At 32.3% G+C, this 72,089-nt stretch overlaps 2 protein-coding genes across 6 annotated transcripts; one reads left to right on the forward strand and one right to left on the reverse strand.

Moving 5' to 3' along the window:
* Positions 1 to 1,737: 1,737 nt before the first annotated feature.
* On the reverse strand, positions 1,738 to 15,208 carry LOC107900608 (cullin-associated NEDD8-dissociated protein 1). Of its 4 annotated transcripts, none has more exons than XM_016826270.2 (29): positions 15,107 to 15,208; positions 14,508 to 14,605; positions 14,176 to 14,345; positions 13,806 to 14,016; positions 13,273 to 13,438; positions 12,598 to 12,727; positions 11,487 to 11,601; positions 11,210 to 11,364; positions 10,996 to 11,119; positions 10,864 to 10,914; positions 10,708 to 10,790; positions 9,020 to 9,104; positions 8,844 to 8,945; positions 8,658 to 8,756; positions 7,794 to 7,904; positions 7,559 to 7,642; positions 7,302 to 7,442; positions 5,550 to 5,642; positions 5,332 to 5,453; positions 5,084 to 5,246; positions 4,760 to 4,999; positions 4,231 to 4,470; positions 3,969 to 4,145; positions 3,712 to 3,858; positions 3,481 to 3,597; positions 2,802 to 2,970; positions 2,418 to 2,495; positions 2,194 to 2,332; positions 1,738 to 2,018 (listed from the first exon to the last, which is right to left on the reverse strand). In XM_016826270.2, the coding sequence occupies exons 2-29, from the start codon at positions 14,541 to 14,543 to the stop codon at positions 1,922 to 1,924; spliced, it is 3,645 nt and encodes a 1,214-aa protein (XP_016681759.1). In that variant the 5' UTR covers positions 14,544 to 14,605; positions 15,107 to 15,208; the 3' UTR covers positions 1,738 to 1,921. The 4 variants fall into 4 exon arrangements, with proteins under 4 accessions (XP_016681759.1, XP_016681760.1, XP_040951840.1 ...); XM_016826271.2 differs by having other exon boundaries at positions 14,508 to 14,600; positions 15,107 to 15,201; XM_041095906.1 differs by having other exon boundaries at positions 15,120 to 15,162.
* Positions 15,209 to 50,745: 35,537 nt separating this feature from the next.
* Positions 50,746 to 65,042, forward strand: LOC107900610 (SWR1 complex subunit 2). 2 transcript variants are annotated; one of them, XM_016826272.2, is made up of 13 exons: positions 50,746 to 51,109; positions 51,231 to 51,300; positions 51,556 to 51,627; positions 51,772 to 51,815; positions 51,898 to 52,153; positions 55,133 to 55,208; positions 55,295 to 55,414; positions 55,539 to 55,607; positions 61,832 to 61,874; positions 62,670 to 62,735; positions 63,156 to 63,353; positions 64,468 to 64,627; positions 64,815 to 65,042. In XM_016826272.2, exons 1-11 carry the CDS (start codon positions 51,042 to 51,044, stop codon positions 63,343 to 63,345), a joined length of 1,074 nt encoding a protein of 357 aa, XP_016681761.2. In that variant the 5' UTR covers positions 50,746 to 51,041; the 3' UTR covers positions 63,346 to 63,353; positions 64,468 to 64,627; positions 64,815 to 65,042. The 2 variants fall into 2 exon arrangements, with proteins under 2 accessions (XP_016681761.2, XP_040951842.1); XM_041095908.1 differs by having other exon boundaries at positions 50,775 to 51,109; positions 64,555 to 64,627.
* Positions 65,043 to 72,089: the final 7,047 nt, after the last annotated feature.

Here is a 72,089-nt window from a genome sequence, read left to right on the forward strand (position 1 = left end):
GTCCCCGGGCAAATTGGGCTATTACATAGCAAATACATGCATTGAACTAATAAGTATGTATATTTATATATACATACGTATACTAGTGCCCCCAACCAATTAAAATTCTCAAAATCCTCAATCATGTTCACAAGAGTTCACATAAATGCAAGAGAAGATGAAAGCAATTGATAAATCTCAAGTTGGTGTTCTAGTCACCCCACACTCAAATTTTTTAATTGCTATTCACATGTTTTTAGCATTTCTCTCGAATCTTGCAAGTTCCGTCAATTGAGACTTCCCCTTCGTATATTGGACATAGTTTTTTTTTTTTTGATAGAATGTAAACTGTACAAGTTATTCATTAAAATTGAAGACATAATCCTAACATGAAGAAAATACTTTCAGTAATTGAAAGTCAAATCCATTACCCAACAAATAATACTTCAAAAAATAATTTCGAAAGAACCGACCCTCAACAACTCATTTTGTTTTCATGTATTTTGAAATCCAAATGCACTTTTAAATTTAAATATCCTCGTACAACCCAGAATGACTCGAATTTATACAACACACTAGGCGGCCAATTTTGAGCAAATAATGTGATGTCACGCACAGATACTGCGCTCGGTTCGAGAGTTTGATAAAACTTGATATGCTGATAAGATGGAAGAAAGAAAAAGGTTGAAATGATTTTTTCGCCATTTACGTACTAAACGGAAAATAAATGCAACTCTTTCCCATTGAAAACGGCAAGAAAAATGAAAATCACAATAGTTTATAATGTTAATTTTTGAAAATTTCAGCAACTATATATTTTTTCCACATTGATACCTAAATTCAACGACTAAATTCATTATAATCTTTGAATTTAAAAAGAAAACCACATTAATACTTAAACTCTACAACTTAGTCCATTATAATCCTTGAATTTAAAAACAATATATACAAATTTAATGATAAGACACTTTAAAATTATACCTAATGGAACGACAAAACCTCAGTCCCACAATCAAAATTCTACTTTTCCAAATTCAAAAACCAAATTAAAATATCAGTGAAAAAAATACAAATATAAAACCTCTGTTTATTGAAAATGTTAACCATGACCTTTATTAAAGAAGTCAAAATCCAAACCATCCTATGGATTTCTAACCATCCTCTCCAAATGAAGCTTGCTTTTTTCTTTCTTCTGAAAAGTGAACCCAAGGGAAAGCAAATATTTTTGGAGAAGTAAAAACCAATTAAAGTATTTGCTTGACTCCACTGTATAAAATTATATTTTTACTTGTGCATATAACTATTTCAAGAGTACATTCGTAATGAGTTTAAAAAAAATACTCTTGTTTTATGTTTAAATACTTTTTTGAATAATTTTAAATATTTCTTTCTAAAAAGATTGAAAATATTAACACTGTAGCAAATATTAAATTGAAATGGAATGAAGTAATTGAAAATGAATACATCGAAGTTATAGTGGCTTTAACAATTATAAGGCAGATAGAGATAGAGCAAAGCATGTCAGCTACGGAGTAACAGTGAATTTAACATCTGCCCTACCCACGTCACTGCCATCAAAATTTTTCTTAAAACACAGGTATCCTTTTATTCATGAAAATATAAATAAAATTAAAAATGAGTAAACACAATCACCCCAAAACAAATAACCCATATCACTCTGGTAAGACGGATGAAAATAAAAACCAATGGAGAGAAATGTCTTGCAATTTAGCATGAAGGAATGGTTGAGAGAATGAAGGTCCAAAATATTATTCTATAATATGAAGATAAAAGAGAAGCATGCAGTTGCAGGATGCAATCATACATGAACCAACTCAATATCCAACAATTATCATCTTTCACAACAACAATGTTCCCCTGGTTTCGGATATAAATCCAATCCGATCAAACCTTACCTACTTTACACAATTAGAAGATTACCTCACTCGTTCCGGATGGAGTAATACTTGTCCCATAATGTTGGAGATTTCGATATTTCACTCATGAGATTCTTCAACTTCATACTGCTATCTCCCCCACTGCAACATAAAGCAAAAATGTCATTCAACTTGGCACACAAAAACAATTGACAATCAGAAAGACAGTTGCATACATATAGCCATCAATTTAAAATCTTAAAACTCAATTGCCTAGTAAAAGGTCAAGAGTGAAAAGGAAAATCATTGCACTCGATTATGTGCAAGAGTACAAAACCTTATTCGGTTCAAGGATGCGATTGCACGAAGAGCACTACGGATCATATCTTCATTACGATCTACTTCCTGTTTGACAGCATCTTGTTTGGGCTTGAAATTAATTGTCTTTTGAAGAGGGTCCACCAGTGAGTCCAACACTGAATATCAAATTTGAGACAATAAACAAATGAAAATTAAACAATGATCAGAATCTCGGTAAAGATAATTCACTGCATCACTCACCTGGTAATACAGCAGATGGACATTTATCAGCAAGTTTTGAAAGGATAAGATGGCAAGGCATCTTAACATCATAATGATCTGGCAAAAAGCCAAAAATCTAAATCAGTATAATGATGTAACGCAAAAAATGTATTATCTTGAGACAAATAACCTAATTATTATTGCCATAAGATTTGTGAATAATGAATAAATATGGACTTTTGGCCGAGAGAATAATTCAAGACATAATAATTAAATTTATTTTCATCATCGGATTTTGGTTTCAGGTACAGCTCATGATAAAACTATCCTATGCTTAAAAAAGTAGCTAATTGGTATAATAATTAGTCATCTAATTATTAATCCCAAGGCTTATAACCACAATACAAACGGGAGGCAACTCACCATCAAGTCCAGATTTAAGGTACGGAACAATGAAAGATGAGGGGTTCACTTGATCAAGACAACTATCCAGCAATGTGTCTACACACTCAAACGCTGCCTTCCTTAGCTCAAGGCCATCATCGACGATGTGCTTGAAGGGACCAAGGTCAACAGTTCTTATCAATTCTTTCTGCAGCAGGCCAGAATTTAAAATAACATAAGAAAATGCAGGGATGCCTACCAGTGAATGGAGAACGTGGAAAAGAATAGGACAAGTAGAAAAGTACAAGCATAAAAAGGAAAGAAGCAAACAAGATTAACAAATGAAACCATGTAGCCCTACACCAGAAATGAAAAATCATGATAGATAACTCGGAGACCAAATCCTCGAAGTTAACAAATTATAAGCTAAAACTTCTGATAGAATCCCTCTTCTATTTTGACAGTTACAGGAATTAAACAAAAGAAAACCAAAAGATTTGCAAGGTAAAAAAGTAAATACAACCCAGAAAGTTACCATTAGGGGACACCTCATAAAGTAACAACATTTATAAATAAATAAAATAAAAAAACTGCTAATTGATTAAGAAGAATCAGGGTTTTGTCGCATGCAAATGTTTTAGTCAACAGAAAATTAATTTAGCAACCTAATTAACAGCAAACCATCAGCAAAATCATCATAATGTAAACTTTTAGCTACCTTAACAGTCGTTTGATCATAGAGAAGCGGCAATAATTCAGGAAGAAGCCCCTTAATTAAGTTAGGCTTATTGTGAGCAAAAGTACTTAAAGCCAACACAGCTGCACGCCTAACATGCTGCATTGATGATTGCAGATAAACAAGAATAAGTCAAGAAATATAAGAAACCACATAAAAGCTTTTCTTTTTTATTTCCTGTTGGGTATTTATCAGGAGTAGAAGGGTACTCACTCGATCCTGATCCTTGATAAGCATAAGGAATGAAGCAATCTCAGGATAAATGATCTCATCTATCTTCTCTGGCCGCTCAACAATAGAATATTTTACGGCAATGACAACTGTTGCCCTAGTGAATGCCGCTGGACTGGTTGTTCTCAACTATAAGAAATTCAAAATTTTTAAAGTAACAAAGGCACTATTAAATTACACCCACATGACAAAAGCTCGGCAGAAGTACAAAGGGCATCAGACTTGTGTTGTGGAAATACCTTAAGTGCTGGAATGAGTTTTACAGGTTCAATAAGTGCAATTTTACCAAGGCACTCAGCCACCACATTTCTGACCCCCTCTTCCTCGCTTTCACAGTGGTTAAAAAGTAATTTCAGAATTTTCTCAACACTTGAATCCTGAAATTCTGCTTTATCTACAGATTGCCTTACTATAACCTGCAAGTAAATTTAACATTAACATAGATGCTGCATCAGACAAAAATATCTGGTTAGGTTTGAGCACCACTTCAAGAAAACATACCTCCTTAAGAGAATGAAGCAACAGGTATTGTTTCTTCTGCTGGTTATCAATCTGGTCCAATATGAAAGGTAAATACTTGGAAAGATTCCCGACAGCTATATTGCCAAGCGCATAAGAAGCAGCAGACTTTATCTCTTCAAAAGGAGATTGGAAGGACTCAATAATTATAGTCTCTATATGGGCATGCGAGCTCAGATCTTTCCTCCTCCCAATCTCCCCCAAACAGAGCAAGGCTAGATGCTGTTTAATATATATACATACATAAAGTACAATGTTAGAAGATCGATTTGAAGCAGCAGATACAAATAAATGACAAACACAAAAAAGGAAAAGGAAAAAAAATGAATCAATACAAAAAGAAATAAGACCATGCTTGAATTACTAGAATCCAAATCCAACAGAAAAGAAATAACATCAAAATAAATAAGTAATACACACACTAGCCCATTGTCAATTTACTGGCAAGAATAACAGCAATACAACAGAAACATCGAGAAGAAACTCGGAAAACAGGTAAAAGAGAAAATACCGAATTGGTTGTGCCATCATCTTTAAGGATGTCAGTGAGCATTTTAACCGTAGATGAACATTTCTGATCACCTGCAGCGAGACAGAGAACAGCCACACATTGAGCTATTGAATACAATGCTTGTTTTGCAACACCGCCAGATTGAGGAGATGGTTTTGCACTAGAAAGAAGAGATTCCAGTAATGCATCAAAACTAGTGTTTTCCGAATACACCAAACCAGCAAAAAAATTCTGCAAAGCCTGAAATTTCCAACAAAGAATGCCTGTAAACACAAAAAAGGATTTTACAGCAGATGTAACCTCATTAAATTGAAAAGGAGATACCAAAAGTGCCTGGCCCTGCAGCAACGAGCTCTTGATCAATGTCAGTGCTTGAGGAAGAACTCTATTTCTAACAGCAGAACCAACATTTCGGCTAGATCTCTTGTCGGCCATTAGGGTGCAGCAGAGTTCAAGAGCAAGAGCCGTCATATGCAAGTCAGAGTCACTAACATAGAGAAAAAGGGTTTAGGAAGCCTCAAAACGAATATAACCATGCAAAAAAAATAAAAAAGGTAAAGTAGGAACAGAACCTAATCAGAGTTGAAAGTTCCACAATGATAACTTCATATGCAGACGGGCCAATTTTATCTCCATAGGCTACAATTAATGAATTTAGTGTCCCGAGTGTTGCCTGCCTTAAAGCCCGATTTGCCTGTTTTCCAGACCAAGGATATTTTGGATCAAACATAACTACATAAGTACCACAATAAAACAGTTCACTAATTCAACAAGATGCAAACTTCCATACTTTCCGCAAGAATCCGGTCAACTCTGCAATTACATGCTCCAGAACACATGATAGATCTATCCGGAGTGGAGAAGCAGCAATAACAGCAAATGCCTAGATTCAGAATTGGACAGATTATGGGGCCAAAAACTTTCATGAGCAATAAAAAAAAGTAGCTTGAACATATGCAGCCAAAGAGGTAATAAGCAATCCAAAATTAAACCAATGTGCTCCATCCAACAAATCGTAAATCAGAAACTTCAGTAAAAAAAAATCATAGACAAAGATATTACAATAAATATATCATAGTGCAACCCAGCCAGTAACATGCATTTGTAAGAAAAGAGTCCTTAATTTATTTCAGTCTGAACAATTTGGGGAGAAGAAAAATCATTCAATTGGATATTATCAGTTCCAAGAAACTGACTATGCTAAAGCCTTTAAACTCCCGTAGCTTAACATGGAGCCAAGTGTTATTCGCCTTGAACAAAAGCAACCACAAGGTAACTAATTTTTCCATCACCAATATTTTTTCAATTAAAAGATTACCACTTATCTATAGGCACAGCATTGAATTTAGAATTTAGAATTCATAATGAAATTTTGCATGGACTGTACGGAGAAAACAGCACCACACCAAAACTTAAAGCCTACAGCTTAAAAGTCATCTACGCAAATATAAATACATAAAAGTTAACCCAATTCCCCATTGAGGCAATATAATCAGTTATCCAGGATTATAATCGAGAAGCCAAACAGATTCGCAATCAGAAGATTCACAATGGACTTCCAAGAAAATAGAATACAAAAATTAAGTTCAAGTTACAAAAGTTTTTACATTACAGAGTAAGATAGACAAAAGGCTGTGATAAGTGTCACACATTCCAACAAATACCATGCCAGTATTTTGACAAAAGAGATAATCTCATAAAGGGCCCCTATAAGATATACCTATTCCATGGTGGTACCAATAATTCAAAAAAGACAAGTCTCATACATGTGTGTCAATCTAACACCAAGGCTTAATATCACTAAATGACATGTCAGACACAGCCATCATCCAGCAATGCATACGAATGCCACTTCATCTTGCCACATCATCATTAAATATATATTTTTTATACATATAAAGAAAATTTATTTTATATAAAATTAAAAGTTGGAGAACTTTAAAAACAGAAAAATTATTTTTTAAGGAAATTCTTTTAAATTTTTTCAAAAAAAAGAATTTTTTTAAATAAAAATCAGAAAATTTAAAAGTATACAGAAAAGCTGGAATATATTTTAGGAACAGAAGAGCTATAATCTAGCACAATTTTTGAAAGGTTGGAGAAGATGAGCTTTTCTGCAAATTTTGGCCTAGGGCTTCAAGTTCTCTCACAACATTGGAGAAGATGAGCTTTTCTATCTTCTTTCGTTTCAGGCTTCTCATGCAAGGGTCTCTTTTGGCTTTTGATTTTTCTCTTTTACCCCTTAGCAGGTTTTTTTGTTTTGTTTTTTTTCATTTTCATCCTTTTTATTATCTCAAATGCCGCATATTATATTTATTGCCATATGGACAACTGACGATTTAAAACTCCACGTGTTGAATTTTTATTTGTTGTCTAGCCACATATTAACAGTGTTAATCCAAGATACCAAAATAGACATTTTAAAAGTAGACACATTGAACATTTGGTTAAAGTATAGGTGCCATTTATGACATTATCCGTCGTATAAATCTAATGCTTCAACTAAAACAAATGATTATCAGAAGCACGGAAAGCAACTAACCTTCACAGTAGTAAGGCGGGTTATCTCATTTCCCATTCGATCAACAAGTACAGGAAGGCATGCATGTAACTCTGTTCCAAGGTTATCACCAAAAGTAGAAATGACAAGCCCCATGCAAGTAATAGCACACTCTTTAACCTCCTGAGAAAGGAAATAGGATTAAAAACATAACATTAATTAAACAAATCTAAAAAACAATTAAATCCATCTCAGAAGAAACATGACAGGAGGAGGAAAACTAATTAAACTCTCCTTACCTGATCTTGATCTTGGTTAGTCAAGCGAGACATTATTGCATTATAGATTGGGTGGACATAAGGTTTAAAATCAAAACCAAAACCCTGCAACAAACAATCACAATTGTAATCAATAACTCAAATGAAACATGGAATTACCAAAATAGATACATTAGGTTTATATCAGGATAAGACTTGTTCCAGCAAAAAAGAAAATTGTTAAACGGAATCTCAAATTGCAAGAGAAAGGTTCCACCTCAAGATTTGGGCGCACTACGCGAACAAGTTCCCCACATACTCTTAATGCCTCAGCTGTGACTTTGTAGTAACGCTCACCAACAGCAGATAAAACAGGACTAGAAAGATCCTGAATGACATATTTACCAACTTATTATCATAGAAAAAATAAATATTGGTCACTAAAAGCAAGATAAAACAAAAGGGGAAGAATTATGACCTCAGGAATATTGTATGCACGTTAAGCTTATCAAGACACCCAAAATTCAAAAATAATTAATAATAAAACATCATGGTCATTATTGAGAACAGATAAAGGAACTGAAATTACAGCAGCTGCGAAACTTTTTACAACAGTTTTAAGCAGATATCAAACTGTTCATGGATTAACACAGTTTCTCAACATTGTTTTAGGCAAAAATGGCCAATCCAGGACTAAGAGAACTGGAGGATATAAAGACAACAAAGAAGCATCAAGCCAATTTAACATAGTAGTCTTTACATCGCTGGAAGATCATATGAAGTTAGAAATTGAAAAGATTTAACCAAAAAATATATTCATGTCACATATAAAGACTGTAGTTCTACGAGTTGCACAATGGCATTATCTAGTTATGCCAGTAAAGAGCTTTCCTTGTTTCACTTTTTGTATATTTCTCCTAGTTACAGGAAACCAAATACCCCAGTAAGAGAGGTGGAAGCGTGAAAGGACAGCATTTGCTATTAACTAATCTTCTATATTCAAAAAGCAAGCATGCAAGCCTTTTTCAAACAATTGGTGAATGTCTTCCAAAAGGAAAAAGAAATAGGTGAATGAACTTTCTCATGAGAATCGCAAAAGCATTGAGGTTTGAGCATCCACATAAACCAAAACATAATTTACCTTAATGTAAGGGTGAAAAACGGAAGGAGAATGAGATGCCAACACCAATCTTGTAAATATAAGTGCTTCAATCTTCAGATTTGAAGTAGAAGATTTATCCTGGAAAATTTACAAATAGAAGTATTTGGAAGGATGAAAAAAATTAAATTAAATTACTTGTACACACCAAAAGTGTGAAAGTCATACATTAAGCGCCTTCTCTATTCCAGGTATGAGTGTTCCAATGTGATCGGCAAGGCAGTCTGGCAAGACAACTACAAGTTCTTTCAAAACAGAAAATGCACCAACCTGTAGATAGAATTATATGTTATGCAAAAATAAAGAAAATGCAATATCCTGCAAAGTATGTAAGGAATTCTTACCTTTGTCTTGATAGATTTCTCACGTAGCTGCCGATTTATGGATTTAACAATTTTTGGCACCTCCTGCTTCAATAGCCATCTTGGACTGCATAAAAATAGCATTTATATGTGAATAAAATTGCAAGAATGAATCAGGCTGAAAAGGCACAAGCAACCACAACAGTATTGGAAATTTTTTTATTACAGATAAATACCACAGCCAATAAAGCTCCTCATCTGGTTAAAGTTAATTAAATAGTGAATTCAAACCCTAAATTTAATGATAATGAAGATGAAGACAAGTGGCAATATTGATGATAATATCATGAACAAAAACAATAACAGCAATGATAATTAACAGGTTTAAATGAGTAAAGCAACTCATGAGGAACTCAAGCTAGGCCAATTAATGCTCAAACTCAACTCATTTGCAATTGATCTAAGATTAAGCCTAAGCCATTCAAGTAATGAGTGACTTAGAGCTTTGTAATACTAGACTCGTTTGCAGTAGAACCGACCTAAAGCTCAAGTTATGACAACTTTTAAAAATTAATATTTTATTCATAGATAAATAAAGTACTATATTTACTTTCACATTTTCAAACTTGAGTTTAGTGTTGCATTCAAGTTCAAGCTCAAGTTTCGAGCTTGTTAATCAATCTTATGATAATTGGGTTTAATGAATTTGCGCACACATAGCTTGATTATTTTTTTTGTCGATCACAAGGAGAAGAAAAAGGGTAGGCAGAGCTCTGTGGAGTTTAAGCCTCAAGTATTTTTTATCTGAGTCAAGCTCAAGAGCAGAACTATATCAGATGAGCTCAACTTCTTTAAACACCTAAAACTAACATAGTGGAGATGATGAGAACTTCAAGGAATCCAAATAAAGTTCTGTATCAAAGCAGGGAAGCAAAAATTCCATTACACAAATTCAAAGACAATTACTAATATTAACTTAGAACAGATGATGAGCTCAGCACCTTTAAACTCCTAATACTAACTGAAGGTATAGGATAAGAACTTCAGGTGTACAAATAAAGTTCTGTATCAATGCAGGGGAGCAAAATTGCATTATTTGCATGCAGTAACTAGGGAAAATAGATGCCTGCAGTTTTCAAGAACTTCTATTAAATGATTTTGAAGACAATAGAAAAATTATAACACCATACCAGATTATAAAAAAATGATGCATCCGAGGACTTTATTTCATTAAGGCTGTGTTAAAATTCTTAACCATAGTTCAAAGATAAATCAAATGATTATAAAGCAAACAAAACAGAGTAATAAGCCAGATAAACCTTCCTATTCCAATTCTTCCAAAGTTTAAATCAATTCATGTTCAGAATGCATCTGTTAAGGACACCCAAGGCTCTAGTTATCTCAGGTCAAGATCATTCAAGGTTCAAGCAGGTTTCAGATCATTCAAGTTTTAGGCAGGCTTAAGGTTCAATTATATTTCATGTAGAACCATTAAAACCATTTTTATATCCATTAACATTTATAGAGTTTCAATTCCACTTCGAATCAAGTTTAATTTGAAAAAAAAAAATTGAATGCTGTCAAAAAAACTATAAATTTTAAAAAATCCAGGTCACTCCAGATTGAACAAGCACCAATAATAATAAACAAAAAACTTGAAGTGTAAACAAAATTGAGAAAATCATGAAAATAATAATATCTTTGGTGCTTAAATGATATGAGAAACTCACCTCAGTTCATCCATGTCAGTCTGTCCCTTAGTCACATTTCCGGTTTGCCGTAGTAGCTCAATGAACGTATTAAAAACATCCATCTGCCATATGTTATTCTTTGATAAACAAACCCATATGAAGAATGAAATCTATATACCATGGCCTGAACATTACCTTGACATTCTCTTCCCTTTCTTTAGATCTATCAATTAACTTAGGGCAAGCCTGCACCAAGAGAGAATAACATCTTTAAAATGGTGCGGGAACTACCCTCAGAAGTTCAGGACAGAAAAGGCAAATATATACCTCCTCATACAGTTTACATAACATCTCAGGGCGAGAAACAATTAATGCAGCTAAACATTTAGCAGCTGCTCTTCGAACTTTCCAGCTTACATCTTCATCATCGGTATATTCATTTGCACTCTCACTATAAAACAATAAAGAGCTGGAGCTAAAAAACCTGTCTTTCATGCAGACATAAACATAAATCATACTAGAAGCAAATGAAAAATCATACTCTTCTTCCTCCTCGTGATTCTCATCATCAGTATCTTCCTCCATGTTATCAGTAAAGTTTGGATCATAACTTAAATACTCCAAAGCAAGGTGAAGAATTTCATCACAATAGGACGAAATATCCCTAGGGCAGCGAAGCAAAAAACTTTCTAGTGCCTGAAAGCAAAACTTGACCGTTATGAGCAACTCAATTATTAAATTATAAATTTCACCCCGCAAGAATTTATCAAGCACTAAAGCACAGTACACCCTCTAAGATACAAAGCCATATAGAACACCTGCAAGCTATACTCTCTTAGCTCCTCATCATTTTCTGATGCAGTTGTGCAGTAATTAATAAGCACTGGCACAGTGTCTCCAAGATGAGGTCCAAAACGATACCCAACAGCACGGCTGAATACAATGATAACATATATTTCATTAGCAACACATAACAATAAGAAAACACTGAAATCCTACCCTCAATGATTTAAATCTATAAAGACTCCACAAAGATAAAAACAATAGTGGCAAATGGTTGTTCTTCTAGCACCATGCCACCCTTGCTATTTTTATTTTTATGGAGTCTTTATAGATTTAAATCTTTGAGGGTAGAGCATTTACAACATTCAAACCTAGAAAAAATCCATACAAATATTCATATACAACTTCCATGCAGTTTTGTTGAAAATAAGCTTACCTCCATTGATACGAAAATACTCCTTATCTCTCTTTAAAAATTAGAGATCTAAGAATTCTAATATTCAAACTAATTTTTGTCCAAAAAATCACTTTAAATACTGAAAATACCAACATTTCGTTTTCCTTTTTACTTGTTCCAATTTTTTTCTTTTTTGGTTCTAACCAATTTCTTTAACACAACTCTTTTTCCCAGATTAATGGATCAATTTATTTTAACTGAAGATAATTGATATATACGATTCATTCATGAAGTTAATATATAATTGAATTATAGATTATTGTTAATATATTTAATATGTAATTAAATTAGAATATAACTTCTATTAAAATAGGACAAGATAATAAGATGGTTTTAGAATTAACTAAATATTATACTTTGTAAAAATAAATCTAGGTAAAAAGAGAAAAGAAAATATAAATTAAAATAAATAAGATAAGAAAAAAGTGAAAGGAGTGTGTTTATCTTTTCATTTTAACTTCATAATTAACAATATTACTTTTTGAAGCCCAATGATATTGTTTTCTGGTAAAAAACAGGGGGAGTAAGAAGGTATTCTTCAAAACCTATGGGGGATTAAAGATATTTTCTACAAACCTTAAGAAGGGTTCAATATTTTACTCTTCCAATAAAAATTATCCTTGTTATTAACAAATTTCAAACAATAGCAACTTCATTCATAAGCAGTATGAGGCAAAAGAGGCAATGACCTCAAAGCACCAATCATTTGAATGTTCGTGCGGATCAATTCTGATTTTGTTCCCTTACTTCCTACATTTCGTACAACTTCAATGGTTGTCTTTGCTAACAAGTCATCTGACAAGCTTGAAGAAAGAGATGCTGAAAACAAAAGAATGATTAGTCAATAATTTACAAAAACAGAATGTCAGCTTATCCAAATGATATTGCCACCTCCTCTAGGAGTTGGGATTCCAGCAATGCTGAGCTTCGATCCCCAACACTTGCAAATTCACCTTCCCCGATTCCCCTCAGTCCTTAGCATACTTTGTACAAAACTAAATAAATATGATAGGCATCCTAAAAGACATATATAAAGACTCATCAATTCTTTTTTCTTCATTCCTTACAGTTGTCATAAATACCAAACATTATATTAAGTATCAAGGAAGTCAAACCTCTACTAATTGCTCCATTTTAGCATGCGTGTATTAAATAACAAGAAATAGAAGGCATCTAGCCTTCTCCATAGGGAGCAGAATTAGTACATGAAGAGAGGGCTTTAATTGAACTGTTACTCCACAAAAGACTCCAAAGTCCAAAATGAAATATAAGTTCGAGCACATCAAAACCAAGTTTAAAGAAACAAAAAGTCAACAAAAAGGATTGCCAAACAAACAAATTTGTTTCAATTCAGCACATCTTACCAATACAAGAAACTGTCTTCTTTCTAACACTAGCTTGATTGGAATTCAATTGTGATAGCAATGCATTCAGAAGTATCTCATGGTCAGTTGCCATTAGATTTCCAAACTTGTGAAGAACATCGCATAAAATGTCAAGACATTCACATTTAATTTCTGTGCTAGTCCCCTGCAACAATATTAATAATAAGTTAATTATGAATACAAAATATTCAAAGCAAGCAGAAGAAAAACAATTTTCATATTCTTTCATTGCACAAGGACAACAGTACCAAAGTAATTGATATCAGCCTTAAAGTTCATCCCATAGTCAAGGCCCTATATATGATTAGCATGATGAAACTGTAAAAGAAGTATCTTTGAGAAATTTATCAAGCAAATATTATTGTCCATAAATCTTTGTGGAATTAAACTTTCACATTGGAACTTAACTGAAATAAGAAACTAAAACAGTACTTCAAAAGAAACACTTTCATAGTGAAATTTATTGAAGATATAAATCACAGAGCGTTGACAAGCTGTGTTCAGAAACTTGCCCCGCCAGTTATTCCTCTTATTAGTTGAGGAGACAGAGAAATTAAAACAGATTGTGCAAGAGATGGAGTAGAGATTTCAGAAATGATTGTCTTCAAAGCTATGCTTGCAATGTCGCGGTGCTGATCTTTGCCATTAAGCAATTTCTCACAGAGTTTATTGGTCATTTCCACAACTCTTGGTTCACCAACCTTCTTCACCAATGGAGCAAGACTGCAATAAAAGTTAAAATCAGAATAAACTCAAAACAATGAAATACAAGAACCAGGAAAAATCATGATGTAAACTAGTCTAGCATTATAGCGTACAAAGATGCCTAAATTATACAAACTTGTTAATGCAAAACACTACCCGAGAGAACAAAAAGCTTACCATTTGACAGCCAATCCAGAAACATCACCAGCTACATCATCAAGTTGTTGGAGGATAATGTTTGACAACTTTATCTCAAGGTCAGAATCAGCCTTAAAGCCCTCCTTGTTTAGCTCATTTAATAAATCAGAAGTAGCCATATATCTATAATCTTTATCCTTTCCAGTCATCTATAGGAAGAGATTAATAAGTTACAAAACAATATCAGATAAGCCTTTGTCATTTTTTCTTTCTTTTTTCATTCATCTATAAAGCTGAGCAAACTGTAAGAGATGAAGCAAGCACAGAGGACACTGGAAAAAAAGATTAAAACAGAATATAAATAATAATACCTTTTCTAGAATACCGGTCATTTGTAAATTTGCCATCTCTACAATGTAAAGTTCCAACAATCTCAAAGCCAACTTACACTATTCCGCCGAAATCTGCACTGAAATGGAAAAAATCAGAAAAATAAAATGAAAGCGGGTAAGAGCTTCATAGAAAAAATATATTATATATGCAAAAACAAATTTAAAAATAAAGGAATTAAGAAGCAGATCAAATTCTACCAAAAAATAGTAAGTAAAACGTTTATAACCTAAATTGTCAAACACAACTGAAACAAAATAAAACAATATTCAATCTGCATTATTGAAAGACAACCAACTAAAACAGAATGAGTAAAGGAAACAAAAAAAATGAATAAATAAACAAAAAAACGAGATTATTGAAAACGATTAGAAACCTAGAAGATATAGCAAAGACAATGTGATGCAAAAAAAAAAAGTTTTTTTCTTAAAGTGTGGGTTTGAATTCTTGAAAAGTGAAAAACCTAGTCAATTAAACACAAGCAAGAATCTATAAGTGCACAAACAAATCAACAGTAGATTCGGCTGATAATACGAAATCACAGGTGAAAAGTATTAAAAGTAATTGTTAGATTAAGTACCAGAGCGACGCACAGAGAGTAAAAAGAACAGGCAAGCGAAGATACGAGAGTTCTCCTCTATATTTTGTTTGATCTATTTCGCTATTTAATGAAAACTAGTGGGTTTAGTGAAAATCGATTTTTATGTATTTTTTAAGGTGAAAATATGTCATGGATCCCTGTATTCTTCTAAAATTTGGATATTAGTCCTTATACTTTTATTTCTAGGAATTTTATCTTTCTACTTTTCAAATTTCAAAATTCAAATCAAATTGTTAATACTATTATTTTTTTAAATTTATTAGTATGACATTTTAAAATAAAAAAAATACTCACAGTACCAAGGACAAAGCTAGAAATTTATCTCAAGGGGACAAGATTAAATTATATTTTTTAAGTTAGGTTAAAAGTATAATTTTATCACTATATTAACATATTATTTCCTAATTTTTAAATGGACTATAAAGAAATCTTATCATCTTAGGGGCCGAAGTGAAATTTAGTCATGATATTAACTTCAATATTCAAATTTTTTAAAGGGACTAAAAGAAATTACATTTGATATTTTATATTTTTATTTTTATATAATTAAAATATCTAACTTAAACTTAAATAAGAAAAAGTTAAGGTAATCTATATTCAAACAACTATTAGTAAGTTTACACTTTGGTCACTCAATTTCAAAAGGTTACAAATTTATTATTAAACTATTCGAAAATTATAAATTGATCACTAACTATTAAGTTTCTAATCGATATTAGACATGAAAACGGATAAATTTACAATTCGATCACTTAACTCATAAGTTAATATTTTTTTCATTGAAACAATGAAATAAAATATGTTAATAAGTTATTGTACATACTCTTAACTAACTTAATATCCTTAAGGTTTTTTTCTTTTAATTTTTTTCCTTTTAAGTAGCGAATTAATCAAATAAAATTTATACGCCAAAAAGTTGATAAATCATATAATTTATATCTATAATATATAAATATAAGTTTGGAAAAACTTTTGAACTAATAAAAATACCTTTTATTATTAATTATATTACTCAGTTGACATTAAAGATAATTTACTAGTATCATTTTATAATAATAAAAGCAATATTAATTAATATAATAGTATATTAATGTGAAATTAATTAATTTGATCATATCTATTAAAAGTTCTACATAAAAAATAATATAATATATTATTAATTAATAAAATTGTAAATCTATAAAATTGAATATAATTGGATAAATTAAAAATTATAAAAACCAAAGTTTTTTAGTTACAAATTTTAATTAAATAAATATAACTTTTTATATATAAGTATGAATTTATTTTAAATATGATAATCATTATCAAGTTAAAATCTTTTTTTATAATAAAAAATTAAATTTATAAATATGATAATAATTATTTTATTAATAGTGTTTTTATTAAATTTTGAATATAAAACTAATAGATAGATTTTACACCCATAACAAATTATTAATAACTAGAAATTCTATCACACGGGCAAAGCCAGAATATTTCAAAAGGAAGCTGAGATAATCAACAATAATAACATTTTAAAAATAAAACTAATTAAAGAAAAATAATTCAACAAACAAAAATAAGCTATAAAGAAATTTTAAAATTTATTTGAATTGCACTCAGACACCGCCTCAATTTCATTTATTTTGTAGCAATATTCACACTCTGGATGTTAGTACATCCGGAGGCAGTCAAAAAGAAATAATCAAGAGTATGCTACAAACTTAGAGAGATCTATATCACCTCTATAAAAAAACAAAAGTTTAGTCCCCAAGAACTTGATACGTCTTTTGTTGCTCAATAGAAAAAATTCCTAAAAACCTAAAAAAAGTTACATGCTTCCCACAAGTATGATTAGATTTCCTAGAGTTCACAATGTCCATCCAAAGCTCCTTGCAACCAAACCATTTCTCAATCTCTCGTTTTTTTAACCTTGGGTTTATTAGCTACCTAATAGGGGTCTTTCTCTATAAACTGCTCACTTAATTTCATGGTTTTAAGCATTTTTATATCCAAAGAAGACTAATTGGTCCACTTTATCCTAAGAATCAACTCCCCATTCTCCACATTAATTTAGCACTTGGTAGTGGCAAGGAAAGGTCTCTCTAGGATAATGAGCATTTCAAGGTATTCATTAAATCTAACACAATGAAATCAACAAGTAAAATGAAGTGTTGTACTTTCGTTGTAACATCTTCCAAGACACCACATGGACAGACAATTGATCTATCATCTAATTGTAAAATTATAAAAAAGGCCCTTAAATTATCCAACCTTAGCCTTTTGCATGTGGAAAAGGGGCATTGACTTTAGACTGGACCCTAAATTTCCTAAGGCCTTTCCTAAATCAACTTTCCTAATCGTAAGTAGTAGAACAACAGCTACTTGGATCACACAGCTTAGGCAGAATATTTATACTATTAATGGCACTATATTCTTGATTAAGGTTGTTATAAGTGTCCCCTACAACTTCTTCTTATAAGTAAGATCTCTAAAAAAATTACATAATTAGAAATTGTTTCCAATACCTTAACTAACAACAAATTAATATTAAATATTGGAATATCTCAAAAGACCTAGCATACTTACTAAACTCCTTATCTTCTAGTCTAGACGGAAATGGTGGGGTTTTGTTTACTACTTTTGGAGGTATCACTTCATATTCTAGAGTAACACTAAGGTAATTGAGCCTTAGTTAAATGTTTCTTACTTTTCTCATCTATCATTGGATGGGCTCCCTCATACTTTCGCTATGCAATATTCGATCCTATTAACTTTCACATTCCCACTATTAACTTCTCTTACATCTACATCCCTTAAAACATTTAGGTTGTACTTAAGGGGATGAGCTCCTCTATGACCTCATTAATTCCCAAAGGGCTTTCTAATTTTTCCTCACCCAACTCTTGAATTTCTTCCTGAATCCCCTTATCTATTAACTCATCATTTATCATCTTAGAGCTAGAAGACTTAAACTCTAAAGAGTTATTTACTTTTTTTCTGGAACCTTAATTGGATGACATTATCTTGCTCCTTTCCTTCTCACTTTAGGTTATTTTCAGTCTTACTCGAAATATCAATAATAGGTTTAGTTTGTACAGCTTGAAGGATTTGAGTAACTTGATTTTCCAAATTCTTAATAGAAGTTCTAAAAAAAATGGCCATCTTTCTCTATCTTACTCATAGAACATTAAAAGGTAATTCTTGTTGCTCTCTAGGTTGATTTCCAAAAGAATGGTTTCTCTCTTGATTTCAAGCCCTATACAGTGCATCGTAGGGTTGTTGAGGCTTCAGGAAGTTGAAGGAACCAGGAGTGGGATTATTACTCCAACCTAAGTTTGGATGGTTTCTGCCATCCCTGATTATAAATAGGTGGATATGGGTTTTCGTTCCCATTCCCTACAATTTTACACTCTACCGAAGAGTCATAATCTTCAATTAACTCTTGGTATGTTTTAGGTTTGGGTGTCCTATTTGTCCAAAGTTTGCTTTCTCTTACTTTTGGGTAATGTTGTTCAATTAGTTCACCAGATGTTTAAAAGCGTTTAATGCCATTTCCTTAGTAAGATCACATGCATCAAAATATTCATTTTCTAATAACACTCTCTCGATTACGACATCTAAAGTGCACCTAAGGTGACCATCCATCCCATTACGAAAAGTCTAAATTTATAACCACTCAAAACGACTATGATTTGGGAGATGTTATAAATTATTTATTAAATCTCATTAAATCTCTCCCATGCCTCATGTAGAATTTCCCTTCATGCTAAGTAAAATTAGTGATTTTGGCTTTAATTTTAGAAATCTTGTTGGGAGGGAAGTATTTCACTAAGAACATATTACCAAATTTTTCCTATGTAGTGATAAACATAGCTGGTTGTGACTCAAGCCAAATTGCGTCTTGATTAGTCAATGAAAATAAAAATGAAAATAGCCTAAGTCTAATTGCATCAAGAGACACTTTTTAAAATTTAAAGGTATTACAAACAGTTAAAACTATCATAAATGATTATTAGGATCTTCAGTGGTTGTACATGTAACAGCCCGATTTTTAGTAGTACCAAAAACTGTTGTTCCTATTCTCTGATGATGGAGTTCGTAAATATTATTAATTAATATTTATGAGTTAATTATGTTATTGTATTGAATTTTAGTTTGACGAATTTGTTAATTGAATAGTTAGTTAAGGTACAAGTGTTTTGACCCTAAACGCAGTGGTGTCGAAAAATGAGGGATCATGACCTTATTTTCATAAACTAAGCTTGTAAATATTTTTATTAAATTTACGGAGTTATTAAATAAATGACTAGAATTTTGGATAGGTAATTTTGTTGAATTGGTGATTAATTAAGGTACAAGGAAAAAATTATAAAAAACCGTAAAAGTTAATTGCTATTGGTTTTTATTAGTTAAAATGCTTCATTAATAGTTGCTCAGGGGTTTAAGTGATAATTAGACCACTTTAAAAGTTAATGGAGGGTTAGTTCTTTATTTTTAAAGATTTTATTGTTAAAATTTTATTTAATTATTAAATAAAATATGTTATAGAAAATAAAACAAACATCGTCATTCAACAAGAAGCCATTTTTGGAAGAAGAAAAAAAGCCATTTTCGGAATAGACCATTCGACCAAGCCTTCAACCTGTGCATTGGTATGTTATTTTAATTCATTTCTTGTAATTTTTATATTTTTAGAATCCCAAGAGCTTGATTTAACTAACCTAAGGATTAGATCGTAATATTTTTAAAGTTTTGAAATATTGTCATTAATGGTTTTTTGATGTTTATTATGTTAAATGGCTTGGTTGTAAGCTTAGAAATGATTAAGGACGAAATTGTAAAGTGAATTTTGTTTGTTTTGGGCTTAGGGACTAAAATGATACTATTTCAAAATTGACATAAAATTTCTATAATTATTAAAATTAGAAGGCTGTGGAAGGATGAAATTGAAATCGGATTGTAAAACAGGGCTTAAATGTGAAAGATATGATAGTTTTAGTTTTAAGGACTAAATTGAATAAAATGAAAAATTTCATGGGAATGTTAAAAATTTAAATTGAGATTAAATATGTTTATAATAGGATGTTACAAGATGTTTAGAATTGATAAATTGAAATGAATTATTATAGATCAGGATTTGAATCAATCGGAAAATAATTGAGAAAAAGAAGAAATTGCATATTAGTCCATGACATCTTTTCTGTTTTTGGTTTTATCAAGTTAGTCCATTTTGAACTTAATATTTTATTTTATGTTATGTTTGAATAATATTAAATGTTTATTAATTTAGGTTTATTGTGAATTTAATGACTTTTGGCATCAAATGGACTAAACCACAAAATATAAAATATTTGATAAATAGAAATAGATATATGACATTGAATGGATGTGGAAAGGTTATATGGTTGGATATCATGTATATGATGATGTTACAGGGTTAAAATGTATATAGATTATTATACAAAATATGAAAAGTGTGTATACAATTACAGAGTTTGAAATTATATAGAATTGGTAATAAGACCCATGTGATTTTAAATAAACAATTTGGATACAAATGAAAAACCATTAGCGTTCTAAAAGGGAAAATGGGGGTTATGTTCAGGGATTTATGCGATTGCTGAGATCCAATATTAGTTGCGGATTCTCGACAGCTTGAGTGAATAACATCGAATAAAGCTTGTTTAAATAAATTAGCTCTACAACTTGTAGTAACAAAGTATTTCTGTGTATCCAAAGTTAAATCACTATAGTTCTCTGGATGAAAAACTTAATTAAATGGTAAAGAAATGATTGGAAGGTTAATCATGACTATAATTATTATGTTGCAAAAATGAGTATAAATTGAATGTGGATTCCATTGATATGTTTCCACATTGAACAAGGTTGAATGGTATGACGTAAAGTAGTTTGGTTATAGATGTATATGAATTTAAATACTATGATCTTATTATGTGAATTACTAACTTACTAGTTATCTTGTGGAATTGTATATGAACACACGTAAAGATGCCAAGGATATGTGAGTCGTGCCTTTTTGTTTTAAATACTTTAATTGTTATAACGATAAGGTAAGTTAAGTTTGTTTCTTGTGAACTTACTAAATATTCATAATGCTTACTCTGTTATGCTTTTCCTGTCTTGCAATGGTCTTTTGCAGAGCATCAAGATTGGATCATCTCGGAGCTGACACTGTCTAGCTTTTATTTTGGTAGTCTTTAATCGTTCTATAACTTGGTTATGTGGCATGTATATAGGCAATGTTATGCTTATGTGTATCTATTTTGAATTATATTGATTTTGAATAAAAAACGATAAATAGCATAAATGGTTATATGATATGGATGAATGAGTGCATCTAGGCTAAGTGTTTAGCTATAATTGTGACATTTAGATGATCAAACTGGTAATGAAATGGCTGATTTTGAATGTTGCAATTAAACCATATTATAAGTTGACTAATTGATGATTTTCAAGGGATGAGTTATTTGGTAAGACTTTAATGGATAATTTGAATGATGTATTTGAGTAGTATCGTAAGATTGAAAAGTTGAAGGTTCATGGATTAAGATGTTTGGTAAGGTACTTGTATTTTGATCAATGAATTGGCTCACATGTGAATGGTATAATTTCCAACGGTACATTTTCAAGTTGGTATAAATGTGTATGAGTGATACTTATTGGTTAGCAAATATGGAGTAATATATTGTTAATTGATAAAAGGATGATATATGGTAATGTTGGCATGATTTGAATTAGTTTTTATATAGGTTGATTGAGTACCTAAACACCATTGAGTTTGGTGTTAGGTTTGAGCATGAAAAGGGTAACAAATGTGGTAATTTTGGCCATTTTAGCATGAAGTATCGATACCTTTAATCACAGTATCGATACTTTACCAAATGAATAGTATTTTAAGATCGACAGAATGCAAATTGGTATCGATGCTTGATTTTAGTATCGATACCTCTGGCTTATGTATCAGTACCTAAATCTTGGTATCGGTATTTATAAATAAAGTATCAATACTTTGGTCTTTGTATTGATACCTCTTGATTTTAATTTTATTTTGAGATTTCGAAGCTAAAAATGGTATCAGTACCTGGTCTAGGTATCGATACATATTCTCCAATTTTGAAAAGTTTGCAGTTTAGCCCTTTTTAATGCTCAAATCTATTTAATTAAATTTGTAAGTTTGATTTAGTCCTGGTTTCGTGTATCAATTTTATTATGTGTGTAAAAGTGAAATGATTTGTTGATTTTAAACTAAATTCAATAATATAATTCATATGTGACTGTTCTAATAACTGTAGTAGCATCTTGTAGCTTGAGTTCGGCGACCAAACTAGGTAAGGGGTGTTGTAGTACTTTTAAACTAAACTAAGCTTTGGATCATTTGAATCATGGCAAGATTGATTTCAAATTTTTAGCAACCATAGGTGGTTCTTTAATACTACCCTGTAATCAATCTAAGTTCGAATGACATAGCCTCTGAAAGGTCTATAGGGTAGTTGTTTTGGTTGTTTATGAGTTGGATCCATAGTGAAATCAACAATAGGTTTATTCACTACATTTTTAGTTCATCAAGGTTTCTTAAAGTCCTTTATATCTTTAGATCTAATGGCACTAATTCTTGACTTCTCCTTTGCTTACACTGTAAAAAACCACAATAACAAGTCAAATAATAATAGTTTCCTAGTAGACATAGTTTATATCAAGGCAAATCCATCAAGTGAAAATAAGAGCAATTTAGCATAACAAAATAACTAAAAGAAAATTGAAAGAAAACACATACAAATAAAAAATTAAACAAGATAGAAAAATAAATGCATTGATTAATCCTTCCTTAGTTCACTGTGATATCTTAAGCTTGAAAATTAGCAAGTGCATAATTGTTAAAACTCAAACTATTCAAATTTCCTACTTAATTCACTTTAAATCCCCGAAAACTACACCAAAAACTTGGTGACATATCAACTTTGCTTCAATATTAAAAACCAAAGAAATATTTTGAAGCATATAAATACACAAGTACACGATTCTTGTCCAAGTAATAATATAGTGAAACACTAGTTGTGGAATTTTCCAAGGATTGAATCCCATGAGATTGAATGTAGAACATAGGAAATAATAATTGCAATTATGAAAAGGGAAAACACTATTTAATTATCAACCTAGAATTACTAATGGAATTTTAGACATTATTAATGCAACTGATCATTGAGGGCATAAAGACTAAAAATTAAACTAAAGAGAATTTAACAACTAAAAACTTAATATTGAAACCTAGATGTAGAATAAGCAAGTAGTGGTCAACTAGATAATTTGCATGCTAAAATGGCTCTAAAGTTTAAGGTCTAAACAACATGCAACAACATTACCTTTTACTTTAGTTTTCTCTAAATACACATCAAGTGATAACATATAATCCTTAGCCCTCATAAACATTGGCCTTGCATACACTTCATCTCTCAAGCCGAATGCTCGATTTGCTAATTGGATGGTTCTAATAAGGTTTAGCTCTCACAAATCCTCCTTAAATAATTTCATTTATAAGGGCATCACTCTTAAGCGATCTATGTGCCTCTAATTAACAAACACTTTACATGAAGTGTCAACCAAATATATTACAAGCAATTCACATTCTTTATTATACCATTAGTCAACTAGAGATTTATCCATCCATAGATTCTAAAAAGAACAACAACAATATCAAATAACATTGTCATTTATGCAAGAAAATTAAAGAGTTAGAGTTTAAAGATGCTTTGTAACATCTCATACCTGATCCAGAAGCTCGTCCAAAAATGAAGCACTACCTTGGTCATGAAAATGACTTGATCAAGTAATCATACATTTATTATGTAGTTAAACACAAGTTATAACATACTTTACAACAATGTAGTCAACGATGCATCTCTACAATCAAATTTTCCTGAAAGAAAATGAAAGCATCAAAATTTGCCAATATGTGCATGTCTTAAAACCATAGTCCCTTAAAACCAAGCTTTGCTTATTAACTTGCATGTCTCGAAACTTGTGGCTAAGTCTTAAGCCTTACTTGTGTGTCTGAAGACATGGGGTTTAATGTTTTAAGACTTGGGCACCTTGGACAAACTCTAGCTACTAACTTCGAAGTCTTGAGACTCCCTTAGCCATGTCTTGAGACAATGTCACCATGTCATAAGACAAGTCCACATAATTTCTTTTTATCTCAACACTAGGTGCCAAAAATGCAAAAAAAAAACTAGTAAAAATGTAGAGAACATAATTCAAATATTCTAAATTCAAACCCCACCATCCTAATCACGCTCCTAAAATGAAATCAACCTATATAATACATATCAACACTCTTATGTTGCATTTCTAACATGTAAAATAACCACAAATACCAAAAAATAGCATAATTAGTAAATGTTACTACAAAATAGCTCAGAAAGCATAATCTAATAGCTTGATCAATCATATTTATTTAGCTATAAATGTGATACCAACAAAACTCAGCCATAAAACCAAGCTCGAAGTTCCATCAAACATTGATAGAGATCAATTAACGCAACTTTTAGCATGCTAATTAACTTAACTTTAATAACAATCCGCAATCTACTATCCATCAACTTTGTAATTTAAAAGCCATATCAATAACTCAATTTGTTAATATGCCAACATGGCCAAATTCATGAAAATAAACCAAAACATTTAACAAAAAAGTTCAAGACCTAAATAATCTTAAGTACATGCCCCAATTTAAACAAATAAGAATAAAGTCTTTTTTTTGTGATAAAAATCAAAACTAAGAAAGGCTAAATCTAATCTAACACCTCACTAGGAGGATGTTCAAACAGTTTAATATCATTTACATAAATACAAGCCATTTTTGCAATGTAATTTGCAACTTTGTTTTCTTCTCTTGACATGTGATAGATTTGCTATTAGTCTATCTTTGCCAACAGCTGTCGGATTCGCCTGATCAAAGTAGAATTTGAGTCCTTTGAGTGCATGTCTTGAATAGCCCAAACTACCTCCATACTATTTGTATTAATCAACACCTTGTCATGTCCTTGGTCCAAGGTAAGATCCAAGCCATCGTAAATGGCCCATAATTTAGCTTCCAATACTAAGCACATCCCCAGATACCGATTAAAGCCTAAATCCACTTCCCGTTGTGATCACGTATGACTCCTCCTGCGTTTACAAAGCCAAATTTTGCTTTAATAGTTCCATCCGTGTACATCTAGATCCAATTACCTGTCAACACTAAAGAAGAAAATGTTATAGACCTCTTACCAGATTTTGGTTTTTGAACAGAGGCGAACTGTTTAGCCAAACATAAGGAGCTTTTGAACACTTCATCAATGCTCCAAGGAACCTCTTGAAACATATGAAGGTTCCGATTTTCCAAATGAATCAGGCAATTATACCAAACAAACATGGCCAATCCACCTCCCCTGTAGGAATCCTCAATTGATTTTGTTAATTCCCCACAAACCACTCGTTCAAGTCTCCGGAAAAAAATTATTTGAGTTTATTTGCTAGAGTAACCTGAGCCCAAATGCCTTTAGTCGTGCTACAATCTCTAAGAACATGTAAAAAATCTTCAAAATTATGGTCGCAAATCCCACAAGCACTATTATCTCCTAGACCTCTTCTGGTATGCTTTACATTAGTAAGGAGGGGATCTTTAAGAACTATCCAAATAAAGAGTCTTATCTTTTGTGGCTTTTGAAACTTCCTGGGAATCTTCCATAACTCATCATTTAAATTCCATGTCATCTCATAAAGCTTCCAGTAGGCACTTTTAAGAGTAAATGTCAGAGGATAAATTGGCCCAAACTATTTTGTCATCCCCAGCTAAAGGATTTGGAGGAGTGATCCCCATAATCCTCACAATAATGTCATCGGATAACCAGAGTCTAAAAAGATCTAGATTCCAAAAAAAGAGAATAAGGTCTTTACAAAAATATTGTAGTGTGAAAAGCTCAAAATGTACTGGTGCTAATAAATTCCTCCCTAAGTTACCTCTGACCCAAGGGCATGGGCGTAGCTAGGGGGATGGCAGGGGCCCCAGCCCCCCTAAAATGAAAAATTTTCCATTTGGAACCCTTTAAAATTTATAACAATTTAAATAAGTAAAGGTAAAATTACACTTTGACCCCCTAAAAATGATAAAATTTTGATTTAATCCTCTAAAAATTATAAAGATATAAATATTAAAGTGGTGAAATTGTATTTTTACTATCGTAAATGTAATACCCAATTTTAGCCCGGGCTCACAAAAAATAATAAACCCAAAATAATAAAGCAAAGTCTAAGTCCACTACAAAATTATATCATTTGGCCGTTACTTGAAAAGGTTGAAGGTCCATCTACAAGCTTATGGAAACATAATCTTCAAGGATATGCAATCTTAGATATGATATGCAATCTTAGATATGATATATGCAATCTTGGATATGATATGCAATCTTAGAAGATATGATTTTGTAATCTTAGAGATTTAATTTGTAGATACCCTTTAATCTTAGCCGTTGATGTAATTGATCTTTACCGTTGGATTTGGGGAGGCTCAACTATAAATAGAGGCCTCTCCCTTCATTGTAAAAGGGGGGAGTTGGGAGTAATAATAATTCTTAAGAGTATTCACTCAAATTTCTCTCTCTCTTGCGTTCTTATTTTCTGTGGCTTGTTCTTATTTTGTTGATTTGTGTATAATTTATTTATTAATTTGTATATTGTTGATTTCAAATCTCTTTTTCTCTTATTATTCATTTTCAAATTCATCATTTTCAAATTTGTTTATATTTTATTTTGCCTTATATTTTTTTATTTTATACTATTTGTTTTAAATTCATTAGTCTTTGATTATTGATTTAATCCTCTATTTGTTATTTTAGTTTTTTTATTAAATTAATTATTTTAATATTATTAATACTATTATGTGGCATCAGTAATCTTGTATCATTATTATTTACTTTTTTATGCCTTTAAATTTTAAATTTTGTTATATATATGCATGTATACATACATACGTTTTATAATATATATATTTTTAAATTAATTTTGATAATGTATATATTATTCAATTATTTTTAATCTATATATATATTTCTTTTATATGTATATATATATATTTTTCTTCCTAACGAATATTCTTTTATATTTATATAAACACGTATATATATCTATGTTTTTTATTTATTTTCGAAAATGCTTCAATACCTACTTTTTTTAACATATATTTTATAATATATATATTATACTTTTCTTTATTTTCACAAATGCATTATATATTTTGTTTATATAAATTTTTATAATCCAAATTTTATATGTAAATTCATGTGTATTCTTCATAATTTTAATGTATATGTTATGTATCTCTTATTCTTTATATTTTTTGTTTATTTCTTTCATTTGTTTATTGATTTATGTTATCATTTATATTTTAAAATCATTTTTTTTATTTTACTCATTTATTTCATGCTTCGCATGTTATTGATTTATTTTTATTTATTTACTTATTTGTTTATATTATTTCTATGCCATTGTTGTATTTATTATTATTGTATTTGTTATCGCGATATTTATACATTCAATATAACATTACATCATCTTTTACTCGAATTTAAAAATAGAAAATTTTCAAAATAAAGATAATACTCGTATTTAGGATTTTCAAGAAAATTGAGCCCTGACTTATTGGGTTCCGATTTTTTTCGTAAAATCTAACAATCGAGGATTGCTCTTTAATCAAACAAAATAAAACTTGTCATCGGGAATTCAATATGTTGTGTCCTAATGTATTGGATGTGACGCGTTGATTTCTCGAGATAAAGATTTAAAAAAAAAGAATAAAGGAAATATTGAATGTTTGGGATTTTAAGAAATCGTGCCCTAACGTATTGGGCTGCAATTTCTTCATAAATTTTAAACAATTAAATATTTTCTTAAATTTTATTACACGAGTTTTTTGGACCAACTCATCTTGAAAAGAATAAAATATTGTGCTCTAACGTATTGGGTGTGACATTTTCTTTTTTTTTTTCAAAATGAAAAAGTCTTAATAAATAATTTAATTTAACTAAGGATCGTATTTATTAACTCTCGACTTTAAGACATAAATTAATCAATTTGGTACCAATTTTTAGGCGTTACGAGGGAGCTAATCCTTCCTCGAACGTAACTGACTCCCGAACCCGTTTTTTTCAAAGCTCGTTGACCAAAGTCATTTTTAGGTGGTCCAATCACACTTTAATAAAAGATTGGTGGCGACTCCAAATTTTTATCGATAACTAATTTTTGTTTTTTTTCAAAAATAAAAATGGTTTCGACAGCTTGGCGACTCCGCTGGGGAATTTTTAAAAAAAAAGAAATAAGATAGTCGAGCCACAAAGTTGATTAATTTTTGTCTTATGGTCAAGAAAGTATTTTTTAAAAAATTCATGATATCTTTTTGCATTCATTATCTTCTTGCTTAATGTATTTAAGTATTGTTTGCACTACACATTACATGAGTTGAATGATTTTACCCTTTAAGTGGGAGCGAGAAACTAGTCTTTCGTAAGGTTTTCACCTCTGTGCAGGGTAGTGGACCTGCTTCCGGGATACATCCGTACCTATATCTTCGTGAGATTTTCATCTCCGTGCAGCCATAGGGAAATGTATTCCCCTGAACTGAACTCGGTCCATATGAGCCTATAATGGGTGAGGATTGAGGAATCTGCTAGTTCGGGTACCTTTGCCCTAGAAGACGAACTTCATATAGTGAACCTTAGGAATCAACCTTAGGTAGAACTATACTGAAACCTAGTAGATATCCGATTAGGTGCTTTACTGTTTCTTGATTATATTTTATGATACTGACTTTTTGTGTTTTATTTTGATTGCATGACATGACATTTCATTTCATCATAAAAAAGAGGTGTTGATTCACGTTCAGTTTGTAATAGCCCGATTTTAGGCCTATCGGAACAGTGGTTTCGGGACCACAAATCCGACGAAAAAAAATGTAATGGCCTGAATTTTCAGAGGTGTCGGAACGGTGATTCGAGATCACTAAATTCGACAAATGGGTAGAAAATATTATTAATTTAGTAAGTATAAGTTAAATGTGAAGTTAGGAAAATTTTTGAAATAGTGAATAGTGCACTAGAAATAAATATTAAAATAATTAGAATCGAAATGAGGTATCAAGACCTCAGGGATTTTAAACCGAGCCATAAATATTTTTATAAATATTTATGGAGTGTTAAAAAGTTAGTATTAAAGTTTCGTTAAGAAATTTTAAAGTTCCGATAATTAATTGAACAAAAAGGACTAAATTGTAACAAATGCAAAATTTTGGGAAATGATTAAATAGCTTAAATGATAAAAGGAAGAGGGCTTAAAAGGCAAATAGACCCAAGGTCTATTTGGGCTGGACGGCAAAGGCATGAAATCAGCAAGAAAGTAAGAAGAATTAAGGGCAAAATTGGAATATTGCAAAATTTGCTTAATAAAGTTAGGACCAAAGTGGAATTATCTAGATTTCTCTTCATTTTTCTGAATTCTCATCAGCTAAAAACACCATGGAAGGGCTTCTTCAAGCTGGTTCTTCATATTTTTATTACAAGTAAGTTCAATTCTTGACTATTTCTTGAAATTTTTGTATTTTTATGACTTTTACAACTAGGCCCACTTGTTAAATTCATTAGTTTTTGATTTTATGAAAGAATTTGAAAGTTGATATGAATATGTGCTGGAATTATATGATGATTTAGCATGAACTTAGAGCTTTAAATTGTTCATATGCTGATTTTATTGAAAGAATTGAATAGAAAGTGAATGTTTGGGACCTAATAGTAAAAGAGTTTGAAGACAGAGTTATATGTGGAAATTCTGAATTTCAATAGTTGTGTAACAACTTATAATGTTTAGGTAAAGTATTAATTGATAAAATTAGATTAATTGAGGGGTTAATTGAGAAAGGACCGAATTGTATAAACTGTGAAATTTGGGGCAAAATCGAAATCAACATTTTGCACAAAAGCAGTTTTGGACAGCAGCAGTAGTGTAACTTTGAAAAATCACAAAAAATTGTAGAGATTGAATTAGAGGATGAATAAAATATGAAACTAAAGCTTCTAGTTTTTTATAAAAGAAACGGTGTAAGCAATGGAATTGTAAATCATGAGATATAATAGATTTTGTGAGACAAGGTCAGAATGAATTCGGGTTCCCCTGTTCTGACTTTGGAAAATCATTAAAAATTGTACAAAAATGATTATGAGTTATAATTTATATGGATAGAATCTTTAATGAGTCTATTTTTAGAAGAAACAAATGAAAACATCATCCGAACTCTGTACAATGAGATAATTAATTTTTAGTGAAGAGTGGTCGGAACTGTCAGACAGCGAAACAGGGGACACTTTAAAGAATAAACTGTACTATTTGGCTGAACCAAAAATTCTAAAAATTTTATGGTATGAAGATATGTGAGTCTAGTTTCAGGGAAAATTAACGGATCTTAATTTGGAGCTCTGTAGCTCTAGATAAAAATAATTTAGTGACTCTAACTCGGATAAACAGTTTTGAATATACATGTGAGTGAATAGTGAAATTATAGCTAATGTTGTTTAAGTGTGTTATACACATTAAGGATGTGGAATGGAGAGGAGGAGGAGGAAAATTGGGAAATATATGAATGATTTGTGTATAATTGGTCATATGCTTGATTTTAATTGATAAACGATGAAATAGAAATGATGCTTATATTTCTGCATTATTGGTCATGGTTTAAGCTCATGTGTGAAAATAAAAGTTTCATAGTATGTGTGTATGGTATATTCGGTATATGATTTGGCATGAAATAATGTCATGAATGGTTTATGAATTAACACATGTTGGTAAGCCTGATACATGAATAAATGTTGTGCTCATCCATGCTTATAATGCTTATGCTATACGTGTATTTGGCTAACATATTTGGTGTATATGCTTAGACTTTGGCCAAGTAGTGGCTAGATTATGCCACGTTAAATTTATAAGTTATGCATTGAAATGGTTTATCGTGTGGTTAGTTCCAAAAAAGAGTTATGTTTAAATACACTAGCTTGCAACTATGGTTGAATGATATGCTTATATCTTGTGTGATGTGCATAGAAACAAGTGTGGAAAGATAATGAAATAATAAGTTCATATGGCTGAGATTTAATGATTAAATGTTAATTTCATGAATTATACAATGTATGATGAAATGTATTTATTTTTGAAATGAGAATAAAATAAAAATGTGAAAAATCGAATAAATGATCAAATTAAGCGGAACGCCGGATTTGAGTACTTCTGATCAAGAGATAAAGTGATAAGTGGTAGCTTTAGCTACACTTATCTGATCGAGTGAAAAAGTGATAAGTGCTACACTTATCTGATCAAGAGACAAAGTGATAAGTGGTAGCTTTAGCTACACTTATCTGATCAAGTGAAAAAGTGATAAGTGCTACACTTATCTGATCAAGAGACAAAGTGATAAGTGGTAGCTTTAGCTACACTTATCTGATCAAGTGAAAAAGTGATAAGTGCTATACTTATCTGATCAAGTGAAAAAGTGATAAGTGCTATACTTATCTGATCAAGTGACAAAGTGATAAGTGTTAGCCTTAGCTACACTTATCTGATCAAGTGAGAAAGTGATAAGTGGTAGCCTTAGCTACACTTATCTGATCAAGTGACAAAGTGATAAGTGGTAGCCTAGCTACACTTATCTGATCAGGGACAAGTGATAAGTGATCATACGTAAGACCATAGTTATACTATGGCAAAGTGAAAGTGAAGTACTCAATTTTCTGTAACCGTTCCCTAATTTGATTAAGGATGGTAAGTGACAAATGGGCCCAAAAGAATTAAAGTAAATGGATAAGTGGTAGTGTATTTATATCAGGACGATGTTGTTATTCAAGCTAAAGTAATATTTTCATTGCAAAATTGAGAATTTCATAAATGTGTTATTGAATGGTATAATCAATAAACATTGAGTTAAATGGTAAATACGTATTAGTGTTGAACTTGATGTCATTGAATTGTACGTGAATTAAATGGAAATTGCTAGTGATATGATCTAAATCGCGAGCATGAGAAATTGCGAATTGAAGGAAATGGAAATGAAGCATTGAATTGCATGAGTATGTATCGGGTCTCGTAAGCCCTGATTATTATGATTATAACATTTTGAGGATATACTGTGAAAAGTTACAGGAGCATGTTAATTATTTTGAAAGTTTTAATTTAGATGAAATTTTATAACTCGGTTAAATACATTTACAAGTGCATGTGTTTTGGTAATGCCTCGTACCCTATTCCGGTATTGAATACGGGTAAGGGGTGTTACACAGTTGCTAAATTGAGAGCTTGTCATAAGAAAATGAGTTTCTTGATAAAGTGGATGACAATATGGTTGTCCAAATATGGTCCAAGAAACGTGATAAGAGAAGGATGATAGTTTAATAGAGGACTACACGACTATGGCTCCATTGCCCAAGGATTCAAGATGACAAAGATTATTCGAGAGTCGCTGAACTTTCTTAAAGAGAAGCCATCGAGCATCACGAGGATGAGTGAGCAACGAATTACGGCCCGAATCGAGTAAAAAGGAGATAGAAGAGATGTCCTTTTTGAAAAGTTCGTGAGATTTATCTTAACGCTCGAGTGAAGAAGAGGATCGAATGTCTTCGCCTATGGGGCTAAAGCCGTATAAATATTCATTTTATGTAAAGAGATTTGTTTTCTAGTAAAGTTCTCTAAATGGAATTGAATCAGAATCAACGTCTCTTTATGCATTCATTTTATGTATTCATATTACATGATATCATAGCATTAAAGTCCACTAAAAGATTCTAATTGATGTAAATCATTCCTCAGTTAATCTGGAAACCAACCAACCCACCACACACCGCTACGGTACTTGATCAAAAACTAAAGACATGGATCAAAGGATGGAAAGGCTAGAATAGTTCCAAAAGGAAATGCAGGATCAGCTTCAACAACAAATAAAAGAGCAGTTTGAGAAACAAAATGATGGAATCTCAATGGAGTATGATGGCTCAATTAACTAAGTTGTTAACCAGAGGAACTAATAAAGGAAAGGGCTCTGTGCTTAATGTTGAAGAAGGAGAGAGTGAAGGACTTGTTTATCCCCCAGGCTTTACCCCTCAGCACGTTGAGGTATATCCCCACAAATCCTCTATCACCATCAAGCCTCACCAGCTTCAGGCTGGTGCTGCAACACCAATAAATTTTCAAGCTGGATCAGGCTCTAACTCTAGAGACAACCTTGTTAATCCTGCTATACCTGACTTCGACGAAACAGCTGAAAAGGAGAAAATGAAGGATGAACTGCCAAAACAGCTAGAAGAAAAGTATAAATGGCTTGAAGAAAAATTTAGAGCGATAGAAAGTGTTAAGAGCTACTATGGGATTGATGCTAAAGAATTGAGCTTGGTTCCGGATTTAGTTCTGCCTTACAAGTTCAAAATGCCAGAGTTTGAGAAGTACAATGGAACTAGTGGCCCCGAAGCTCATATTACCATGTTTTGTAGGCGGATGACTGTGTATGTTAATAACTACCAACTGTTGATACATTGTTTCTAGGATAGCCTCATAGGGGCAGCATCCAGGTGGTACAATCAATTGAGCCGTACCAAGATTAATTCATGGAGAGATCTAGCACAAGCATTTATAAAGTAGTACAGTCATGTAACCGACATGGTACCTGATAGAATCACTCTACAAAACATGGAAAAGAAGTTCGGTGAAAGTTTTATTCAATATGCACAGAGATGAAAGGAGGTCGCCGTCCAAGTTCAACCACCGCTCTTAGAAAGGGAAATGACAATGCTATTCATAAATATATTGAAAGCTCCGTTCATCACACATATGTTAGGGAGTGCCACAAAAAGCTTTTCTGACATAATCATGAATGGTGAAATGATTGAAAGCGCCATAAGGAGCGGAAAGATTGATGCAGGAGGGAATAACAGAAGGCAAACCTCAAAAGAAAAAGAAAATGGGGTGAACACCGTGAATACATATAGCAAATCGATTGCTAATCAGTAGGGTTCATCAAGACAAGAATCATGTGTGAAGCAAGGTACTAAAAAACTCCAGTTCACGCCAATTCCAATATCGTACAATGAGCTGTATCAAAGCTTCTTTGATGCGCATATTGTTTCTCCTTTACATGTGAAGCCTCCACAGCCTCCGTATCCCAAATGGTACGATGCAAGTACACAATGCGATTATCATGCTGGAATTATGGGACACTCAATAGAGAGTTGCATTACTTTCAAAAAGCTAGTTGAAAAATTCATCAACATGGGTATTGTCAAGTTGGATGACTCATTTAATGCAGAAAATTCACTACCCAATCATGATTGACAATGGGGTGAATGCAATATATGAAGAGGAGTTAGGAACTGTTCACATCATTGAGATATAGGAAGACACAAATGAAAGGGGGACCTTGTTAGGTATCAGCCCTTATAAATCTGGGAGTGTTCAAAATAATTGGATTGCGGAAGAAATCTCTGTAGTCTTTAGAGCTTATTTAGAGTAATGTTCAGAATATTCTTGTTGTTTTTAGTCTAAAAATGATAGGAATTCCTTTGTGAAATAGGCTCATGTCTGAACATCATTATTCTAATAAAATACATATTTGCATTTATTTTTAAGCCAACATTCTTTCATTCTTTGCGAGTAATTATTTTGTCATTCTTTTGGATTTTCTTCCACATTATTCTTTCATTCATAATTATATTGTACAAATAATTATTTGTAAATTCACACATTCTTTTGTATATTCTTTTGCGCTTACTATGGGTCCCCAAATATCAATGACATGAGTGACGCTGCTACTGACTCAGAATCTCCTTCTGAGCGAGACATGTGTTTAGAGGGATCTCATGACTTTGAAGATGACATAGATCATAGCCTATTTCTGGACCTGTTAAGGATGGTAGAACAAGTCGAAAAACGGATCTTACCCTACAAAGAATCATTGGGATACATGACTTCACTAAATTTGAGCAACAGCATAATATCAAAAGTTTGCAGTCTGTTCACGATTAATGCCATATCACCAAAAAAGATGGCGCAAAAAAAGAGAGAAAAAAGAAGAAAGAAAATGGAGAGGCCAAAGTGAAAACCCGCAAAGGGCACCTTGAGACCAAAGGGGATTTGAGTTGAAAACCCGAAAAGGGCGACTCAAATATTGATCAGAATGGGGCACGAGGTGATTAGAGCAACTCAAATTTTAACCAGATTGGGGCATGTGGTGATCTTGTTATACCTAAATTATCAGGAAAGGGTAGGCAACATCTTGGGGCATTAGCAGAGTACTGTGGATCTCCTAAACACATGTCAAACTCAGAAATATCTTCAAAAAGTTTGTACAGAGAAGTTCAAGCTGCGATATCTGGCTCACCCAATTTTCATACTATTGAATTTGTTATTCTTGGAATACTTCATTATTTTAAAAAATACACATTCCCAATCAATTTCTTTGTTATCCTTTTTTACTATTTTTGATAATTTATTCCTTTCGAGCTATGCTCAGAACGAATTTTATTCTTATCCAATGTTATGACCTTTTTGCAAGCATGTTGCATTGGAATAATGATCAATGGACTAATAAAACTTTCACAATGGAAGTTTTGCATATTTCTTTAGAAGTTTCTAAATAATACAGGAGCCTGAAATAAGACTATTATTTAGAACGCACCAGGTTTAAAGGTTAGAAATCTGAAAAGGAAGTGTCTAAACTAGGACTTTCTCTTTGGATTTTGTTGTCAAAAATATTGGTTGAACAAAATAATAAGATGTCATGTTGATGACAAAGCTTAAATCAACAAGCAAGTAAAGATCACCAGGCAATAGAAAGAGGTTACCTCGGGGAAGAGAGCCTTCATTTGCACATGAGCTTTTTGTACGACACCCTGGGAATGGTGTAAGAGGCCAGAAAGATTTAGATCCTGTATCCTTGAATTGTGATAGGAGAGGATTGAAGAAAAGCCATATACCCTTGGGTTACAGTGGGAGAACGATGGTATGAATTTTTGCGCCACAGTGGATTAAACTTTGAGGTTTATAGTGGGGGCAACCTGACTAAATGTTTCTTCAGAAAATCCAGCCAAGCAAGAAGGCGTTGTAGCATGCCAGTGTCAAGCCTTAATAATCTTCGAACAATGACAACCTAAGTGGGATCATTCTCGAAAAAAAACTATGCATTCATGCAAACACCATTCACACATGTCTAGTTAGGAGCATTTTATTCATTTTATGCCATCCTAATCATTAGGCATAAATAGGTTCATTATACAGGTCATGTTTCCCAGGCAGCAGATTAGTAAAAATAGAAGATCTTGCATTCCTACACCGACAGCGAAGCAGATCAAAGACACCAGCCTTGCCTCCCTAGGTTGTAGCGGAGCAGGTTAAAAATAGCAGATCTTGCCTTCCTGCACCGACAGCGAAGCAGATCGAAGACACCAGCCTTGCCTCCTTGGGTTGCAGCGGAGCAGGTTAAAAATAGCAGATCTTGCCTTCCTGCACCGATAGCGAAGCAGATCGAAGACACCAGCCTTGCTTCCCTGGGTTGCAACGGAGCTGGTTAAAAATAGCAGATCTTACCTTCCTGCACCGGCATCGAAGTAGATCGAAGACACCAGCCTTGCCTCCCTGGGTTACAGCGGAGCAGGTTAAAAATAGCAGATCTTGCCTTCCTGCACCGACAGTGAAGCAGATCGTAGACACCAGCCTTGCCTCCCTGGGTTGCAGCGGAACAGGTTAAAAATAGCATATATTGCCTTTTTGCACCGACAGCGAAGCATATCGATGAGCCCAGCCCTATCTTCCTAGTCAGCAGTAGAATAGTTTGAAGATTGTGAATCCTATCTCCCTGATCAGTAGGGGAATAGGTCAAAGATTGAGAATCTTATTTCCTTGAAGTTGCAGTGAAGTAGATTAAAGCCAAATAATCCTATCTCCCTGAAGTTGTAATGGAGCGGATTAAAACCACAGAGCTTATCTATCTGAAGTTGCAGAGAGCTGATCGCATCTGGTCTTATCTCCTTGAAGTTGCAGTGGAGCAGACTGAGTAAGAAAGTCTTATCCCCCTGAAATTGCAGTGGGCAGACTGAATGAACAAATCCTATTTCCCTAAAGTTATAGTGGAGTGGATTAGAATGATGAATCTTATCTTTCTAAAGTTGCAGCAGAGCATATCACATCAAATTCATCTTTAAGTGACATCAGATCAAGTTGAAGCTATAGGTCTTATCTCCCTAAAGTTGCAATAGAGCAGATAGCAAATTTTGTTCTCTTGAGAAACTACAACATACAAATCCTATCTCCCTGGCATTGCAGTGGAGTAGATTGAAGCATTAGTTCCTATATCTCTGAAGATGCAGTAGGATGGAATGTGGCTGTTTGAAGAAGAAGAGCACCAAGATCCAGCTTGACGGGGCAAAAATTAGCCATTTCTAAAGTCTTTGCTCCGTTCCTGTTACACGACAACGAGCAAAGAGGGGCAGCTGTAATACCCAATTTTAGCCCGAGCTCACAAAAAATAATAAACCCAAAATAATAAAACAAATTCTAAGTCCAGTACAAAATTATATCATTTGGCCCGATCGGAATGGCCCATTACTTGAAAAGGTTGAAGGTCCATCTACAAGCTTATGGAAACATAATCTTCAAGGATATGCAATCTTAGATATGATATGCAATCTTAGATATGATATATGCAATCTTGGATATGATATGCAATCTTAGAAGATATGATTTTGTAATATTAGAGATTTAATTTGTAGATACCCTTTAATCTTAGCTGTTGATGTAATTGATCTGTACTGTTGGATTTGGGGAGGCTCAGCTATAAATAGAGGCCTCTCCCTTCATTGTAGGGGGAGGAGAAAGAATCAATAAAAAAGGGAGAATGATTGATAGTTTTTTAAAGGTGGCTTACTATTTTCCTTTTTTTTGATTATTTTTTACTTATTTACAATATTAAAAAAGGAAAAAGGTGATACCACTGCGAATTTTATTTATTTATTTTTAGCCCTAATAAAGTGACGCGTTTTAAAGGATGGAGATATTTTCCCATTCGAGCCCTATAAGTTATTCGCGCCTTTTAATTGGGCCATTCATTTTTTTTCCTTTAATTATGTTTGGAGTTCAATTTAAATCCTTATTAATTCAATGTGCTTGATTTCTTACTCCACTATTTTTTAATATATATATATTTAATTTTGAATCTGATACTATTTTAATGATTAAGCTTAGTATTTTCCATTTTATTTTACGTTTTGTATGTATTATGGCTATAAGTTTATTGAATTATATGTATATATATTACCCTTTTTAAAAAATTATAATGTATCATTATTTTGAAATTCAATATATATTGCTATTATTACGATTTATCACACTTTTTTATATTTTAGGTAAATTCAACATGATTTGCATATATTCTTTGATATTCCTATTTTGTAATATATTTTCGAAATTCACTTTACATATTTATATGTCTTAAAGATTTATATGAAAATGTTTTTATATAATACTATTTTATATATACATATATAATTTGTAATAAATTATTTTTATTCTATATATTATTGATTTCATATTATTTTATCTATTACCTTTAAATTCTCTCTTCAATAGGTTTATGTATTTTCTTTCGAATTCATTTATTATTTATCATTCATTAGTGTATGTTTTATTTACGAATTATCGCTCCATGTTGTATATTATCATTTATTGCATTCTATTCACATAAAAGGCTATGTTCAATATCATTCAAGCATCAAAATCATTTTATTCAAAAATTTTCAAAATTGAGATAATACTCGTATTTAGGATTTTCAAGGAAATTGAGCCCTAACGTATTGGGTTCCTATTTTCTTCGTTAAATCTAACGATCGAGAGTTGCTCATTAATCAAAAAATAAAATGAAAAGGTTGTTGTTGGGAATTTAATATGTTGTATCCTAACGTATTGGATGTGACGTATTGATTTCTTGAGACAAATATTTTTAAAAAAAATGATAACAAAGGAAATATTCCAAATTTAGGATTTTGAGAAGTTGTGCCCTAACGTATTGGGCCGCGATTTCTTAAATCTTAAATAAATGGATATTCTTTTAAATTTTTATTATAAGAGTATTTTGGACTAAATCATTTTTGAGGAAATAGAATGTTGTGCCCTAACGCATTGGGTGTGATATTTTCTTTCTCTGAAATGATAAGAGTTTTAATAAGTAACGTTTTTTTAGTTTTTATTAAGGATCATATTTTTAAATTTTAGACATTAAGACACTAATTAATTAACTAGGTACCAATTTTGTGCATTACGAGGGTGCTAATCCTTCCTCGTACGTAACCGACTCCCGAATCCATTTCCCTAAAACTCGTAGACCAAAGCTATTTTTTAGGTGATCCAATCACACCTCAATAAAATATTGGTGGCGACTCCAAATTTTCATTTTTTTTAGTCGACAACTAAATTTTTATTTTCAAAAAAATGGTTTCGACAGTAAAAATATACAATTTAATTTCGACCCCCTAAAATAATTTTTTGGCTTCGCCCATACTCTGACCTACACGAAAAATAAACATTTTGAAAGCTGAGCGAAATTTCTCAATGGTGATTCAATATATTCTAAATTTACCAAATGAAAACAATCAATTTTAAAGCAATATAGATCACATAAGAAAAAAATATACATTGAAGAAAATCCTTTATCATAACATCTGGTGAGTAACATATCTAAATCAATCACTTTAAACAAGTTCATAGTAAAATTTGCCTAATAACATATAAGAAATAACGACACTCGAGTATCCAGCCAAACTCTCATTGTAGTCAATGAACAATGGTGCAAAGTACGATCAATAATAATAATTCGAAGTGCAGATAATTGCAACTTAACCAACCAAACATTGAATGTGCAATGCACAATAATATTAATAATCTTGGGCGCTCAAAGCGGTCGTATAATAAGTAATAAGGGGATGCCTATACTTTATGGCATCCTGACTATATTCGAAAGGTTTCATACATGTTTTACTGAGTAATTCTTTTTACCAATTAAATCGAGCATCTATATAACAAAAATCATAGTTAAAAAAATAAGCCAATCAACTACTGGATAAAGTAAATTTTAAGATGTAAATAATCACAAACTGATATTCTAAGCGTTCGATGCTTAGAGTGATCAATCGTTGATGATTTTGACCTTCCTCTTCACCTTCAACTAATCAACAATTTTGTTAGCTTTAAAACTCAAAATTTAACATATACATTAATATTAAAATAATTAAAAATTAATCTAAAAAATTAATAGATGCAAAAAAAAACCCAAATTCACAGCCCATGATCGAAATATACTAAATCTAAAATGAAAATCATTTCAAATATTTTTTTTAATGATTTTGATTGTCTATGTTGAATCGAACAATTGCTAATTGTTTAGAAAACATAATATTGAATGGAAGTGCTTGATTGCAGTGACCACTTCGATTGCCATTAAAATGAACAAACTAAAAAACAAAGTAAACAAATGGCATAATGACCTGACACTAGAGTTAGTCGAATTATGGGTTAGGTTTTAGTTTTAAAGAGACGGTAAAACATTTGTGTTAGAGAGAAAATAAGGAAGAAAAGAAAAGGAAAAGAAGGAAAAATGGAAGCATTAGGTTTGTAGAGAAAATAGGGAAGAGAATAAAATGAATAAGAAAAGGAAAAAGAATTTGAAAGATAAAAAAAAAAGAGAAAAAAAATGGTGATATCCATTACACCTCTAACGACAGATAACGATACAATGATAAAATTGTTATAAATAGATAATGTTAGTGACCAAATTGTAATAATTGAAACATCGGTAACCAAACATAAACTTAAATAAACATAAGGGGCTATTTTGTAGTTTACCCTTATTATTATAAATTATAAATATAGACATAGAAATTAATAGTTTATATATCTTCTTTTAGATAGTGTTTGGAAAGCTATCCAGTAATTGAATTTGGATGCAATTAAAAAAAATATACTTATTTATAAAATAAAGGTGTTAAAAAAAAGATTTGACATGCAAACTCTTTAATTTAAAACATTCAAAACTTTGAAACCTAGTTGAGAGGATATTGATATATTTTTTTTAAAAATTCCCACATTAACATCACCTCAGTACATCATAAAAAAAAGATTGGATCGTACTAGCATGTTGCATACTTCATAACCTCATTTGTCGGTGGAATTGGGATGATCCATTGAAGAGAACATGAAAGAAGGAGATCTTGATAATGACGTAGATATATATATTTAAATTCAAATTTAGATGGCGATGAACTCGGTTAATGACCAACTGATGATGATAAGGAATAATAGAGTACATGTTAAATGTTGAAGAGGGAATAACGCAACAATATAAAATACTAGAGAAATTAGATAAAATTACATTTGATATTAATTTTCTTGTTATTTTTATTTATATTGTATTATCAACTACTTTCTTGGATTAACATATTACATATTATAATTACATATTACATTTTTGTACTATCAAATAAGATATGTGATTAGGATATAATTAGACTCTCTTAGCCAAACATGTTTAGAGAATTATAATTCTTTATAATTATAAGAAAGTTTAATTACAAACCTAATATTTAGGCTTTCTTCCAATTACTCTATAATGTCAAAATAGACTTTTTATTCTCAATTTTTTACTAATGAATTGTTGGAGGTAGGGGTGAGCATTCGATCAAATCGAGTGAAAAAAATTTCGAGTTAATCGAGTTGATGACTCTCATTTTATCATCCTATCTCGATTTGAAATTTCTTGAATCGAGTCGAGCGAAACAAAATTCGAGTCAAGTCGAATCAATTGAAATTGTTTGAGTTAAATTAAAAAAAATAAACATGTCAAATTAAAATCTTATTACAATATAACTAAGGGTAAAGTACACCAACGATCACTCAACTTTGATCTCAATGACAAAACAGTCGCTCAACTTTTAATTTAGTCACTCAACTTTTAAAAAATAACAAATCAGTCCTACTAACCGTTTTCCATTACACACGTAAAAGAAAAGTGACCTGGCATTTAATTGGCTCCTTGTTGTCATTAACCTACCTATCGGAGGGTTAGCTGTCATTTAAACAGCCCCATTTAAGAGCCCTAGCTGGGCAGTAGAAGAATAAGAAGAAGAAGAAAAGAAATAGAAATGTCTGCCGTGATTCCAGTGTGCTATTGTGGAAACCTAGCCAATTTAAAGACTTCTTGGTCTAATGAGAACCCAAGTAGGAGGTTTTTTGCGTGTAAAAAGTATGCAAGTGGGTTTCAAAATCCATTTCATTTTTTCATTTGGTTTGATCCACCATTGATGTCCTATTCACGAATTGTATTATTGGGTCTTCTAAAAATGTGAGGACATTGGAGGATGCAAGAATAAGGGAGAGAAAAACATGGTGTTTGGTGCTGTTATTTGTAATATTGTTGTTTTTGTTTAAATGAAAAACCAGCTTATGTGATAGTTGGTATTGTTGTTGTTGTTGAAATGGAAAATCAGTTTATGTGATTGTTGATATTAGGGTTGTTGAAATGGAAAACCAGCTTATGGTGTTGTTATTTAGTTTTGGGTTCTAGATTAAATTCTTTACATTCTTTCTAATGAAATTGATTAGATAAGAGTTGCATAAAATAGAGAAAGTTTTTACAACAAGAGACAAAAAAAAAGGCCAAGCATAGTAAGTGTTTAGATACTAACCAAGGCAAGACAAAATGTATAACAATATGTATATATGTCTATATGCATGCGAGTGTGTGTGTGAATGTGAAAAACCATAAACATGAACTTTGCATCATTTGGGAGGTTGTATTTCATGGTGAGTGGAAGCATGGGCTGGAAAAGGTATCAGTTTGCTTGTATGTTTTAGCTAAGATTTGAAAGTTGAAAGACTAATGCCAATCTCATACATTTGTGTTTTTTTTCATTTGAGTTTTTAAATACCATGTGGGATGTTTAATCTTCTTTTAAGACTTGAAAGAGTATTTGGTTATTGTTTTTCATTTTCTTACATTGCATGGATCAATGCTCAGAATGGTAGAAGAGATAAAACAGATGAAAGAAAAAGCATAAAACATTGATAGAAATTATACTTCATTCATTAAGTAAGGCCAAACTATTTACAAAAAGAAGGGCAACCTATTGCCAAATTTGCCTACAATTTAGTATAATTGAACCAATTTGAATTGTAGGCAAATTTACAAAAAAAAAAGTAGTAACTATCTGCCTAAGTTTAGATATGACCTATCGTCAAATGTAGTAGTCAATTATGCACTTAAGGAGCTTGTTCTCTATGAAATTTAGGATTTTATATTTTATTTTCAATAATTAGGCCTTAGGATAAAATATTAATAAAATAAGTGTTTTTTAACTCATTTTGTAAGTGTTGTGACCTAATAAGCCAACACAGGCCTCAGGTTGTGTTAATATGTTCAATTGAGTGTGTAGGATGAAGATATAAAGGCCCAATTGACGTGGAAGTAAGGGACGATTGATGCATAGGCTTCCCTAGATGTCAAAGCACAAAACGAATGACTTAGGCAAGAATTGCATGCCGTGTCATGCCATAGACAAGGTGTGGCGTGACAAAGGTCGATTTCCTTCCCAAGTAATCCATGTTATTTTTTTCTGTGCAATCAAATTTATATGAAGACCTAGGATGTGCCAAAGACCTAATTTGGGTTGCTAACACCTTTATAAATAGGACATTAAGGGATTGATGTAACTAAGTTGTCCTAGATGCCTTCAAAAACCCTAATAGTTTAAAAGAAGATTTAGATTATTTTCTTTTTAGCTTTTTACAACTTTTTTGTTTTTCCTCTTGAAATCAATTTTGATTCAAAAGTTTATTTATTTAAATAAAGTATTTCAGTTTAGTTGTTCTTGCATTCAATTTATTTCTTTATTCCAATCAAGAGATTTGCTATTTCACCGCCTCTAAACATACTAACATTTAAAGTAAATTTCCTACAACCAAATATGAAAGTTAGGCGATTTCTGCAAGTATATGAGTCAGGTTGTAATATGGTTTTACAACGAAGTAGGTGAATACTTCGAGGATCGTACGTAAGGGAGGCAAGTACTAAATTAATAATAACTTCAGCATGAATAAATCTAATTAGTATTTTAATTAAATTATATTACAATAGAACAGAAGGTGAAGAAAAATTATTTTATAAGAAAATTAAATTATATAAAAATAAAAATGGAAAACTAATTGGTTGACTTAATCAAATCTAAGAATGGGAGGCTAACTCACTTCGGTGGTCATAACTAATTCCTATTTCAGGTTCTACTCAATCAACTAGTTGCAACCTAGCAAGATCTTTGGATCTTCTATTAAACTAATGACTTGACAAGAACTATTTATCTCTCGACCTCACAATTCAGGCTGAATTGGTGTATGGGGTTCACAGATAGGCAATACCAATTTTTGGTTCATTCCTACCTAGATGACTTCATAAGGTTGTCAGGCCTAAGGTTTAAGTTCTTCCCATCCTAAATAGCTGATCCGCTAAGAAACCCTACATAGAAATTAATTACTCCCACATCCACTCGCTAATCCCTCATAAGAGGATTAGTTCCTCATGGATCTCATAAACAATACAAACTTGATAAAGAAATAAACATGAAGAATAGATCAAGAGTAAAAGTTTAAAAGAAATCCTGATTTATATTGAATAATGAAGTGTAGAAATCCACAAAGAGTTTGCTAAATCCACAAGTCAGATTCTCCAAAGAACATGAATAAAAATTAAACTGAAACGAAATCCTAAGTACAAAAGAAACTAAATTGAAACCTAAACTAGAATCCAAGTTTAAAGATACAGAAAAGATGACTCTCAAGTGTTTGATGAAGCCTATTTATAACATTAGGGTTGGTCGTCGTCCCTATCCCTAATTTAGTTATCGTTTTTACATTTAAGTTCATTGTGCGGACCAAAACACCCACAGCTTGTTAATTCTTCACATATAAGGCCGATGTCGTGACATCCTCTGGCTAAGTCATGACATCTAGGGCAATCTTGTTATTTTGGGTTCCTGCTCATTATGTAGCGACGTCAAACCTTCGTGTTGCAACATGGTAACTAGTATTGAGTTCTCATGCCTTCGGGTGATGTTTTTCACAATCACCACACACGTTAGCCTTCCTTTGGACCTATTTTGGTCCTTAAGGTGATATAAATGACTCAATCACGCTTTTTATTGATCAAGAACTAAAATTAAAAAACTAAGTAAAACCTAATAAAATTGCTCATATTCAAGCTCCTTAAGTACGAAAACTAGTTTAATCTGCGACAATAAATTGTGACTGATCACTACTCTATTCCCTATTCGAGATCAAATCGATGATTATTCAATTCTCTTTTCTCTTAAAAATCAATCATGTTCTTCACATGATTTATTTAATTGAAATTGAGATTATGAATAACATGAGTGGCTAAATCTCTTAGGAGAGATTAACGAGTGGATAAAGATGTGATTAATGAAGGATTTAGGGTTTTTCGAGAAGGATTGGTTGGTATGAAATATGTGTACTTAAATCACTAGGATTGGCAACCCTAGGGAGTTATCATAGGCTAGATGAGGTCAGAAGATAAGTCGAACTGTAATAGCTCGTTTTTAGTAAAATTAGAATAGTAGTTTTGAGACCACAAATTTGAAGTGAAAATATTTATTTTATTATTATTTTAATGTCTACAGTATGTTAGTAGTGTCGTATAAAAATTTCGTTAAGAAATATTGATGTTTACATGTTTAATTAAGTAAAAAGGACTAAATCGTAAAGGGTGCAAAAGTGGAGTTCTTGTAGCTAAAAGTATCAAATAACTATGAAACTTTAAAATAAGAGGGATTAGATGGTAAATAGACCATTATATAGTTAGTGGATATTCATGGGTTGGTTTTGTTGAAAATATGTATGTTTTTAAAGGATAATATGGTAAATTAGTAATTAAAGGCTAAATTAATTAAAACAAATGAATCATCTTCTTCATTTCATCAAAGCCAACCAAAAATCACCATTAGAGGAGGGTTTGATATTCGACCAAGCTATCCTATTGCATATAAGTGGTTTTTGTTCCGTTTTTAATGATTTTTATGTTTTCAATATCGTTGTAGCTTAATCTAGCTAGCCTAGGGACTAATTTGCAAAAATTTTAAAGGATTAAGGTTTTTCCATGAACATTTTTGCTTGATATTTGAAGTTTAATGAAAGATTATGAGTCCTTGTTGTTAAATAAACAACTTTTGTAAAGTGATTTTTGATGAAATTATCATTTAGGGACTTATTTGTAAAAGTAGAAAAATGTCATGGTAAAATTATGAATTTATGATTTGTGTGGGTTTATATTAGTCCCTAGGTAAATCGGCTAGCATGGTATATGGATGAAATTACATAAATTTCAATTTACAAGTTTAAAGACTAAATTATAAAAAGGTTAAAATGTTAGGGGAAAAATGTAATTATGCATAAATGTGAATTATAGATTGAATTGAATGTTGAGATTGATTGAAATACTTAATTGAATATAACTATTTATTTAGACCAAAATAAATCTCAACTAGAATTAAATTAAGGAAAGGCGAAAATCACGGATTAGCTCGATCGCATTTCAACGCCTTAGTTGTCAATGTAAGTTCATAGTATTTTAATACGTAATTGAATTTCTATTTGTATATTTTACATTATAGTTATGAAATTAAACACTTAAAATTAATTATACCCTGAATTACACATACGTGCCCCTATTTGTACTTCGGTACCATTGAATTACACATATATGCCCTTGTTTGTACTTCGGTACCCTTGAATTACACATACGTGCCCCTGTTTGTACTTCAATACCCCTGAGTTGCATATATATGCCCCTGTTTGTACTTCGGTACCCCTAAATAGCACATACATGCCCCTATTTACACTATGGTAACTTCAAATCGAGTAAAATGTGAGTTGTGTTAAATTGTTGTTAAGTTAAAAGATATGTTATGTTCTTACTAGGCTCTATAAGCTTATATTTTTATGTATTATTTTGTAGATCGTTATTGCTGAATTTTGGACGGATCGGATCTTTGGCTCACACTATCTATCGATGTTGGTATTTCTTGTTCTCCTTAGGGTTGTGGCATGTATGTGTGGCTATATAGGTTGTTATGGTACATTAGGACAAAAATGCTAGACTAAGATGTTAGGTACTTTATTAAGATCGTAAATGGGTTTTTTCTTAGTACAATTAGAATGGTATGGAATTGATCACTTGTGATTTGTTCTAGCTTGTGAATAAATGAAGTGCTATGCTAGAAATGGATGAAATTTTACATGTTTTAGTTGTTGATGTTGGATATAATTGTGGTGTCTATGAATAACACATTGGTTGGTTGTTTTTAGGACATTAGTATGGTATGTCATGTTGTGTTGCTTGTGGTCTCAATTGTGATATGCTTTAAGATGATGTTGAATTAGTTGTGTATGTTTTAAGTGTGGTAATGCATATGTTTAGGTAAGGTAGTTTGATTGTGTTTGAGGTGCTTATATGGCATATTGGTTGAATGGATTTTGGTCTTTTGAATTGTTATTTTAATGCATGTTTTGGTATGTTTTGATTGCCTTGGTTAAGGTTGCAAATGGCTTGTAGGTACATGCTTGAAATGGGTGAAGGAAATGGCTTGATTTTGGTCAATTTCTTGTCCACACAGCCTAAGACATGGGCGTGTGTACGCTGTAGGATTTAAAGGCATTCAAGTCAGGCAGTTATACGACCTATCACATGGCCTGGCACACTGGCCATTTCGAGTGTTACACGGACTAACACATAGGCGTGTGGCTTGGCCGTGTAACCCAACTCAGAAAGTTACACGGGCACAGACATGGACTGGGACATGGCCGTGTGTCCCTATTTCGATTGTTACACGGCCTAAGACACAGACGTGTGTCTCAGCCGTGTGAGTCACAGGCCTGGCCACACGGCCTTGTGACCCTTGCAGTTTAAAATTTCTAACTTTTTCCTCAATGTTCCAATTATTTTCGATTTAGTCCCAAATCATTTCTAAGGTGTTTCTAAGGCCTCGATGGCTCAATTAAGGATCGAATTGCATGTATATGAATGGATTATGATATGTTTATTTCAAGGTTTAGAAATGTATGTTTTATGTTACGTTTTTATAGTAATGCTTCGAAATCCCATTCGGGTGATGGGTATGGGTTAGGGATGTTGCACGAATTGAGTAAATCATAATTTTTCTTGGTTGAGAAAGTAAGGTTGGGAGATAAGCGATTGTCAACCAATCGATTAGTTAATTAGAGGCTAGGAGGTAATAATTGGTTAATCAATAGCTAATCCACCTTAAAACCCTAACTCGAAGTTAGTTACAAACCCTAAAGCGAGTTAATCTTCTTGATTGGTTTATTGATTTAATTCGTTTTTTTAATTTTCTTATTTATTTATTTATTTTAATTTTTTATTTATTTTTATCCTCTTAATCTATTTTATGGTTTATCGTAATACAGTAATTAATTATTACTACTTAGACTTATTATTGTAAAAAGCTTTTCATAGTTTATTCCATCCTTCCTTGGGTATGATCCTTGGATACTTCCAAGTATTTCATTGTATAAACTATATTATAATTTGACCTGTGCAGTTGTGGACACCACCGTTCTCAATTCCTATATTTTTGGTATCATATTTTATTATAAACGATAACTCGTTTATAGGCAGTCAAGATGTCAATAGCAATAATAGGCAAAATTACCAAAAGAAAATAACCTATCTGAGTTAAGAAATTAGTAGCAGTAATAGGAAAATTTACACAAAAAGTTAACAAAATAAACTTTCGATTTACAATGTCATCGATGGGTCTGACACAGATGACTCTTGAGTAGAAGGCATCCATCTAATAGTGGTTGGTTTCCTTTTGAATGGAAGCTTTTTTCTTGGGGTAGCTGTTTCTTGGTGGGTTGGGGCAGCTTCTTGACGAGTTAGGGCAACCACTTGGTTATGAACACCAACTTTGTGTCTTCTGACCTAAACGAGCAAGTGAAACCCATCAAACACATTTCATATAAAAGTAAACTAATGAAGCCAATGTAGATGACTTACTGGAATGTTTGGCCGACTTCCCCTCTTCAACTCCTTTTATTGCGGCCTAATTTCTTGCATTTACTGCACTTCATTTCCACCCTTTTCTTGGTTAGCTTTGTTGTTGTTTGTGGTTCATCAGGTTCTTTCTTTCTCACCCCAGTAGGTCTGCCAAGTGACCTTCTTAATGTAGGAGGCAATATTGACAACATGTCCAACACAAACTCCCATTGCTTAGGACCCCTTATTGGCCTGATGAAGTTGGAGTAAATGACAAGCTGAGTTTGCTTGGTGTATCAAGTTTGTATATAAGTTTCAGGGTATTCATCTTTTAGATGACTGATAGCCATTGCATGCATGCAAGGGATGCAATGAGATCCCAATTCTTGCAAGAGCAAGAATTTTCAAACTAGGTCCACCACATGTTGACTACTTGGACCACATTCAACTTGAAATTTGTCCCCACCAGTATGTGATGGAGCACACCTAAAAACAATTACTAAAACATATCATACTTAAGTAAAGACAACATGTGATGAGCCCCACTAGCATGTGATGGCAGAATAAAGGTATACATATATTAAAAAAATGATCTATTTACCTCAATGAATCTTTCATATTGACATCTAACTTTTTCTTGATCTTTGGACACAAGATTCTTTTAATTTTTTTTAGGTTCTTTTTTCTTCTTGACAATCAACAACATAATCTTGATCCTAATTGTTTCCATCATGGTCAAAATGGGCTTCCCTATTGCTTCCAATATCACCTACCAGTAAGTAACATAAATGATTAGTGAGACAAGGTCCTTAATGAACTGTATATAGAAAATAAATAGGAGGCTTACCTTGTTAAAGCATTCACAAAGATTATTCACCAACATGTCAGTCTGGTTCCTAAATGAGAAGTGAGACCTTGATTAGTGAGCAGAGTTCTTTCCCTTCAACTAATCATAAGCATGTTGATTGGTATTCTTCAGTTCAGCTAGTACATTCTCAAAATCCTTTGGAGTACTTTCTCTGGCTGCTTTCCAAAGCAAAAATTTCAATTCTTTTATTTTAAAACCATCTTTCTTGAAATTGTCATGTAGGTGTCTAGTAGATTGTCTTGTTTCTACATTAGGAAACAATATGGATATTGCTACTACAAGTTCCTAAAATAGAGCAATTTCATGTTAGGACATATAAGATTGAAATTATATATATTTAAATTTTTTTTCAAAGCAAAATAAGAGGAAAAGTATAAAATACTATGACAAACTTGAATGTTAATTTATCTAGGTCCCAAAATTGTTATTTTAAAATTTTTTAATTTTTATATATTTTTAGAACTTTTTATAATTTATAATTTATATAATATTTTCTAAAATATAAAATTTGAATTTTTTATAAAAATATTTAATTTTTGAAAATTATTTACATTAATTTATTATTTGGATTATTCAAATTATTTTATTGTTTTACTATTACCCCTTCTCGCGGTATCATATGGTCTTTTCTTCACTTCAGTTCTCAAACTCAAAACACACTAAAAGTCTCCGGCATCAATCCGATCAACGCTTCCCCTTTCCGTCTTTTGTTTCTTCCTTCTAGTTTTCTTCTCCACTCTCCTCGCCGTCTTCTCCTTCTCTTTTTTGCCCCTCTTTGGCGTCACAACTGGACTTAGAACACCGATCAGAAACCACCCTCCATCTCACGTTTTCCGTTCCTCTCCGCCGGCGAAACTGGTGAAGTTTTTACTGTTGTGTCCATGGGAACCGGTAAAGAAGATACAGTCATTTTCCTGGATCGTGCTTCTCGATCAACCAGAGGGAGAAGGTGAATCTTCAACCTAATTTAAGATAGGATTCCTATCACTTAACACGGTTCTTTCTTTTTTTCAAAAAAAAAAATGTCTGGAAATAATTAATATGAAAACCCTATTATTTTCTATTTCCAGGATGACGAAGTTGCTGGACGAGGAATTTGAAGAGGACGAGTTGTTTTGGAATCAAGAAGCTTTTAAAGAGGTTCAAGCACACAGTTATTCTAGTGAAAATACTCTCACCATATTCTTAGATTATAGAATTGATGTTGATGTATTGGAATACGGGTGATTTGATGTTACCTTAAATTCGTACAAACTCTGAAACTAAGTGTTTATTTAGAGCGACAATATTGGGAGTAGCTAGAAATTATGATCACTACTTAGTTTATTAGTTTTGGTTTTGATTAAAGGATTCACAGGCATTAACCCTTTTTTCTGTTTGTGGTTCTCTCCTTAGGAGGAGAATGATGTCAATTACGAAGAAGAGCCGGAGGTTGCTGATGTGTTTGATAGTGACTTCGATGAAGATGTTTGTATTGCTCTCTTCTCTACTTTTGATTTAATTCATTTTCTATAATTACTCTTCCGTTGTAGGATATCTTTCTTAGTGCTAAGAGAACTTCACACCTTTGGTATCTTGAAAATTGACTCTCTTCTATGGCTTGGCTGCTAGGAACCTGAGCCAGATGAGGAAGTAGAAAATGAAGCAGATGAAAGGTTTAGCTTCTTTTACCTTTGTTGTATTGTATTTACATCTCCATTTCGTTGCCCTTATTTTTATATTGAATTGCCCTAGCAGGGTTCGCACAAAGAAGCGTCTGATATTTCCTGGAAAGCCTTCTATGAAGAAAAAGAAGAAAAAGAAAGTTCTTTCAAATTTAGATGGTGATTCCAAGGATGAAAATCTTACTCAAAAGACTTCCTCTACACAGCATCATGATGCCCCTGATGATGCAGAAGGTGAAAGAATTATAAGGAAATCTACAAGAACTTCAGTCATTGTTAGGCAAGCTGAGCGAGATGCGATACGTGCTGCTCTGCAGGCAACAATGAAGGCAAGTTTTTTGGTTATTTTTTTCTTCTTTTATAGGAAAATATTTCTAGTAGACATTGTTATATCAAAAATGGGAAAATAAAATGGATCATGGTATTGGTTACTGCATATATCTTTTCTAACTGATATTTATATGTGTATAAATATATATTCTTTTGTATATAGATGAGATCTAGTTTAAACTTAAGAAAAATAATACAAGAAGTGTTTTCATAACGACTGCTTTGAGTTTTATACCATTTGATGTTTGTTCTTGACTCTACTCTTGTTCTTGAACCTTTAATTTCACCGGTGAGAGACTTGGGTATATGTTGGAGGGAGCTTGGGGGGGGGGATGATTGTCTCAAAGTGCCATAGTATTTCCTAGATTCCTGATGTGTGAATTGACGTCTTTGTACAAGTAAATGACATTCCTCCCTTACTTTAAAAAAGGAAAAGAAAGAAGATAAAAGAAAGGAAACTGTAAATCAAACCGAACGGGAATCCCAATCTTTCTGAGGAAATTATTCCTGCATTTTGGCTTGGCTCCTCCAAGAAAGAAAAAAATAAAAATGGATGGATGTATAGTTTTTTGGCCACTAAGCTGAAAAGGATTAGTTTCATTGATCTTCATTCTGCCTCTCTTGCATGTAGCTATAGATTTGGATATGGATGAGAATTTCAAGTTTAGGCAAAAATCATGTGAATTGCACAATTTATAAAAATTATTAAGTTACTGGAACAATTTGCTCTCCCCCTTATTTGGTAATATTTGATAAGTGTAATCAATGCCCTAGATTAAGTTCATTGCAAGTGACAGAAAGTTATAATTTCTAAGAGACTTGTACTTATAGTGCCATGTGTCTTATCATTTTATTTATTTACTTTTTAAAATTGTAATAAGGAGCAATGGGATCTTATATCGTGCTGTGTAATTCGGTTTAATCTTATTAGTATTGAAATTTTGTTATAGATAACTTTCAGATAATTATCTCAGAAAGCATTAACCTTTGATTTTGATGTATTTTTTGGTAAATTTGATCGAATTAATGCCTTAGTGAGCGGAATAGTAATCTGATAGTGTTGAGGGTTTAAATCTTTAGTTATGGTTGTTAATTTTTATCACCCTATGTTAGAGTTACAATTGTTTGTATCATTGTATGTTCAAGTTACTATAATCAATTTGTTTGCATAATTTCATTATTGTTAAAATTAGTGATAGGTTGGAGCTAATATCTAAATTCTATTATTACTATTTAAATAATATTAATGGATATTCAAAGTGTAGGTTCTAAATTATGGTGTTTGATTTGTGAATTTAGTTAGGTTGACACCAAAAAATTACGTTTTTCCATTAAAGTATTTTGTCCTCTAAAAAAATAAAAGAAATTTATTACTCATCTTCATATGGAATGGTATTTCTATCTTCAAGTTTTGATGAAATTGTAAAAGGTTTCTCTATATTATTTTTCTATCATGTTGTCCTCACCTTTAAGCCTTATGGATTTGTGTATAAATCTTTATGCCTCAAGCATCATTTCCCATGAAGAAATTAGATTCTTGTTGTGTGTGACCCTCCCCATCCCCGCCTGCGCTGTTTTTATAGTCTTTGATCATCTTGCTCAGGTGGTAGATGTGATTTCTTTAACCAATTTGATGTTGGTTATGATTTAATATGGGTGTTCTTTTTCTGCAAATTTTGATCCAAGTAGTTTCCAAGGTTAATCACTTTGCTAAAGAATCGGTATTAATTCTGTGAAGACTGTCTAATTAATATTTCACCATGACCTCAGATTTAACAACATAATCGCACTTGTGCATACAAAGTTTTAAATCCATCCGATACTGCTATCACATCTGTTGAAAATATTGTCTTTTTATATATATTTGATGGTTTGTAATTATTTATATCAAATGATGTTAAGACGTTTTTAATTACTTGGAAATTTGATGGGCATGATCTGCTTGAATAATTTTTCTCGAAGTACCCATGTCTGGCACTTGTGTCCAACATGTGGATATGGAGTTATTACCTCTAAAGATCCTCCAAATACATGGGAAACCTTAGAAAGGCTTAACCATATCGGATACATATCTGTATCCAACACTCACACCCAAGTCCGAGTAACATAGGTATGAAACATGACGGTTGGATTAAGCGGATATATATATTCGTGTATGTGCTACATCAGCACCATACTGACTTTATAGCTCAATTCACATGTTTTCCGTTGCCTTAGACCTTGTCATGCTACTTCTAGCAACAGAGTGCAACTTTATAATCTATGAAGTATCACAAAGGTAATTGCTTCTAAACAGGCTGATGTGGCACTTACACTATTTTAATTTTTTATCTTCAGCTGATTTAATTTCCTTCCCAATATCATGGACCTGTCCAAGGGGTTGCTCATGGAAAACTGTTATTGGCTACAATATTGGTATCTTAGTTTAAGTTTAGATTATTATACATAGAATGTCCTAATAAAAATATCAAGAATTTCACACTATACTTTATGCACAAATCTGAGTGTTGGTTATCTAATTGAGCATTGAAATGCATAACTATTTATGGTCACTTGCACTTGTTTTCCCCTCCATTTGAGGTTTGCATTTTCTTTGAGACCATAATGTAGTTAGAAGCAATAAAAACACAATCACTGTCTTTTACTGAAACTTCTGTAATCCTTTGGTTGAAACTCATGAACTATTCAGAGATGTGAAACTGTCAAGTTGTATACGGTCAGAATTTGATGTATGTATATCAAATTCGTTAAGAAAGTTCATGCCAACATTCTGTTCATATTTGATGGGAATATTCTCATGACTCACTATTTATGTATGGATACTTTCAAATGTATGATTTGTAATTTCATATATCCGTATTGTTTGTGCATGTCTGTGCATGTCTGTGTGTGTATGTATTGTTTGATTGTATAATTTGGAAAGAGTAAAAATGTAGCTATGCCATGTGATTATTTATGAGGTATTTTTGAATCACCAGCCAATAAAAAGGAAAAAAGAAGGTGAGGAGAAGAGGATGACTCAAGAAGAAATGCTTTTGGAAGCAGCACAAACAGGTTCAGGCTGAAAGTTACCCTTGATGTTTGGATTTCTTAGGTTCTTATTTGATTTTAACTTGAATTTATTAATTTTAATTTTGCAGAAATTATGAACTTAAGGAATTTAGAGCGTGTTTTGGCAAGAGAGGAAGAAGTTAAGAAAAGAGCAATAATCCACAAAGCTGTTTATAGTGGTCCGCAGATTAAATATGTGTCAAAAGATGGCAAGATTCTCTTCATAGCTGTTGATTCTAGTTCTTAAATGCAACAATAATAAATACATGATTGTTGATTATTTGGAGTCTGTTAATTGAAATTATCTATACAAATCCATGCAATCTTTTGCAGGTTCTTCATATCTAGAATTTAGTAAAGGATTGACATTTCACTCAGAGCTCTCAACCACACCACTTCCATGTAAGTTGTAGGGTCGATTAACAAATTTATGATGTAGATTCTTAAAAAGTTTCTTCTTATCAAACAGATACTTTTTGTCAATCAATGGCTTTGTTCTCTTCTGGCTTTTTTCTCATTTTAGTTCCCTTGGATGTCATTTTAGTTCAAGCATTCAACAAACACAACCTGTTGAAGTTGGGGCGAATCATTATGTGGAACTAGTTGTCATATTTTTCTTTTATGTAGGGACATTAGTTTAGATCTCCACCGTTGCTAGAAGTTCAGGAAATTTTGCTTTTAGCCTAGAGCTTAGATCATTGGGGTTTTGCATAGGGGTTTTAAATTAGCATCACTCTCATTTTTTCCATCCCACCATGTGAGATAATGATGTTGCTGCAAACAAAAACAAGGAGCTCGGGGATATCATATGTAATGGTGTGATTTGTATTTTCATAATGAATGTCTTTGGTATTAAATATTATTGGTGGCTTTTGTTACCATTAGAGTTGATTTATCTGTAAATTTCTAGTGGCTGAAAATGCTGTGTAAATCACAATAAAGTTATCCAATTCTTGGGCTTATAGAAATGGACTTCAACAGATTTCTTGAAAAAGAAGTGCAAAATCCAAATTGGAATTAGTTAAAATATTTATCATGTTTTTCAGAACTAAAATAAAAAGGGGCTCCACAAGTGGTGTAGATAATGAAACGCAATTAGTTCATACCCTGATTAGTGATAAAAATAGAAACTTATACCCATCAGAAAAACTATCACCCATGAACCCAGAGGATGTGATGCAGAATACTAGAAGCTAATTATGGGATTAAATGTACTATTTTATAGGTATAGGGTTATAGTTAGTATTTTACATTTAAGTAGGGTTTAATATCTTGTTGTTTTCTGTGCCCTTTTAGATTTTGTTTTCAAGTCAAGTTTGTTTTCTTGTTTTCATGAGTTTCAAGTCAAGTTTATTGCTTTCTATTCTCCGAGATTTCAAATTAAGCTAGTTAGCTTAGTGTCCAAATTATAGGTCTATATAATTTAATGTACTCTTCTATGGATGGAATAGACTTGCATAAAATTTTAGCTTATTGTTTGTGGTTATGTGATAAAATCTTCCTTGGATGTAACTCCAAAGGACCCCTAGGTGTCGTAGGTTTTCTTTTTTCTCGGTTTGTATGATGTGATCAAAGAATCGTAGGCTTGAACTTTAAGGATCTTTTCTCTTTTCTTTACCAAAATTCTGTTTTCTGAAGAAACTCACATTATATTTAACTTAAAACCTTAGCCCTTAAACTATCCTGCATCAGTTAGTATTAGAGCCTAAAGATTTAAAATTTTTGATGTGATTCTGGGTGCTAATGGTGAAGAATGCTGTTGGAAGCTCAAAAATCGAGTAAGTTTTTGAGAAGAAAAAGAAAGAGCAGAGAAAGAGGGAAAGACGAAATAGGAGAAGAAGTCTGTTTTTCATTTAGCAAATTTTTCATAATCGACTCCTCTCACATTCATGCTTAAAAAGAAATAAAATAACAAGAAACTGACGTGGCTAATTAGGTTATACAAAACTCATCGTTTCACTAAAATGCTATGCCTTGTTTGACCCATTAATCCCTTAGGCCAAAACTATTGTTTTATTAACTTTTCTAGCTCATATCAATACTACCCTCCCAGAAGCAAATCTTTGTTCTCAAGGATGAAATTGAGGAAACTTAGCCTGCAGCAAAGACAGAGGCTCCCAAGTTGCATCCTCTGGAAAAGAGTTAATTCACTCAACTAAAATTTCGGTGACAGCTTGATTCCCTCTTTTGACAATTCTCCTATCAATAATTCTGATCGGTTCCTTCTGTAAGGCACCATGAACATCCACCAAAGGTAAGTGAGCTTGCGAAGGAGTGGACCCTATATGCTTCTTCAGCTGTGAAACATGAAAGGTCGGATGAATACGAGAACCCGAAGGTAGTCGTAGAGTGTATGCTACTTCCCCAACTTTCTTGATCACCGGAAAAGGGTCATAGTATTTAGGAGAAAGCTTTTGATTAAGGATTTTTCTGACAGTTTGTTGCCTATACAGTTGCAACTTCAGATATACCAAATCACCCACCTGAAAACTCCTCACTCCTATGTTTATCTGCAAATTGTTTCATGCAAGCCTGAGCTCTTTTTAGATGGAAGTGTAGTAATTTCCTTGTAGCCTCTCGAGCTTGCAAACTCCTATCAACCACAGCCACAGAAGAAACCCCAGCTAGGTATGGCATATGTGAAGGTCGAGATTGCCCATATAAAGCTTCACAGGGGAAGCTGGATAGAAGAATGGAAAGATGAGTTGTACCACCATTCAGCTAGTGGTAGCCAATGGAACCAATTGGCGGGAGTCTCCCCAGTCATACACCTTAAATAATTCTCGAGGCAACGAATTTACACCTCCGTCTGACCATCTGTTTGGGGATGGTAAGCTGTGGACAGCAACAGCTTGGTACTAGCTTGATGGAATAATTCCTGCCAAAATTTACTCACGAAGATTTTATCTCTGTCCGAAATGATTGAATCGGGCATGCCATGGAGTTTATAAACATGACTCATATACTCCTGTGCCACCTCCTTAGTCGTATAAGGGTGAGATAAACCCAAGAAATGACCATACTTGGTCAAATGGTCCACCACAACCAGAATGGAGTTCTTACATGAGTTCGGTAGACCTTCAATGAAGTCTAAACTAATGACTGACCAAGCCCGATTAGGAATAGGCAATGGTTGAAGAAGCCCTGGAGAAGCCACTGATTCGCTCTTGCACTTCTGACAAACCGAACATTCGCGAATCCATCTTTTCATATCCGTAGTTAACCCTTTCCAAAATAATAGACTAGTCAAACGCTTCTTAGTCACTTGCACTCCTGAGTGGCCACCAACTGCACTGGCATGGAAATGATGAAATAATTCCTGTCTTAACTGCATATTCCTACCAACCACAATTTTCCCTTTTCTTCGCAGGAAACGACCATCCCACGAATACTTCTCACTTTGAGCATTGGACTGTTGTATGTCTTGTATGATCTTTTGTAGCTTAGTATCAAGCACATAGGATTGGTGCACCTGTTGTAGCAACTTAGATATAATCGAGCTAGTCGAGAGATGAAAAAACTGACCTTGTTCCAACTGAGGCTGTTGAGATAAGGCATCAGCGACTGTTGTTAATGCCTTTCCTGTAAGCTACCTCAAAATCATAATCGAGCATTTTCGCAACCCAACGCTATTGAAACGGAGTGATGGTTGCTTGATCCGACAGAAAGCGCAAGCTTTGATGGTCAGTTCGAATTCTAAAGTGTCGTCCCACAAGATACGTATGCCACTTTCTGGCTGCTAACAAGACTGCTAACATTTCTTTTTCATCAATGGATAAAGCCTGATGTCTGATTCCCAAAGCCTTGCTAAAGAAAGCCACCGGTCTCCCTTGCTGTTGCAACACTGCACCCACTCCAATTCCACTGGCATCAGTGTCCACGACAAATTCAAGTTGGAAATTCGGTAATACAAGAACAGGTGCGGCACATAGAGCTGCTTTCAGCGATTGAAAGGCTGCTGTTGCTTGGTCAGACCAACCCAATCCATTTTTCTTTAACAAATCCGTAAGAGGTTTTGCTAACACCCCATAACCCCTAATAAACCTCCTGTAATAACCAGAAAGTCCAAGGAAGCTCCTCAATTCTTTCACCGACTGTGGAGTTGGCCAAGAAGAAATACATTCGATCTTCGACTGGTCCATAGAAATAGTACCCTCAAATAACACATGACCCAAATACTCAATTTTTGATGTTCCAAAATAGCATTTACTCCTTTTTGCAAACAACTGTTGCTCCTTTAGTATCATAAGAACTGACTTCAAATGCTTCAAATGTTCAGACCATGACCTTGAGTACACGAGTATGTCGTCAAAGAAAACAAGTACAAATTTTTCAGCCATGGTTTAAATACATTATTCATGAGGGCCTGAAAGCTAGATGGGGCATTGGTGAGGCCAAAAGGCATCACGAGAAACTCATTATGCCCCTCGTGTGTTCTGAAAGTAGTCTTGTGAATATCAGATTCCCACATTCGTATTTGATGATATCCGGATCTCAGGTCCAATTTGGAAAACACTCGAGCCTCCCCCAACTCATCAAGCAACTCTTCAATTATGGGAATGGGAAACTTATCCTTAATGGTGTGCTGATTCAATTGCCTATAATCAACACATAATCTCCAACTTCCATCATTCTTTTTGACCATCACTATAGGAGAAGCAAAAGAACTGTTGCTGTCCCTAATGATTCTAGCCTGAAGCATTTCTTGAATTAGTTTCTCCATTTCTCCTTTTTGGATGGCCGAATATCGATATGGCCGAATCTTCACTACCACTCCTTCATCTTTCAATGGAATCCGGTGATCATGCAAGCGAGGAGGTAATCCTTTTGGTATTTGGAAAACATCCGCAAAGTCCTCCAAAAACTCTTGAAGCTTGTCCTCCGAGCCATTAACTATCAAAGCTGATAGCATTATTTGGCTAGGTGAGCTCAATACCATTGCATAAGGACCCAAAGACTGCACAACGGTCGAGAAACACCTTGAATTGGAACTAGCTGCCAAGGAACCAGGAACAATTCCCTGTATAGTACAAACTTCATCCTTGATCTTAAACTGCATGGTTAAGGAGCTAAAATTCCAAATGATATCTCCTAAAACAAGTAACCATTGAACCCTAAGCACCATATCACACCCTTTTAATGGCAAAACCATGAAATCTGTTTCGAACTTGTAATTTTGGACTTCCCATGGCACCCCTTTACACATTCCCTAGTGAATAAACATTCTCCATTTGCCACCGAAACCTTCAACTGTTCTTGATGCATTACTAGCAGAGACAATCGACTAACTAATCTAGCATCAATGAAGTTATGTGTACTACCTGAGTCAACAAGAATAATGGCCAAAAGGGAACCTACCCGAGCAGCGACTCTCATAGTGTTATGGCCTTGCATGCCAGTAAGAGCATGTAATGAGATTACAAGTGACTTAGGTAGCTCCTCCTCTGTATTACTCTCTTCTAAACGATCTGAACACTCCTGAAATTCTTCCGCTTCGCTGTCAAAGAAGGGTTCTAACAACAGTTGATATAATTGAGATTTGACACATTTGTGCCCCACTTGGTACTTGGCTCCGCACCAAAAGCATAACCCCTTCTGTTTCCGCTCTGCCATCAGTGCCGGGGAAATAGAGCGAGATGTTGGTTTGCTGGCTGGAGTATTACTTCCTGATTGGGAGACTGAATCGATCTTGTAGGTGTTGAAGAATAACCCACACCAAAACTCATCGTTTTATTAACTTTTCTAGCTCATATCAAATGCAAAGCTGGAATCGAACTTTGAGGATTTCTAACAAGATCCTGAAGAAGCCAAGATGGTTTTACTAGAAAAGATAGATGCACAAAAAGAAAGAATTTTGTCCAAGGTGGCAGAGTTCAAAAATTTTTCTGCCTGAGGCAAACAACTAGGATTTTACTTTCAATTATGATTTAGTATCTTAGTGTTGTTTTGTTAACATTATTAGGTTTTGTTTCCAAGTCAAGCTTGCTTTTCCTTTATCTTGAGTTTCAAGTCACTTATGTTGTTTTCTATTTTCTTGAGCTTCAAGCTAAGCTTGTTTGCTTAGATAGAGTCCAAGTTAAGGGTGTATAAAAATTGATTTATTCTATTGAGGGAATAGACATGTTAAAAATTTTCTGCTTATTGCTTTTGTGTTTTGTGATACAATCATCCTCGGAGTGTGATTCCTGACGAACCCCAGGTTTGATAATTCCTGAGGAACCCCAGGTTTGATACTTGGCTTTTCTTCTTCTTGATTGTGTGATGCTTAAGGAACCATAGGCGTGAAGGTTAGGGATCTATCTAGTTTCTTTATCATTTTTTCTCTCAATAAATTTGGATTATAGTTGAACTTCAAACCTTAGACCCTAAGCTGTCTTGTATCAGGATGACTAAGGAGAGAACTTTCTGTTACATGATTTTCTAAATATGTGCATAATGTTTAGCATTTAACAGAATAGTGTGGATGATTCTCTAATATTTGTTATTATTATTATTATTATTATTATTATCGTTTATTATTTTTTGATTCTGGCCTTCTTGTTTAACTACGATTAGTTCTTTGCTCTATTGATATCCTTTTGATTCTTTTATTATTATTTATTTGTTTAAATTATCTTTACATCCAGACCCAGAAAAGGCCATGTGTGCTGTCACTGGATTGCCGGCGAGGTAAGAACTTATTTTCATAATGGTTATTTGAAGAAACTTGAAAGAATTCTTCTTATTGTTTCTTAATAATTCAACTTACATATATATAGGAGTGGTTGCTGTTAATAGCAAATAAAAAACTAGGGCATAATGGAAGAAAATCCTCCACTAAGGAAAAAGAAATAAAGGAGAGATTTGGCATATATTATCAGATTCTCTTTTATTATAGCATACCGAGAATAAGAGAATAAAATATAGGAAAATCCCTACAATACCTCCCTAAATAAAATCCTAAAATATCTCCCTATAAATTGATTATAGATGCTAATTTCATATTATTGCTTGATCTTTCATTCCAAAGTCTTGTTGCTGAATAAATTGTTGTCATTGCAGTATTTGGAACCAAATGGTGATTTCTTACAGTTGTACTGGAAGCACATGAAATTTCTTTTGCAGCGTTTTTTTCCATGTTTGTAAAGCATTAGTGGAATGTTTTGCCTTGCTTTTATCTTTCTTGAGTCTTATTTGGACTGTTGGCACTACTGTTAGAGATGCCATGCTCCCAGTCATGATCAATTAGTTTTCAATAGCTTCCAAATGTATGTTAGAAATGTCATTAGTTTGGGAAATACAAAAGTGAACGCCATGAATTATAGATATGTTTCTCTTGAGCTGGGAATTTCATCAAAGTTGTTACTATATAATGTTTATGATTTGGTAGAAATGTTAATTCTGTGATACTTCACATTTTAAGAGAGACAAATTTGGCTTTTTCCATCCACCGTTATTTGTTCAAATTGTGGTTTGATGTTGTAGGTACCGAGATCCAAAGACTGGGCTATGCTATGCAACAAAGGAAGCCTTTAAAATTATTCGAGAACGGTATGTCTCTATTCAGTTTTATCGGTCTCTTTTCCGATATATCACCTTGAGATATTCATTTTCTATAGTTTACATGTATTATATGTTACTTGGACTTGGGTGTGAGGTTAGACAGAGTTATTTGTTTGAAATGAGTATGTTCAATTTTTGTATGTTTGAGGATCCTAGGAGGGTCCTATCCTGGCATCCATGCTCGTAAGTGTGTTGGACATAGGTACTTATAGCAACAGAGCATTTATTTATAGTTAGCCGAGGTGCTCCTCTGTCAACCAGTTTAAGTCTTCAGCAACTTCTGATATGCTCCCCCAAATATACCAACCAAAAGGGAAATCATAACTTTTCCTTAAAAAAGAGAGGGAAGATGGGAGGGGAGTGGTTAATTTTAATTTCTTGCTGAGTTTGTTTTGCCTGATTTTGTAGTTTTCCTGATGAACATAAAAGTGCTCCCAAGAAAATGGATATGGGGGTCTTGCTTGATTCTCTGTCTGGTCAGGGTTTAATGCCCAGGCGGAAGAGATCTCACGTATCAAATAGAAGTCAAACATCACGCTTCCAGTACTTGGGGAATTTCCGCAGAACACCACCTGATGATGATGAAAGTTCAGATTAGTTGATATGGTAATTTTCTAAAATTTTCAGCGTAGATTGCGTATATTTCAGGAAGAATGTTTTTGTTGGCTTTATCTATTCTATTGCAAAGCCTCTGTATGATTGGATATTTGACAAACTAGATCACTTTCCTGTTTTTGGACTTCAAAATCTGTTTAAAGGGGAAAAGCATAAATTGAGTCAATTCTTTGAACTGACTTGGTAATTGCTAACGCTATCAGGAAGCACCTATCTTGTGGGTAATAATTTGGTCTTATTTAAATAATGAGCAACCACTCTCTCTAGAAGGTGTGGTCAAGTTAGATACAGTTTCAAACTCCATCTTGAATATAGTTATTTTGATAAAGATAACCAAATATATGTAATTGTAGGTTCCTTTATCTTTTGAAATGATTATCCTGGATATGTAAATGCATATGATGTCACAATTGTCCCTTGTCAGCATGCAGTTCTTTCAAAGAAGCTTTGTTAAAAGATTGTTGTGCTTTATTTATAAAAAATGCAGTTTCTGCATTCTTTTATTTCTGGGTACACCTTTTAGCTGTTTTATGATTTTGTTTGATTGTTAACAATATTGTGAAAGCTCAGTTATTTTAGGACATTTTCCGCTGTGTGTATGTGAATTTTGTTTGGGTTGGTTGCTGTATTGAGGTTGAGTGATGAAACTGTTGATAGGTTAGTTGGAGATGTATTTGAAAATTAAGGAAGTTGAATGTAAAGATTAAACAAGAATAAAAGAGGAACATTGTTTGTCATCCATAATATATGGTGTTCTAACCAATGTGAAACACCTAATTTTAGGTTTTTAGTTGACTTGTTAATTTGAAAACTGCTTCATGAAAGCATTAAACATGTATTTGATATCCATACAACTCTCAAATGTTCAGATTGCTATTGAAGTTTAAAATGTGCAATGTACTCAAATTTTGCTTATGTTAACTGGATTGCACATTCAACTTACTCCAATAGTAGAAAGCATGTGGAATTGCCATGTCACCACCACATGATCACCACGTCATCATGTGGGATTGAATGCTAGGACCATCATAATGTCTAATTCGATTAGGTGAATGGATTTTTTACTTATAAAAGCACTCAGTTGTTTTGAAATATTTGAACGCAGACAAGCTTTTGTAAGGGAAACTTCAAGTGAAGAATGCATGAGGATGTTTCTAGCATACTGTGGATAATATTGAATCATGGGAAGCAGGGTGTGTTCCAAGAAACACTTTATGGTGATTTGTTCTAGACTTGGAGTTATTCCGAGTGAGCTTGGTTTCAAGGTTCGAGCCTTTATCTAGGGATTCTTTCATGTTTATTGATTTATATTTTCCTATCGTGTCTAAAGTAACCGAATCTGCATGCAATGCACATTACTGTAAACTAGTTTCTTGCTCTTACATTTATTGAAGAATTTTAGTTAAACGTTCATCTTCCAATTTCTGACATGGCTGCACTTTTTCTCGCCAGATTGCAAGGAGTCATGGCTGCTGGCCTCGGGATATTTACAACTAGAGTGAGACTTAAAATTGTGTGGTAGGTTTCCCAATGTTTCAAAATATTCAAATATATGTAGATGTTCCAGGGATAATTTAACATTATTAAAGTAGGTCGATAGGAGTGTAAGCTATATATGTAGATTAAAAACCACTTTTGGCGATGAAATGCTTCAGTTAAACAATTCCTTAGTTAATTAAATTAGAGCATTGTTCTTACCCCCCCCCCCCCAAAAAAAAACAGAGTATCGTTCTGTGCTTTACCTTGCTTGGTCATTTTGAATATGCTGCTGTTATCAGTTTTGGTAATTTAGCTTACGTTCAGCTTGTTTGAGTTCAGCCGAGCTTCACTTTTCATGCCTCTTTCACATCCTTCTCCGCTTGAATTAAGGTACTTTAAATTGTAATATAGACACCAAGAACCATTTACTCACACACACATAAATTTTTTTTTTTTAGTTTTTTATTTCAGGTGTGTTGGATGTAAAATATATGCATTTAATTATCTTTATTTTAATAAATTTTATTATATTCTATAATTAATATAAGTAATTATTATCAAAAGATAAATAAAATATATAAAATATTTAAAAAAAATATTTTTGCATAAAAGTTTAAAAGATTAGTATGTTGCAACTTTAGATATACTTCTAATATCTGTCATAAAAATATTTATGATGGTTATGAAAAAATATTTATTTTAATGTTATAAGTGATTTAATAATTTGCTTTAGTTGAATTATATTTAAAGTATTTTTAATATGTTGTTTTAATTAAAAATATACTAATAATTAATTTTTAGCTTAAATCAACAATATTTAAGTAATTTTTATTTAAGTAAAATTTTTTATTTTTTAATATTACAAAAATATATCGAAAGTTTGTACCAAAAAAATTATATCTAAAGAAATTCATATGTTTTCATTGATATTATTAATAGAATAATTACAATTATAATATATAGCATCGTATTTACTGAAAAACAAACGTGAGTACAAAGAGACCCATTAAAAATTGAAATAAATGACTGATAAAATAAGTTGATGATACTGTCCGGAAGAGAAAATGAGATTGAATTTTTATTATTTTAAAATTGATTTGAATTATATCTATTTTATTTTTATGTTAAATATATTTAATGATGTTATGTACTTAACTTTTAATAATTAATAACATATAAAAAAACATTTTAAATAGATGTACAATTTATACGATAAAAATTTAATTATCATTTCGTCAGTTATTACTTTTGATAGGAGAGCTAGTAAAAAACTATTAAATTTTAAATTTATTGTCAAAGCATTATCATTTAATTAAAACTAAAAAAAATATTTATACTAAAATAATAAGTTATTCAAATGTTAGTTTAGTATTATAATGAATAATAAATAGTATTTTCTTCAAACTCTTATTTTTATGTTTATGTTTCATGTTCACATTGGGTTAATTATTAGTTTGTGCTAAATTATAAAGCAAAAATGTGAGGGTTAAATGTGTTTTAATTCTCTTTAGATTTTGTACGTTTAAAATTTAGTTTCCACTTTTAATTTAAAAAATTTAGTCACTCTATTTTTCAAATTTAATAATTTAGGTCTAGTTGTTACCATCATTAAAACCTTTTGTTAAATTTACTAATGTGATATTTTAAAAAATGACAATTTCTCATTAAAAAAAAGTCAGTATCTGATATGAACATCCAAATTATATATAACCACATAAAATTTTAAATCGAGAAGTTAACGATATTAACTATTTTTTTGATCTAACTAAAAACATTATAAAAATATATGGACCAAATTATGTTAGAAATTAATGTATAAATATTAAATCTTAAATTCAAGCGCTATAGACGGATTAAAATTGAAATTGAACATATTTCTTATAATGTAAAGAAAAGAGAGAGACGTACACATGATAACAAAATGAAGGCCCTAATATAGTTACAATTTTACCATTATCTTATTGTAACACCCTTTACCCAAGTTTAATTTTCTAACTTGAGCAAGAGATGACACATTCAAATACCTATAACATTTTTTCACTTTTCACACATGTTTTGGCTTTATTTGAGTCTTATACAACACAAACATTCCCAAGGGTCCTACTGCGAAGTGAGGGCATTTCAAGGTCATTCATAGGCCTTTCGGGGCTTAAAAATAACATTTTCTTAGAATAGGGGACTTGCAGCCTAAGTATCGAGACTTGGGCCTATTATTGTGGATTTTTAGGTTTAAATTTTACAAGTATTGATACACTCATGTATCAAGACTTAGATACAGTGGAGCAGAAACAAGCTTAAAACACTTCAAAATCATGCTTAAACATTCATTAATCTTTCCCAATCATTCTTAATCATTTTCCAAACTTAAAATACATCAAAATATCATCCAAAATATCACATGTTCACTTATTAACAATTAGCCAAAATGTCCTCAAACATTTCCACTTAAATTCAATACTTTAATGGACTAAAAACACTATCTCCCACTTTTATACCAATTATATATCTATGTACATGCCACTTGTAACACCCCTAACCCACATCCGTTGCTGAAATAGGGTTTTGGAGCATTACTGATTAAACAAACATAATTTCAATGCATTTCATATCATATAATATTCAAGTCAAAACCAATCAAACTCATACATATTGTCCCTTATTCGAGCCCTTGAGGCCCAAATTACGTGTTAGAAACAATTATGGGCCTAATTTAGAAACTCAGAAAATTTTTCAAAAAATAATAAAAACTTTCAAAGCTGCAGGGTTCACACGCCCGTGTGGTCAGGCCGTGTGTCTCACACGATCCAGTCACACGCCCGTGTCTCTGGCCGTGTGGACTCAAAATGTACCTTTAACAACAAGTTTACCATTCCCTGCAAGCTTGAACAATAAACAATTCAAAAATGATTCGTTTAACCAATTCAAAACACAATCAAACACATCCAAAATATGTCAAAACAATCATCCTAGGTGCTTAACCAATGTACCCTCATAGGCACCACAATTATATCATCAAAATATATCAATAAAACATCATTCAAATCTAATTTGTAAACATGCCAAATTCAATCTATTTTACCTATTTCATGTTCATTTAAACATTAACTTAAACTTGCCATAGTATGATCTCAAACATAAACACATATTTATATGTATATAACCATCCAATATTAACTTATAATCTTATTTACAATCAATCCACAAAATGATTAATATTTAGACACCCTAGGTACATGCCGACACAAAAGGAAAAACATCACCATGTTTTAGTTCGAGATCGTTGTTGGATGCTGAATCGACGATCAAAATTTAGTACTTAACCTGCGTACGAAAAACAAAACCGTAGGCTAAGTAAAACTCAATGGTATTTCTATAATCCGAATATTTAAAGATAAGATAATATAATATGCACATTTTAATTATAAGCACAATTGAATACTAAAAACCACATTTATTCATATAATGACATTAGTCATTCAATATTCAATTCATAAATACATCATTCATACCATACTTAATTCTCATTATTTGCTATATAATAGCATTTCACAATATGATACACATATCATTTAAACAGCAATATTGTTTATTCCATATCCAATTCATGAATACACAATTCATGTGTCTCAATCCATATTTCAATTCACCGTCCCATTTTCATTTCACATACAATATCGTTTAATATCAATCATAATGCCATTTCATTTAATTACCCCTATTAACACGACTCGGACTCGGACGGATACATGGATCCAACCAAAACATACCAGTTTGGCACCCAGTGCCTCATCGGGTAATTCAAAGTAATAAATTGACACTTAGTGTCTCATCGGCTAAACCGAAATAAATTGGCACCTAGTGCCTCATCGAATTAATCCGAAGTAAATAATTGACACCCAGTGTCTCATCGACTCGAAGTCGAAGAAATCCTTGAACTCTTCACATCCAATGGCATGCCATCTATATCCGACTTAGCCCGATACAGTTAATAGGGTTCAATCTCACATTTAAGATATAATCAATATCCAATACTGATTTTTCATATAATCACATAATTACACATATATTCATTTCAATTCAAAAATCAATCCATTCAATATATATATCTACTAATTCAATTCATTCAATCAATTATCAAAATATCATTTACTCACCTCAACAATTACCATATACATTAATAAAAATTAAAACAATTAATAACTAGCTTCGGATTATAGAAATACAAACCGAAAATTCCGAGCTATTCATCGTTGACTTTATCTTTTCCCTTTTTAGTCGAGGGTTCCGGTACGATGTTAGCTATGAAATTAAAACAATTAAAATTCATCAATACAACACAATTCAATCTCATATTTAATATTTTAAATTTTTACTCAATATTTACTTAAATTCCAATTTAGTCCCTAAACCGAGACTAACTTTATTTCTTTACAATTAATCCTATATTTTCATACAAATTACATTTTAAACTAAATTTAACTCCCTAATTTCACTTAAATCGCTAAATTTCAAAATTTTTTCAATTTAGTCTCTATTACTCAAAATTTTCAAATTATTCTACAATTCAGTCTTTTTTCATTTCTAACTTAAAAATCTACCAATTTAATCCCTAATACTAAAATTATTCAACAAAGACATCACTTAAAAAAACTCAATAATTTCTAAAATTTTGACATGGGTCGGGAAGTATTTAATACCGGGATTTCAAAAATATAAAAATTACAAGAAAAAGGATTAAATTGACTAACCAATTGAGCTTTGAACTTTGAAACCCTAATTTCTCCTTCCTTTCTTTCCCTTTTTCTTTTCTTTCTTTTTTCTCCCTATTTCATTTCTATTTTTTTTGTTTCTTTTATTTATTATATTTACTTATTATAATATATAATATAATATATATTTAATAATTAAGATATAATATTATAATATTATAATATATATTTTAACTTGAAGTTTTATAAATATCTATCTTATGCCGCCTCAATTATGACCATTGACATAATTGCTTATTTAGTCCCTTTAATTTTTCTTTAATCTATAATCAACTTTCACCTTTTATGCAATTTAGTCCTTTTACCTAATTACTCTTAATTCAAGCAAATTCACCTAACCAAAACCTAATTAACTACACAACTAACTTCATAAATATTTTTAATAAATATTTACGAATCTGATTTACTGTACCAGAGTCTCGAAAATGCACTTTCCGACACCCGTGACTATCGGGTCGTTACACCACTTTAATTCCATAATTTAACTTCACAATTCATAATCCATACCTTATTGAAGATGAGATGTGATTTGTCAAGCCTTACCCGAAGTCTTTTCTCACATAACTACTTCCTGCATACTACATGTTGAAATAATGTATTAAGCTTTTATAATACACTTATTGTAACATCCCAAAAACCCTTATGGTCATAAACAATGTGATAGATTCTTAGTGAAATAAGGTATAAGATAGATAAATGTGAAAAGTTTTGTGGTCTTAGTGTAAATATTCAAAATTCATGGGGTCAAAATATAAATATGGAAAAGTTAAAAGACCAAAAGTAAAAATACCTTAGAGGAGGGAAAGGAATACAGAGTAAAGTAAATTGGTGAATAAGGATCGATTTGAATAATTGAAAAAATGAGAGGGATTAAATTATAATTTTACCAAAAGCGATAAATGACACAAAATTGAATATTGAGATATTAAAGGGAAAAATGGTCATTTCTCAATCGTGATAATTATCATGATAATAATTAGTGGGAAATGGTGTTAATACATGATCGGGTAGGATATTTTATTGATATTTTATCATAATATTTTATTATATAGATAATAATATGTAGATAGTGAAAGTCATCGTTGTCGAGCCACCCAAGATGACAAAATGTACAAGTTCTACATGGAATGTTGATGAATTCAGTATATCATGTATTCATACATATGAAATATGCATATGGTTCGTAAAATGAGATTGTGCATAATCTTGGTATTTAATACATGAATGGTAATTGAAATGATTGAAACTTGATCATACATTGATTATATTCTTTTCATGTTAATACTTACATTTATATGACTTGAACCATGGAAGTACCACTGAGCTTTATTGCTCAGTGTACGGTTCGTTTATTTTAGTGCGTAGGTATCAGTAGATTTTGAGGTTTTGAGAAGTAATCCAACATCCAGTCCGCCACTCTAGACTTGGCAATGTTTTTATAGTCTTTCTATGTTTCAATAAATGACATGTACCTAAGATTTGAGTCAGTTTATAATGCAAATGTCAATTTAACTTGAATACATGAATTAAAAATGATGTTGAATCTAGAATGAATACTATGCCCACTTGAATTTTAGGTATTAAATGATATGGTGTTGATTTTTGTTGGCAATTAGAATTGATGCTTAATGGCTATTGGCACGTCACAATGACCAACCTTCGATGCTGCGATGACACTCACTGTTTTGACAAGGTCACAACGTGATACCCTTGACATAGCGACACCAACTCGATAATTTTGGAAATGTTACATTTTAGGTCTCAAACGACCTCGAGTTATTGAAAGAGCTTTGGAAGGCTCATTTAAATCTCAAATTTGATTAAATATCATTTTGTAATTAAGTATTAGTCCTAATGAATTGTATAAATTGTTATTGATACAAAAAAAAGTTATAGTTACTTCGGCAACGAATGTGGCATCCCGTAACTCGGACTCAACTATCAAGTCAAGTATGGGGTGCTACATTTAGTGGTATCAAAGCTACAAATTTAGTCAATTCTCAAACTAAATTGAGCTCAGAATTGAGTCTAGAGATACATGCCAAGGTCAAGTCGAGTCTGAGTCAAAATTTGGATGTTGATAATTTATTGTTTTATTTTATAGCTAAAAATGCCTAATGATTCAAGATATGTTGTTGAAGTAGAAGTTAACAACAACGATCATTCTGTTGAGGGTCAGAATTGAGTGGAGATCGAGGCACATGATATTGATCAAGCCAATACTCGATGTAAAATAGAGAGAATAGACCTTGCCATGAGAGGCGAGGCAATGAGGATTTACTCCATATAATAGCGTTGCTTCAAAGAATAGCGGGAGCTGCTCTGTAGTGTAAAACCCTCAACCCGACCTGATTAATCGAATACTTCCTCAAGTTCTGTTCTCTTGTACTTGTCCGTTACTATACCTTACTCTGAAAATATTTCAAGTATTCGATACATCGCTTACATCCTTCAAACTAGGAGCCATCACCTTATCACG

Source organism: Gossypium hirsutum, chromosome D06 (genome assembly GCF_007990345.1).
Source record: "Gossypium hirsutum isolate 1008001.06 chromosome D06, Gossypium_hirsutum_v2.1, whole genome shotgun sequence".
Classification (NCBI taxonomy): Eukaryota; Viridiplantae; Streptophyta; class Magnoliopsida; order Malvales; family Malvaceae; genus Gossypium; species Gossypium hirsutum.

What these genes read in the sequence shown, in the direction of transcription:
- LOC107900610 (XM_016826272.2), top strand. Translation starts at nt 51,042, where the DNA reads ATGGGAACCGGTAAAGAAGATACAGTCATTTTCCTGGATCGTGCTTCT. An exon ending in GAAAATGAAGCAGATGAAAG is followed by an intron (nt 51,816 to 51,897) that starts GTTTAGCTTCTT and finishes TTGCCCTAGCAG; the next exon opens with GGTTCGCACAAAGAAGCGTC. An exon ending in TTTAAAATTATTCGAGAACG is followed by an intron (nt 62,736 to 63,155) that starts GTATGTCTCTAT and finishes CTGATTTTGTAG; the next exon opens with TTTTCCTGATGAACATAAAA.
- LOC107900608 (XM_016826270.2), bottom strand. Translation starts at nt 14,543, where the DNA reads ATGGCAAATTTACAAATGACCGGTATTCTAGAAAAG. An exon ending in GAATAGAGAAGGCGCTTAAT is followed by an intron (nt 8,757 to 8,843) that starts GTATGACTTTCA and finishes TAAATTTTCCAG; the next exon opens with GATAAATCTTCTACTTCAAA. An exon ending in TGCAGGGCCAGGCACTTTTG is followed by an intron (nt 5,000 to 5,083) that starts GTATCTCCTTTT and finishes TGGAAATTTCAG; the next exon opens with GCTTTGCAGAATTTTTTTGC.